The 68,451-nt window shown below is 56.5% G+C and overlaps 2 protein-coding genes and 1 long non-coding RNA gene across 3 annotated transcripts; 2 read left to right on the top strand and 1 right to left on the bottom strand.

The window, feature by feature from the left end:
• The first annotated feature begins 22,992 nt into the window (after positions 1-22,992).
• On the top strand, positions 22,993-31,393 carry LOC128826521 (snake venom vascular endothelial growth factor toxin ICPP-like). The gene is made up of 7 exons (XM_054009838.1): positions 22,993-23,197; positions 26,630-26,660; positions 28,172-28,368; positions 28,937-29,016; positions 29,577-29,606; positions 30,224-30,289; positions 30,732-31,393. The coding sequence occupies exons 1-7, from the start codon at positions 23,135-23,137 to the stop codon at positions 30,910-30,912; spliced, it is 648 nt and encodes a 215-aa protein (XP_053865813.1). The 5' UTR covers positions 22,993-23,134; the 3' UTR covers positions 30,913-31,393.
• Positions 31,394-36,917: 5,524 nt separating this feature from the next.
• On the bottom strand, positions 36,918-64,040 carry LOC128826679 (zinc finger protein 696-like). Its single transcript, XM_054010108.1, has 5 exons — positions 63,966-64,040; positions 45,334-46,310; positions 42,477-42,603; positions 39,403-39,516; positions 36,918-38,657 (listed from the first exon to the last, which is right to left on the bottom strand). Exons 1-5 carry the CDS (start codon positions 63,997-63,999, stop codon positions 38,311-38,313), a joined length of 1,599 nt encoding a protein of 532 aa, XP_053866083.1. The 5' UTR covers positions 64,000-64,040; the 3' UTR covers positions 36,918-38,310.
• On the top strand, positions 39,423-45,008 carry LOC128826704 (uncharacterized). The gene is made up of 2 exons (XR_008442873.1): positions 39,423-39,539; positions 43,667-45,008. It is a non-coding gene; the product is annotated as an uncharacterized LOC128826704 (long non-coding RNA).
• Positions 64,041-68,451: the final 4,411 nt, after the last annotated feature.

The following is a 68,451-nucleotide window of genomic DNA, read 5'->3' as shown; positions in this document are numbered from 1 at the left end:
TTAAGTTTAGCGCCTCTCCACATTCTGGATGGGCACGAGGCGCTGCTGGGTGACCTGACCACTGCACGAACCAAGCTCTGGGCCCCCCCCTCCCTGGGTTCTATCCCCAGCTGCGCCTGGAGTGATTTTGTGTAACCTCATTGTTCTGTCCGTGGCTTGTTCTTGCCTGGGGTCCTGGCCGTGGCTGGTAAGAACAAGGCGTGAAGTCTGCGGAGGTCTCACTTACAGGCCTTGGGGTGAGGTTTGAACTCACAGTCCCCCCAGTTAGGAAACTCCCCCTCCTCAGCACAGAGCCTGGATGTCTAAGGGCAGAAGGGACTGGGAGCGAACACAGGTGCTCTCGCTCTCCTGGTCCCGTTGGCTGCAGACAACAACCCATTGTTCTCTGCAGACACCAGCCCCTTGCATCACCCACAGTGTCGACAGCTGCAAATTCCTCGCCTTCCTGTTGATGTGTTTAAACTCAGATGCTCTTTCCCCACAGCTGATTGTTGTCTGGGTTAGCAGCTGTCCAGCCATGGGCCCAGCTCGGCTCCCAGGCTCCTTTGGGTGGGACTGGCCAGGAGGACTTGGGTGCCCTGCTGCCGGGTGCAATCCATGGGGAGAGAGATGCCAGCCAATGGGCTCTGCCTGTGCCAACCAATGGGAGAGGCCCAGGAGAGGGGGTGTGGCCTAAGCCGTGCTCCCCCCATTAGGGCTTTTAGCCAGTGGTCGGGCACTCGCCTGCTCCTGGCCCGGCTGGCACGGGAGAGACTAAAGGCGGGCTGCACCTTGCACCCAGCACTCTCCTGGGTAACAGGGCACCCAGGCAAGCCCTGCTTCCCACCAGGCCAGGCAAGGAATTGACCCTGGACCTCCCACCCGCTGGGTGAATGCCCCAACCTCTGGGTCACATGGCACCATCCCCTTTTCCTCCTCCTCCGGCTGTGTGGGGCGGGTTCAGAAGTGCCCCGAGCCCACCTAGGACTCAGGCCCCCGGGTGAGGCTGGCAGGGCAACATCTAGGGGGGTGAAACCCACATGGGTGCGTCAGGCACCGAGCTGCTAGGACTTACCCAGCTGAGCCCCTGTTCAGGACTGCAGGGACGTTAATGGGGGAAACTTCGGGGCCAGGGGGAGCTTACGCGCCTCCAGGGCTCAGCGGCACCCGAGGAGGGGTTTTGTGGGTCCCCAGCGGCGCTTCGGGGTTGGACGTAGGCTCCTAAAGGGTGAGCTGTGGCCACAAGGGAGCCCAGGGGAGGTAGGAGCCCTGCACGGAGGCACTGTGTGTCCATCCCGGCTGCACCGAACCGGCACTGCCAATTCAGCCGCCAGGCTGGTGTCCCTCTGCCTCACCCTTCACCCTGGGCGTGATCTCACTGCCCCAGAACACATGAGCCGACCAGCCTGCCTGAAAGGGGCTTCTGGCCCCTGCCGGCTCAGCCACCTCCCACCCCGTGTGTGCCAGCAGCTACGGGGTGCCCGGCTGCCCTTTGGGTTTGCCCCAGCCCCTGCTGGCTTGGGGAGAAGAGGAACCGCACACTCCGGGAGATGCAGGTGTCTGTGCCGGGAGCAGCGCGGGTGGGTTTAGAGCAGGGAACTGTTGGGAAAACAGCCGGTGGCGCGGTGGATTCTCCGTCACTGGCCATTTTTAAATGAAGATGGGATGTTTTTCTAACAGCTCGGCCCGAGGAGTCATTGCGGGGCAGGGCTCGAGCCTGGGTGATACAGGGGGCCAGATGAGCAGAGCCCAACGGGCCCGTCCGGCCTGGGAATCTAGGAAACGGGACACAGAGGGACTCAGGGACGGCCCATCCCAGGGCGGCGCGGCTCCAGATCTGGAGTCCAAGTGGCCGAGAAGGGATCCGGGGGCAGGGGGTGGAGCGCAGCGGGGCACCCACCAGGGCAGGGGTCCTCAACCTTTTTCTTTCTGCAGCTCCCCAGCATGCTATAAAAACTCCACGGCCCACCCAGAGAGAGAACTAGGGGACCCAGCAGAGGACTCATAAGCAGAGCTAATTCCAAAGGGCTGGGGCCTGTCCAGCCGCTGTATGGCAGGTGCCAAATCCCACTGGTCAATTACAGCTGTCCAGCTGGCCCCACGCTGGTGACACGTGGGGGCCAGGAGCAGGAGTGCTGGCACGGGGCCAGGGTGTGTGTGTTTCCACCCAGGCAGTGTGTCCTAGTGGATAGAGACCTGACCTGGGATGCAGGAGAGCTGGGTGCTGTGTGCCTGGCTCTGCCGCTGGCCTGTGGGGTGACCTTCGATAAGTCACGGCCCCGCTCTCTGCCTCGGTTTCCCCACTATACAATGGAGAGCATCATACTGACCTACTTTGTAAAGTGCTTGGAGATGAACGGCTGGACGTGCTACCGCAGAGCGGTTATTGCTATTACTAGTCACTGCGGAGAAAGGGAGCCGTGGTTAATAAAGGTACAATGCCCTCTGCCCCCAGCGCTGTCAGTGAGAGCACCCTGGGGTCCCCAGCAGGGGGGGGGGGCTCGTGCCTAAAGGAAAAACACACAGAAATCCACCCGCAGGCCATGGTTCTCAGCCATACAGGTGCAAAAATAGCCCTGACCCCCGTTTTGAACCCTCCTTTGCAGGAGCGGCCCTGGGTGAAGGGAGAAGACAGGCCGGCTCCGACCAGGTGATCCCCGGGGTGCTGGGGCACCTGCAGCACCCGCTGCATCCCATGTCCCAGGAGAGGAGGCTGGCGCGACTTGCCTGGTGCCTGCCGTGCCACTCTGAGAGCCGGGGCAGCCTGGCTGAGTTTCCTCACCCATGCAAAATACAGTGGGGGGCTGAGGAGGGGGGGTGTGGGCTGGGCTGGAGGCAGGGCGATGGGCTGACGTCCCGGGCACCTGGGTTCTATTCCCGGCTTACCCCTGCCCTGCCCGTGGGCCCTGGCCAAGTCTCCAGACCTCAACTCCTGGCTGTTCCAGAGGGAAGATCATAGAAACATCCATCTGGAAGCGTCCACTAGAGGCCACTTTGTCCCTCTTCCCGCTGAGCCGCCCAGACCTGGCTGGTGCCCGGCGCTGGGCGGGTCCCAGGCCTGACCCTCCTGGCAGCAGGGGCTGGGCTGGGAGCTGCACTCGGGACTGTGGCCACTAGAGGGCGCTGCTGTCTCCTGCATGGCTTCGGGGGGGACTCTTCGAAGGGGACAGAGAGAGGGGGTGGGAGGACGGTGCCAGGACTGGAAAGGGCCTCTGGGGCGGGGGGGGGGGTCGCTCCATTTCTGAGAGCAGAGGGCTGGACAGACCCCGACTGAAGAGAAGGCGAGGGGCCCTGCTGGGCCTGCCGAGATGCCAACTTGGGGGCACTAGAGGGGGGCTCTAGGGATCCCAGCTTGGGGGGAGGAGGGGGCACCGGAGGGGGCCTCTGGGGATTCCAGCCTGCAGCGGCTCCAGGCAGTCTGGACAGACCCGTCTGGAGAAGTGCCCGACTGGCTGGGCGCTGGGCAGAAGCCAGAGCTGATCCCACCCCCTGTGCCACCCTCCCCGTGCCGCCCCAGGGCTCTGCTCTGCCAGTCAGGAGCACGGCGCCCAAACTCGTCCCCCCGCCCAGGGACCCGAATGAACCCTGGTGCGGGGTCCTGCCAGGATCCAGGCCGTTCTAGGCCAGGGGGCCTGGCTGAGGGCGGTGCCAGGCTGGGAGCCTGGTTATGGGAGAGGCGGGGAGCAGAGCCTGAGACCGGAGCAAAACAACAGCCTCCAGCCTCCACCCTGGCTCTGCCGGTGCCCCTTACTCCCTCCCGACCCGCAGCCCCCTTCTCTCTGAGGCTTGGACTCCCTCATGCCCCAGCTCTGCCAGGGGCCCTCAGTCCTGACCTGCTGCCCCCTGCTAGCCCAGCCCTGGTGTCTCTCCTGAGAGGAGACGGACACAAATGCCAGTTTGTTCTGTGGTTTTGTGGTCTTTGCAAACAACCATCCGTGACTTGCGTCTCACCCAGCTCTCCGGGGCAAGATGCTGCAGTAACCACCCGGCCCCTCACTGCCCCCATCTCCCTTCGGTCTGTGCCAGGTGCTGCAGGGGAGCAGCCCAGGCTGGGAGTCCCTGGGGGGTTGCTAATGAAGGTCCCCCATCCCCCCCCACATGCTGTTCTGAGAGCAGATGGGCTCCCCCCATCTCTGAGCACCCTCCGGATCAGCAAGTGGGGGTCAGACAGGGACAGAAAACACCCCCCACCCCCACCCCGCGGCAGGAGCTGGCCTGCTGCTCCAGCCCGCGCTGGGCTGGGCCGATGCCAGGGCCCCACCGCTGCGGCTCGTGCCCAGTGAAGCCGACAGGAGGCTGTGGACAGGAGCCCTTGACGTGTTCCTGTTTGCTGGCTCGGGGTGAAGAGCCCTTGGCTCCATGCAAGTGCCCTTGCCGGGGCCTGGCCCTGGACCCATCCTGCTGCCTTTGGTGGTGTCAGGCCCCAGCATGTCCCCTGGCCCCGGCAGGGGGCAGGGCTAGACCCAATGTGGGGCCCCTTCACACAGTCACTGGCTCGCGTTGACACAGGGTCTGGGTGAGAGGGTGGGACTTTACTCTAGCCGCGGCCACAGCTACAAGCCCCGTCCCCAACACCTGGCCCTGGATGAACACTGAGGATGTTCTGCCATCATTAGGGTTCAGAGTGAACAGCCCATCAGCACCCTCTGCTGCTGTGTCAGGTGGTCTCTGCAGGCCCAGGCAGGTGGCCTGGCCTTGGGCCAGGAACTTGCAGCCCTGAGAAGCCGAATGCTGCTGCCTCCTGCTTCTCTGCCTTCCCCACTCCTGCCCTGCCCCCACTGCCTTTGCTCCCGTCATGCACCCAGCTCATGCTAGCCAGGCCTGACACTAATGCCTGGTGCACTGGGAGGATAAGAGCCTACTACTGCTCCTGCCGAGTGGAGACCCTCCTTCAGCTCCAGTGGCAGAGGCCTGTGCAGTGGGGCTGACTTGGCTGAGCGCAAGGGGGCCACACCCAGATCCTTGTGAGTGGCGTGGGGGTGTGCATGTGAAATGAATGGGCTGGGTCCAGGAGCCTGCCAAGGTCCAGGGGCTATTTCACCCCACCCACCCCTGTGCCAGGCCCGCACCCAGCGCCCTGAGGGGCACAGAGCCTGGCCTTCGGAAGCCTGTGGGAGAGGGGCTGCAGGCTCGGATGGAACCCGGCAAGCGAAGGGTTAACATCCTTAGAGCTTAACTGGGTGAAAAGCACCTCAAACAGCCTTGGGTGAGCAGGGGGTCAGCTGGGTGGTGGGTCTGTTTCCCCATCGTCCAGTCGTAGGGCTTCTGTCCTGTCCCGGGGGACCCAGGTGTCTGGGGTGTCATTCCCCCCAGTCCCAGTGTGGGAGGCCTGCCCCATGTGAACCCAGGTGTCCGGGGTGCCCCCTCCCCACAGTCCCAGGCCTGCCCCAGGGGGCCTTGCAGGCTCCGGGCTGCCCTGGCTCCCAGAGGTTTGTTTACCCAGAAGGAAGCCAGGCTGGAGCCTGTGGTGTCGGCGTTTTCCTGTGTCCCAGGCAGCGGCCACCGTGCCCACAGCGGGCAGGGAGACACAGACACAGCAGGGCTGTGGGAGCGGCTCGGGGCTCGGCTCCCCGGGAAGCAGGGGGTGCTGCCACCCCCCAGCTCAGGAACCCATCTGGGGCTGCCAAAGCCGGCTGTCACAGGGGAAACTAGCTAAGCTGCCCACACCCAGCCATTGGCACAGAGCCAGGGGCACAGAGCTCCCAGTGCCGCCCCTCTCTCCCAAGGTGCCTGGGTATCACTACCAGGGGGTTTGGGCTGTGCCAGGGGCCCCCTGCCCTGCCCCAGATCAACACTAGCTCAGCAATCCCTAGGGCCCCACCCCATCCACAACCCTCCCTCTGCCCCACCCCATACACACTCCTCCATCCACCCATCCAACCCCTCTACCCATCCATCCATCCATCCCCATTCATAACCCTCGCTCCATCCCCATACACATCCATCCCTGTACACACCCCTCTATCGAATCCCTCCATCTCATACACCCCTCCATCCATCCCTCCATCCCTGTACACACCCCTCCTTCCTTCCATCCTAGTAACACTCCTCTGTCCATTCATCCTTCTCCATGCACACCCTTCCATCCATCCATCCCAACACACACCCCTCCATCCATCCATCCCTCCATCCATCCCTATACATATCTATCTATCTATCTATCCCCATACACCCCTATCTATCTATCTATCTATCTATCTATCTATCTATCCCCATACACCCCCTCTATCTATCTATTCCCATACACCCCTTCTTTCTATCTATCTATCTATCTATCTATCTATCTATTCCCATACACCTCCTCTCTCTCTCTCTCTCTCTCTCTCTCCTCTCCCCCCACCCCCACCCCGCTACCCTCTCCGTAGCCCCGGAGCAAACCGCAGCCTCCCCGGAGGGAGCCGCTTCCCCTGTAAACAGCCGGGCTGAGGCTAGAGAGGAAGCGGGGGGGGGGGGAGGGACACAGGTCTCTGTCTGCCCTTCCGCTCCCCGGGCAGGGGTGAGCCTGGTGTGGGGTCAGGCCTGGGGAAATGCCACCCCGCATGAAGCGGCCACGTCGAGGAGAGAAGCTGCTTCACATCTGGGCAAAGCAGCCAGTTGCCAAGGCGAGGGGCTGGGGGGCAGGAGGGGGGCAAAGGGCCAATCCCAGCCCACCCCATCCACTCCCCAGCCTGCCTTTCGGCTGCAGGGGACACAATGCTGAGGCCAGCCTGGCCACGGGCGGGGTGTGGCACTGCGGAGCCCGGCTCTGCCAGCCCCACCCAGCCCAGGGGGGGGGCCGTTGCTGAGGTTTGTGACGTTGCACTCCATATGAGTCTATGACAATATGCTAATGAGTGTGAATATGATGTAACTGGAATATACTTCATGCAAAAGGTCTCTTGTAAGGGATCATTACAAAGCTTATAATCTACTGAGTGTGGTCATCCTATTTGTATGTATCATTCTTGCATCTGAAACTAGAAATATGAAATCTAGCTCTGAGGGCCTATTGTAATTACGCAAAGTGTGGGCCATTAATGGTGGTTTGGAATCTTGATGGCTCCCGTCAACCAGGACAATTGGTCTGTTTTACTTGCAAGCCTTCCCGTGAGTCAGGCATTGAAGAATGGAGGCTTGGGGTCTCACAGGACATGTGACCAAGTCACCTAGTACTGGACTCCATCTTAAACCTGGGGCTTTTCCATTTAGAAGGAGGGGTGGGGACCCAGAGAGACAAAAGATTCCCGCCTTGTGCCAAAGCTATATAAGGGGGATGAACCAGAACAAAGGGGGCTGCAGTCATGAGAAATCCCCTAGCTACCACCTGAGCTGGAACAAGGATTGTACAAGGAGAAAGGATTGGGCCCAGATTAGGAAGGAGTCTAGTCTGTGAAAGAAGCTTATTGGAACATCTCTGAGGGTATGTCTACACTACGGGATTAATCCGAATTTAGATAATTCGGATTTGAGAAACAGGTTGTATAAAGCCGAAATGAGTGCGGCCACACTAGCACAGTAATTCGGTGGTGTGCGTCCAAGTACCGGGGCTAGCGTCGATTTCTGCACCGTTGCACTGTGGGTAGCAATTCCATAGCTATCCCATAGTTCCCGCAGTCTCCCGCGCCCATTGGGATTGTGGGTTAAGATCCCAGTGCCTGATGGGACAAAAAACATCGTCGCAGGTGGTTCTGGGTACAGCCTCACTTCCTCCCTCCCTCCCTCCCTGCATGAAAGCAACGGACGGCAGACAACCATTTTCGCGCCTTTTTTCCTGGGTGGGTGAACACTGCAGACTCCATACCACGGCAAGCATGGAGCCCGCTGAGGTCAAGACAGCACTCATGAATATTGCAAACACCTCGCGCGTTCTCGTGGAGTTTATGCTCAGCCAGGACCAGAAAAACGAGGCGAGGAGGCAGCGGCGGCGGCAGCGCAGCGACAAGCATGATGAGGACATGGACACGGACACGGACACAGAATTCAGTGAAACCACAGGCCCCGGTGCTTTGGAGATCATGTTGTTAATGGGGCAGATTCTATCCATGGAACGCCGATTCTGGGCAAGGGAAACAAGCACAGACTGGTGGGACCGCATAGTGTTGCAGGTCTGGGACGATTCCCAGTGGCTGCGGAACTTTCGCATGCGTAAGGGCACTTTCATGGAACTTTGTGACTTGCTGTCTCCTGCCCTGAAACGCCAGAATACCAAGATGAGAGCAGCCCTCACAGTTGAGAAGCGCGTGGCGATAGCCCTGTGGAAGCTTGCAACGCCAGACAGCTACCGGTCAGTCGGGAATCAATTTGGAGTGGGCAAATCTACTGTGGGGGCTGCTGTGATGCAAGTAGCCAAAGCAATCACTCAGGTGCTGCTACGAAAGTTAGTGACTCTGGGAAATGTGCAGGCTATAGTGGATGGTTTTGCTGCAATGGGATTCCCTAACTGTGGTGGGGCAATAGACGGAACCCATATCCCTATCTTGGCACCGGAGCACCAAGCCACCGAGTACATAAACCGCAAGGGGTACTTTTCAATGGTGCTGCAAGCACTTGTGGATCACAAGGGACGTTTCACCAACATCAACGCGGGCTGGGCGGGAAGGGTTCATGACGCTCGCGTCTTCAGGAACACTACTCTGTTTAAAGGGCTGCAGCAAGGGACTTACTTTCCGGACCAGAAAATAACCGTTGGGGATGTTGAAATGCCCATAGTTATTCTTGGGGACCCAGCCTACCCCTTAATGCCATGGCTTATGAAGCCATACACAGGCAGCCTGGACAGGAGTCAGGAGCTGTTTAACTACAGGCTAAGCAAGTGCAGAATGGTGGTAGAATGTGCATTTGGCCGTTTAAAAGGTCGCTGGCGTTCATTATTGACTCGCTCTGACCTCAGCCAAAGAAATCTCCCCATTGTTATTTCTGCTTGCTGTGTGCTCCACAATCTCTGTGAAAGTAAGGGGGAGACCTTTATGGCGGGGTGGGAGGCTGAGGCAAATCGCCTGGCTGCTGATTACGCGCAGCCAGACACCAGGGCGATTAGAAGATCACACCATGAAGCGCTGTGCATCAGAGAAGCTTTGAAAACCAGTTTCATGGCTGGCCAGGCTACCGTGTGAAATATCTGTTTGTTTCTCCTTCATGAAAACCCTCCCCCTTTACTGACTGATTTTCTGTAAGGAACCCACCCTGCCCCTTCCCCCAGCTTTCTTTCAAACCAAATAAAGTCACTATCATTTAAAAATCATTTATTCTTTATTAATAGATTAGAAAAAGAGGGAGGGAACCCGGGTGGTATTTGGGAGGAGGATTGCTGGGAAGGAAAAAGCCACAAAGAAAAGGTTAAAAAAATGACAGCCTTTTGCTTGGGCTGTCTACTGGGGTGGAATGGGAAGGTGTACGGAGCCTCCCCCCCCGCGTTCTTACACGTCTGGGTGGAGGAGGATACGGAACATGGGGAGGGGGGAGGGTGGAACAGGGGCTGAAGCGGCAGTCTGTTTTCCAGCAGTCGTTCCTGAACCTCCACCAGACGCCGGAGCAGCCCCAGCGTTGCATCCTTCATCCTCTGGTCTTCCTGCCGCCATCTCTCATCTCGATCGTCTCTCCTCTCCTCACGTTGGTCCCTCCTCTCCTCACGTTGGTCCCTCCTCTCCTCACGTTCACTGACTTCTTTCCTATACTTTGAAACTGTTTCCTTCCACTCATTCAGATGAGCTCTGTCACTCCTGCTGGATTGCATAATTTCAGAAAACATGTCCTCCCGCGTCTTCTTCTTACGACGCCTTATCTGTGATAACCTTCGGGATGGAGGAGGGAGGCTTGAGGAATTTGCAGCTGCTGTAGGGAGGGGAAAAAAGAGAGAATTGTTTTAAAAGCTACATTTTGCAGAACAATGCTTATACTCTTTCACGGTGACCAACACTGTTCACATTACATAGCACATGTGATTTCTGTGCAAGGTCGCATTTTGCCTCTTAATGCTGAGTGCTTGTGGCTTTGCTGCTAGAGATCACAGGTCTGGGCAACAGAATTCGGCTTGCATGCGGCCATGGTAAGCCATTGTTTTACAGCTTCTGCACCCTCCTTTCCCACATACCAAGCATAGCCTGTAGAGTGCTGCAGAAGCCTGGCCAATCTCAGCCAGTTGGGGGGGGGCAGTGTGGGGGGGCTTGTCTGGGCCCCTTCAGGCAAGTAGAGTGCTGCGGTTTTTCTGTTAACATTCAGCAGCACCAGAAAACAAACTAACCCCCCCCCCGCCATGAATTCTCTGGGATGATCACGGTACCCCTCCCCCCACCGCGTGGCTGGTATCAGGGAAGATCCCTGCAGGCACCAAACTACCCCCCCCCGCCGCCGACCCCCCCCCCTCGCCATGAATTCTCTGGGATGATCACGGTACCCTCCCCCCACCGCGTGGCTGGTAACAGGGAAGATCCCTGCTAGCCAAACGCGGAAAACTTCAGGGCCAATTTCCCATCTGCGCTTGGCTAACTGCAGGGAAGGATTTATTTTCCGCCACAGGCAAACAGCCCAGTAGGAACGGCCACCTCTGTCCCCTTAATTAAGTTCCCGTATTTCAACCAGGTTACCAGGAGTGATATCACTCTCCTGAGGATTACACAACAAGATAAAGAACGGATGTTGCTTGAATGCCAGCAAACACCGGGACCATACGCTGCCAGGCTTTGTCAGGCAATGATACCAGATTACTTGCTGCAAGCATGGCGTGGTCAAGTGTCCTACCATGGAGGAGGGAATAAGGATGCACTGCCCAGAAACCTTCTGGCAAGGCTTTCGGAGTACCTCCAGGAGAGCTTCATGGAGATGTCCCTGGAGGATTTCCGCTCCATCCCCATACACGTTAACAGACTTTTCCAGTAGCTACAGACTTTTCCAGTAGCTGAACTGACCGCGAATGCAAAGTCAGGCAAAGTAATCATTAAAAACCGTTTGCTTTTAAAACAAGTTTTATATTTTAAAAGGTAAACTCACCTGAGGTCCCTTCCATGGGGTCAGAGTCTTGGGTACTGGCTTGGGAGGCTTGGGAGGGTACTTCAGTCAGGGTGATAAAAAGATCCTGGCTGTTGGGGAGAATGGAGTGCTGTGTGCTCTCTGCAAGCTCATCCTCCTCCTCCTCCTCCTCCTCTACCCCATCGGCAGAATCCTCAGGCGTCGAGACTATCCCCGACCCAGAATCCACGAACAAAGGTGGGGTAGTGGTGGCAGCCCCCCCTAGAATTGCATGCAGCTCGGCGTAGTAGCGGCATGTCCGCGGCTCTGACCCGGAGCGACCGTTTGCCTCCTTTGTTTTTTGATAGGCTTGTCTGAGCTCCTTGACCTTCACGCGGCACTGCTCAGAGTCCCTATTGTGGCCTCTCTCCATCATGCCCTTGGAAATTTTTTCAAAAGTTTTTGCATTTCGTCTTTTAGAACGAAGTTCTGCAAGCACTGAATCCTCTCCCCATACAGCGATCAGATCCAGTACCTCCCTCACGGTCCATGCTGGTGCTCTTTTTCGATTATCAGCCTGCATGGTTACCTGTGCTGATGAGGTATCTGTGGTCACCTGTGCTCTCCACGCTGGGCAAACAGGAAATGAAGTTCAAATGTTCGCGGGGCTTTTCCTGTCTACCTGGCCAGTGCATCCGAGTTCGGATTGCTGTCCAGAGCGGTCACAATGATGCACTGTGGGATAGCTCCTGGAGGCCAATACCATCGAATTGCGGCCACACTAACCCTAATTCGAATTGCTAAAATCGATTTTGGCGCTACTCCGCTCGTTGGGGTGGAGTACAGAAATCGATTTAAAGGGCCCTTTACATCGAATTAAATGGCGTCGTTGTGTGGACGGTTACAGGGTTAATTCGAATTAAAGCTGATAAATCCGAATTAAAGTCGTAGTGTAGACCAGGCCTGAGGGTGAGATTTCATCTGTAATCAGTTTCTTAATGTATTAGGCTTAGACTTGCGTGTTTTGGTTTTATTTTGCTTGGCAACTTACTTTGTTCTGTCTGTTATTACTTGGAACCACTTAAATCCTTAATAAATCCTATACTTAATTAAATCACTTTTGCTTATTAATTGACCCAGAGTAAGTAATTAACACCTGGGGGAGCAAACAGCTGTGCATCTCTCTCTATCAGTGTTATAGAGGGCGGACAATTTATGAGTTTACCCTGTATAAGCTTTATACAGAGTAAAAGGGATTTATTTGGGGTTTGGACCCCACTGGGAACTGAGTATCTGGGAGCTGGAGACAGGAGTACCTGCTAAGTGGTTTTCAGTTAAAGTCTGCAGCTTTGGGGGACGTGGTTCAGACCTGGCTCTGTGTTTGCAGCAGGCTGGCGCGTCTGGCTCAACAAGGCAGGGTTCTGAAGTCCCAAGCTGGCAGGGAAAACGGGCTCTGAGGTAGACTCAGCACATCAGGTGGCAGCTCCCAAGGGGGTTTCTGTGACCCAATCCGTCACAAGGCCGACACTGGGTGACCCTGACCGAGGCTGGGCGACCCCCTGGCTCTGCACTTGCTGCGTGGCCCTGCTGCTGGCCCCATACTGAGGGCTCCTTGCCATCGTTGGCTTCTCGGTCCCAGCATGGCATCCTGGGGCCTGGACTGGGGGCGCCCATTCCGCGGGGGCTGGAGCGGGCAGTGAGTGGGGTGAGGGGACTGGCCTGGGTCCAGGGCTGCGCTGGGCTCCCAGGCACAGGGACGGATCAGGACGTCCAAGAATAACCCTGCGCCGTGTTTACACTGTACGTGACCCCGACCCTTCGCATTAACGTCACATCAGCCTTTGCCGCCGGCATTTCTCAGAGCCGCGCGGCCTCCCAGGGGAACAGCCCTGCTCTCCCCAGCCATTCCCACGCCAGCCCCGCTCCCCGGGGGCCAGCCTGCGGGACCGGAAGGGGGCAGCCCTCTGGAAACATGCCACGGCACCATCGCCTGCAAGGGGCGCCCCCCAGAGGCCAAGCTTGTGGGGCGGATTCACTCTGGGGAGGGTGTCCCCAAAGGAGTCCAGGGGTCTCAGCCCATCCCTCCTTTCCCAGCAGCCGAGCCTTTGACCCTCCCCCCCCATCAGCCTCCCCCAGTGCCTGGGTGATTCTCCCCCCAGCCCAGGTGGGGGTATGACAGACACTCCCCCCACCCCTCACCGTTGGGCTGGGCCATGGGGCAGATGCAGCCAGAGGGTGTCAGGCCTGGACTGGACCCAGCTGGGCTGGATGAGTGGCCAGTGGCAGAGCAGAGGTTGCAGAAGCTCCGGGCTGCCCATCATCGCCTGGTGCCTCGGTTTCCCCATCTTGGCAATGACACCGACCCACCTCCATTAAACACCTGCGCTCCCGGGGGGAAAAGACCCGGGGTGGAGGGTTGTTATGGGATGTACAATATTTACCCCACCCTGCGTCCGAGCCCCCCCGAGCTGCGGGGTTGTGACAAGGGAGGCGGGGCCCAGCCACGCAGGGCTGTGTCCAGAGATTTCAAAGCTGGCCTCTCCCTCCTGGCCCGAGTGACCGGTGCAGGGCTAGGAGGACAGCCTGGGTTAAACGTGTCACAAGCCCCGCAGCACAGCTCACTGGGACGGGCCCAGGCAGGTTGGACACGTTTCATTGGCGCTACTCATTTGGGGTGCCCGGCTTCCCTGCCTGTGGGCAATGGAGCCAGCTGACGCTCATCCAGAAACAGGGAGATTCCATCCCACCAGTGTCTGTGGCTGGGGGGCCTTTCATGTGTGTCCCCAAGCCCTTCCGAGAGGTGAGTAGGTATCATATCCCCGTTACACAGGTGGTGGCGAGGTGCAGAGGGGGCAAATGATGAGATCAAAGTCCACCGAAGAGCAAGGAATAGAACCCAGTAGTCCTGATTCCCCGGTTTCATCCCTGGACCCCACTCCCCTCCCAGAGCTCGGGACAGAACCCAGGAGTCCTGGCTCCACCCCCCCCTCCCCCAACCACTAGACCTCACTCCTCTCCCAGAGCTTCGGACAGAACCCAGGAGTCCTGGTTCCAGCTCCCCCCCGCAACCACTAGACCCCACTCCCCTCCCAGAGCCAGAACCCAGGTGTCCTGGCTCCCGCCTCCCCTCCTCTAACCACTAGACCCCACTCCCCTCCCAGAGCCAGGGACAGAACCCAGGAGTCCTGGCGCCCAGCCCCTCCCCCATGCTATGCACTCGGTTACACTGACGTAGCTCTGGTAAGCGATTGGCTGCCCACTTCTTCCTTGACTCCCTGGGCTGTGGCGCTAGGGGCAGCGAACTGCCCCAGCCAGCCCTGGGCAACGTGGGGCTTAGACCCCAGCAAGAGCTACAGGTGTGACAAGGGAGGAGGGGGGCAGAACTCAGCAGGCCTTGCCTGACTCCTGGCTAGTGCGGGTCCCCCTGGCCTGGACCCTGCCCTGGTGAAGGGGCCACGGCTCCATCCAGGTGCGGGTTCTGCTGCCAGCCCGCTCTGCGCTCACCCCGTCCTGCTGGGCCCGCCTGGGTGCTGGGCAGGAGATGCCCCGTCCCTCTCCCCCACTTGCGCCCTCCCAGCGGGTACCAAAAGCTGCCCTGGCACAAGTGGGAGCCACGCCTGTGCCACCTGGGCCCTGCCCGCCCTTAGAGCCGCTCGCCCTGCAGCATCCATCAGCCCGAGCCTCTCCCCAGCGCTGCCCCCTCCTCACCCGGCTCCCTGTCTGGGGGGCTCGGGCCTGTCCCTGCCCCCTCCTCTCTTTCCGCGGCTGTGGGGGCACCAGGGTACCCAGCCAGCTCCTCCCTGCCCTCACGCATGAGGCCACGGCATCTCACAAAGCTGGCATTGCCTAGTGACTGGGGCACTCCACCGCCCCATCCCGTCTGAAACCGTCACCTGTGCCCTCTGCCCAGCCCGTGTGCACGGCCCCAGGCCATCCCCAAGCTGGCCAAGGCCGGGCACAGCCCTCCCCTCCCTGTCTTCCCCCCAGCAGGGGCCCAGACGCCTTCCCGGCTCCACACGGGCAACGAGGGCCGTTGCTTCGGTGTTTGGTGGCACGGCAGAGACGCGGTCACTGAGCCTGAGGGGCTGGGAAAACAGCCCAGAACTGACCTAATTACACGTGTTAATTGTGTGTGTTACGAGCCAGCCAGTGGCTCCACCCGGGATCAGGGCCCCATCGCTGCACAGACCTGGAGCCAGAGCCAGCGCCGAGCGGCCGAGCCCGAGAGGAAGTGACTTACTCCCCCGTCACGGAGCCCTCTGCTAGACCACCACGCTTCTTTCAAACACAGCCCACCCAGCCCGCGAGGCGCAGCAAAGACAACTCGTCTTCATGGGGCCTGCACCGTGGCAGCTCCAGTAGCCTCCTGCCCGCAGCTGCACTGGCAGTGGGGAGGTAGGGCTGGGGTAATGTCACCCCAGGATACAGTCACAGATGTGCGCACAGTCACGCATGCACCCAGTCACTCGCACACTCACACGTACGCACTCGACTCTCTCGCTCCTACAGAGACTTTACTTTTGTTCTTTCTTGTCCAGTTGCTAAAATAAAAGTTGTTCGGGCTGAATGTTGAAGGTTGCTCTTTGTGTGTGGGGGGAAAACCTAGCAAACCCTGCTCTGCCCAAGCATTCATGTACACACACACACACACACACACACACGTACATGTGCGCGCAGACCCCTGACACAGCTGCTTTCCTGGCCGGTAGCAGCTCTGGGGGCCCAGCAAGGCCCTGATGGTGTGTCAGATTCATACAGCTCAGTCCGGGCTCCGGGTGGACGTTCCCTACCCAGGCACCCGGGCTCTGTGCTCAGAGCAGAGAACGCCACTTTCCCCAAGGCCCAGGGCCTGCAGGCTGGATCCCATGGCCGTGGCATTTGTAGCCAAGCGGGCAGGGGAGCCAGTGCCCCTGTGTGAGGTTATTGATATAATCTGGAACCATATAGAACATGGTTGCAACCAAAGTCCTGTAGTGGCACCAAATCTTGTATAAAGGGGGTCAAATGGGGTGTCTAAGACAAGGTTATGGTTTACTGGTTATGATTATGCTGTCTACATGTGTGTATCAATTTTGTAGTTGAAGTTAGGAATATTGGCTCTATACTGTCTGTATTTCAAACTTATGCTATGCTGCTGGGAAACATCCCAGACAAGTTGGTGTTAGCTCTGCCTAGCCTGCTTGATGGCCCATTAAGGACCATCAGCTATACAATGGACCCATTGAGAGAAGGCAGATACGCCTTGTAACTCAGCAAAGTACGCAGGAACTGGCCCATGTGACTCCAGACTCCATTTTGCTGTAATTTTCCACAGTAAGAACAAAGAGGTGTTCTTACACCTGGAAAAGACTATATAAGGCTGATGCCTCATCTCCATCTTGTCTTCAGTCCTGCTTCTTACCTCTGGAGGGACTTTGCTACAAATGGAAGCTCTACACGAAGGACTGAATGACCCATCCCAGCTGGGGATGTTCCAGAGACTTGATTTGAACCTGCAGTTTATTCGATCGCTGCTGCAAGCCTGAACCAAGAACTTTGCCATTACTGTATGTAATTGATTCCATTTAACCGATTCTAACTCTCATCTCTATCTTTTCCCTTTTATAAATAAACCTTTAGATTTTAGATTCTAAAGGATTGGCAACAGCGTGATTTGTGGGTAAGATCTGATTTGTATATTGACCTGGGTCTGGGGCTTGGTCCTTTGGGATCAGGAGAACCTTTTTCTTTTACTGGGGTCTTGGTTTTCATAATCATTTGTCCCCATAACAAGTGGCACTGGTGGTGATACTGGGAAACTGGAGTCTCTCAGGGAATTGCTTGTGTGACTTGTGGTTAGCCAGTGGGGTGAGACCAAAGTCCTCTTAGTCTGGCTGGTTTGGTTTGCCTTAGAGGTGGAAAAACCCCAGCCTAGGGCTGTAACTGCCCTGTTTTAAGCGATTTGTCCTGAATTGGCACTCTCAGTTGGGTCCCGCCAGAACCGCATCATCACACCCTGCCAATGCAGCTCACAACAGGCCGTCCTGGAGCCAGCCGGGAAAGGAGCCGTTCCTGGGGCGCTCTGCCGGCCCTGTGTAGCAGGGACGTTGGGATAGGAGAGGGGTGCAGGGCACATGCCCGGGGCTAGCAGGTCCATGCAGCGAGGACCCAGGACTGATTAACCCTGCCCCAGCACACGTCCCAGCCAGCGAGGACCGAGCCAGGGCCCCTAGCTGGGGCAGCTCACAATGGCAGGGGCAACTCCAGCCATCAGGTGGGGCTGGTCAGACCCCTTAGTCCCTGCACTGGGCACCACCCGCATGGAGGCCAGCCCTGCAGGGTCCCTGGGGTCTGCAGGCTCTGGGCCTGGCACCCACCAGATGATCCCACAGGATGTCAGCATGGCCGGGATCCCTGCAGGGTGTGTGCTCCAAGCAAGGCCGCGCTGAACTCAGCCCCACGGGGTGCTCACTAGCGGCGCACTAGGGAACTACCCCCTGGGGCACCTCAGCCCTGGTGCCCCTCTGCCCTCCCCCCCCCCCCCCCGGCCTGTGTGCCAGGGGGATTGCACGCTGGCCTCATGGCAGAGCTCAGTCCCATAGTCTGGGGGCTTTCGAGGGCCCCTCTGTGCTGCCCTGCTGCCCCCCCCCCCATGCTGGGCTGCTACTGCTACCAGCCCCAGCCTCCCTGTCCTGGCTGCACCCAACCCCCCCTTCCCTGGTCTCTCAGCCTCACAGAGCATGGCCTGGCCTGGGGCTCAGCTGGGACCATGCCCCTCACCCAGAACAGCCTGCAGTCCCCTCCAGCTCATTTGGAGGGACAGGGGGTACCTCGCCGCACCCCTACAGCTCTGCCCGCACCCTGCCATGTCTGCCCACCACAGAGCACACTGAGCGCTGTTATCTGCGTACCAACAGCACCCCCCTCGTGGGGAAACTGAGGCGCCAAGACAGGAGGCCCCATCCCTAGTCACATCCCAGGCCAACGGCTGTTGAGTTCAGGTGCCTGTTTCTGGGGCCCTGGGGGCTGAGTTTCAGAAGGGCCGATCGCTCCCAACTGCAGCAAACCACGTGGGAGCTGCAGACGCTCGTGGCTCTGGCAGGCAGATCCTGGGGGGGGGGTCAATGGGGCTCCCCAAACCAGTGGCCATTTTGGTAAATCTTGGCCCATGGCAGTGCCAAATCCTGGAGAACCCAGGTGTCCTGCGTGGCCCAGGGCTGCCTTGCCTAGTCCACAGGCCCTGCAGATCCCATCAAATGGGGCTGGGCCCTGAGGCCCTGGGAGCTCTGGCCGCAGCGCCTGGTAACTAGCATCACCCGTGGCCTAGGCAGTGACTGGCACATGCGCCTGGTGCCCAAGAGTTTGGACTGGGCAGGGGGGCTCTATCCCCTCGGTAACTGTCTCGCCTACTTGCTCTGGCGATGCCAGTAGGCAGAGCAGGGGTAGTTCTGAGAGGCCAGGGCAGGGAGTGGTGATGGACACAGGGGACTTGTGCCCCTCATGCCAGCTGTGATGGGCATCCTGGGACGTGAGCCACGTGGCTGGGCCATGCTACCCTCGCTGCAAGAGCTATGGGCCTCTCACTGCAAAGGGTCCATCTCCGAGCCCACGGGGCACCTTGGCAGGAGAGTGGGATGGTCCAGGGATGTGCCAATAGAACAAGGGCCTAGAACTTCTAGGTTCTATTCCTGGCCATGGAAGGGGAGTGGGACCTAATGGTTAAGGGAGGCAGGACTCCTGGGTTCCCTTTCCTGCTCTGTGAGTTTGGGAAAAATCATTTTCCTGCTCTGTAACAGGGGAAGAATGATCTTCACCCCATTTTGCTTTGAGACCTTTGGCTCCCGGATCTGCAGACGCTGGGGCAAAGAGACAAGGCCGGCAGGGCGAGGTCCTATCTGTGATTGGGCCAGCGTCTGCTGGTGACCTAAGCTTTTGAGCCACCAAGAGCTTGGCTCTCTCCCCAGCAGGAGCTGGTCCAAGAAAAGCTATGACCTGCCCCACCTTGTCGCTCTGATGCCCTGGGGACCGACACAGCTGCACCACGGCAGCAGGCGATTCTCGCTGGAGGCAGATACAGCTCCGGGGGCCACGTGTTAAAAGGATGTTGAAAAATGGTTGAGGGGGCAGACAAGAGCCACGTACTGAGGCAAAGGCTGGAGAAGTGGCTGCCGGGCCGGGCCAGGCCGAGCTCAGCCGGACAAGGGATGGTTCAGAGGTGATAATCCCAGGGTCTAAGCACCTTACGGGGGGGGACATATAGGTGACACCGGGCTCTTCAATCTGCCGGGGACAGGCAGGAAGCGAGCCCAGGGCTGGAGCCGGACACGTTCCAGCTGGGAATAAGGCCTAAACCTTCACCAGGGAGGGGGATTATCTGGTGGGACAAACTCCTGGGCAGAGGTGGAGGCGCCATCTCCTGGCTGCCTTTGGGGCAGGATGTCACACTCTGATCTAATGGTCCCTTCTGGCCTGAAACTCTAGGAATCTATGTAGGCGGCTGCATCTCAGCACTGGGTGAGGGGTCCATGTATGAGCAGCCCCTGCGCCCCACCCCAGAAGTGGCTGCATCTCAGCACCAGGCGAGGGGTCCCTGAGTATAACATGGCCTGTCCATTGGTCTTTGGGATCCCAGGAGCTGACATGCAGTTGATCTTCATGCTGGGTCTAACTGCACACGGCAGGCGATGACCCAGCAGCTCGGGCCGTTTCCTTGCCAAGTGTCGGCTCTGTATCCGTACGCTGCACTGCCCGGGGGCTGCCAGAGCCCAGCAAGTGTCACAGCAGCTGCATCCAGGAATTGAACTCGCTGATGCAATCGTGCCCTTAAGGGGGCAACGCTGCGTGCCCGGCCACCTGCAGTCTCCCTGCGGCACGGCTCTTCCTCCTGTTCGCTGGCCTCTGTCCTGGGGAGCAGCGGGGCAGGATCCGGCCCCGAAGCTGCAGACGGGGCTGGGCGCTGAGTGAGCCAGAGACAGCAGGTCCCAGCCCCTCTCCCCCATGATACCCCTCAGCCCCCCACGGGCCACGGGGAACCATCCACTGCCAGCCCCATAGCCCACCGCAGCCCCCACTCCAGCACCCTACTGCCCCACCTCCTCTCCCCATCAGCTCCCCCTCTGACAACCATCCACTGCCAGCCCCATAGCCCGCCGCAGCCCCCATCCCAGTGCCCCACCTCCTCTGGTCCCACCCCATCAGCTCCCCCTCTGACAACCATCCACTCCCAGCCCCATAGCCCGCCGCAGGCCCCACCCCAGCACCCCACTACCCCACCTCCTCTCCCCATCAGCTCCCCCTCCAGCAACCATCCACTGCCAGCCCATAGCCCACCACAGCCCCCACCCCAGCACCCCACTACCCCACCTCCTCTCCCCATCAGCTCCCCCTCCAGCAGCCATCCCCTCCCAGCCCCATAGCCCGCCGCAGCCCCCACCCCAGCACCCCACTACCCCACCTCCTCTCCCCATCAGCTCCCCCTCTGACAACCACCCACTCCCAGCCCCATAGCCCGCCGCAGGCCCCACCCCAGCACCCCACTACCCCACCTCCTCTCCCCATCAGCTCCCCCTCTGACAACCATCCACTCCCAGCCCCATAGCCCGCCGCAGCCCCCATCCCAGTGCCCCACCTCCTCTGGTCCCACCCCATCAGCTCCCCCTCTGACAACCATCCACTGCCAGCCCCATAGCCCGCCACAGCCCCCACCCAGTACCCTACTACCCCACCTCCTCTCCCCATCAGCTCCCCCTCTGACAACCATCCACTCCCAGCCCCATAGCCCGCCGCAGCCCCCACCCCAGCACCCTACTACCCCACCTCCTCTCCCCATCAGCTCCCCCTCTGACAACCATCCACTCCCAGCCCCATAGCCTGCCGCAGCCCCCACCCCAGCACCCTACTACCCCACCTCCTCTCCCCATCAGCTCCCCCTCTGACAACCATCCACTCCCAGCCCCATAGCCTGCCGCAGCCCCCACCCCAGCACCCCACTACCCCACCTCCTCTCCCCATCAGCTCCCCCTCTGACAACCATCCACTGCCAGCCCCATAGCCCACCACAGCCCCCATCCCAGTGCCCCACCTTCTCTGGTCCCACCCCATCAGCTCCCCCTCTGGCAACCTGCCAGTCCCATATCCCACTGCAGCCCCCCTCCCCATCCTACCTCCCCAGCCAGACTCTTCCTCCATCCCAACCGTTCAGTCCCTCTCCACCACCTGCCCCCGGGCAACCATCCACTCTCCAGCCCCGTAGCTCATCCCTACAGGTGCAACCCCTCCCCTCCCCAACACCCCAGCCCCAGGGCCGGGAGTCATCACCCCTGGAACCAGCCGCACCTTCCAAGAGAGGCGAGGCGCGGCGAGACGCGGCGGAAAGCGTCTCACGCCAGTCACGGAGGGAAAGGGTAGTTCGGGGATGGGGCTGGCACGCCGGAGATCTGGGTTCGAGACCTGACTCTGCCTCCCCTGGGAAAGGGGGAGGGCAGCGAACTCCCAGCCGCGATCCTTAAGAGTTTGAGTCCCGAAGGGCTGAGCCGGGCTCTGGTGTGTAGACGGGCCCCGAGTGAGGCTATAAACTAATCACCATAGAGGCGCCCCCCCCCCCCCCCCCGCACGCTTCTGCTGGGGTCCCGACGTGTTTATTTGCTCTTGTGCCCGGCCGAGACAAGCCGTGAGAAGGAGCCCAGCAAGCGCCGTTCGCTGCCAGGGGTTGGGCTAGAGGGAGCCTCCCGCTCTCAGCCTTTGGGGGTGGGGTGGGGGGCTAGACACCCCGACCCGAAGGCCCCCAGGCAGGGCAGAAACGCAGCAGCGGGATCAAATAACCGCGCAGCAAGAAGGAAGGGGCGCCGGGCACTGTCTACACTGGCGCTTAACCAGCGCTGAAACTTGCTGCGTTCCGGGGGTGTTTTTTCACACCCCTGAGGGGGAAAGGTGCAGTGCTGGGAATGGCCAGTGCAGACAAGCCCTGAGTCACCACCGCAGAGCCGGGATACCGCAGCGCTCGGGAGCCAGTCGTTTGCCACGGAAATGCAGCCACCTCTGAGGTGGAACACAATGGCTGGGTGACACCACACAGCCGGGAGGCAGGGTGGGAAAGGGAGCAAAGGGCCGGCCCGGATCCACCTGAAACTGACGGACGTGGCGGCCTGTCATCCCCTTCGGGGTTTGGCTGGAGGTGGGTCACCTCCGCGCTCAGCGCCACTGGATCGCTACTGACCCCCAGGGGTTAGACCACTGCCCCCTGCTGAGCCCCCCTCCCTGCCTGCAGCGCCCCCCGCTGAGCCCCCACCCAACCCCCTGCCTCCACCTTGGGAGCAGATGCCACCTTAAGAGGTCGGGAGCGTCCTTGGCCTGCTGTCCCCAGCAGCGACCCCCTGGCTCAGGGCACGGCGCGGGCAGCCTGTGGGACCCACTTTCCAGCGCTCGCTCGTCACTAACTTTGCTCTTTCTCTCCCCGACTAGCTGCCCCTTTACGAGGTTCTCCGGGAATCAGGAGGTGGCGGGTCCGGGGCTGTGCCGGGGGCCCGGAGGGGCCTGCGGGCGGGAGGAGCACGGGGAGGGAGGGAGAGCGAGCTGGGGATGTAGTCCAGGGGCTCCGGAAGGGGGCTTCGTAGTGAAGGGGGCTCTGAGATGTATGTATGGGGGGCTGGGGTGTTCCAGGGGAGGGGACGCTGGGATTGATTCATGGGGGACTGGGGTGGTGCAGGGGGTGGGGCGCTAGAGGGTACATGGGGGGCTGGGGGGAAGGGGCGCTGGGGGGTATATGGGGGCTGCGGTGGTGCAGGGGGAGGGGGCGCTGGGGAGTATATGGGGGCTGGGTGGTGCAGAGAGAGGGGCGCTGGGGTGATGCATGGGGAGCTGGGGTAGTGCAGGGGGAGGGGACGCTGCGGGGTACATGGGGGGCTAGGTTGGTGCAGGGGGAGGGAGAGCCGGGGTGATGCATGGGGCGCTGGGGGTGAATGAGGGGGGTATATTGAAAATAACCCCTCCCCGGTTCCCCTTGCTGGCGGCTGGGGCGGGAGCGCAGGTCCGGTTCTGGGGCTGGATCCTCCCTCTGGAACGTCCTGTCTCTGCCCCCCGCCCCCCAGCCCGGAGCCCGCGGCTCAGCCCAGCCCCAGCGTCAGACGCTGCCGGGCTCCGGTCCGGGCTGCAGGCAGAGCTCGCCGCGGGCCCGCGCCCCCGGGGGCAGAAACGCCGGGCCGGGCCGCAGCGTCCTGCCCGTGCTCCCCCGCAGCCGCCCCGCTGCGCCCCGGGGATGGGGCCGGGAAGCCGGTGGCTGCTGGGGGCCGCCCTGCTGTGCTGGGGAGCCCGCTGCCAGGTAAGGGCCCGGCCCGGCCCGCCCGCTGCCCTGCGTGGACGGGGCGCCCGCCTGTGCCCAGCGCCCCCGGCCGGGCTGGGGAGCGGAGCGGGGGGCAGCGCCCTGCCCCGGGCCGGTTTGTGGCCGGCTCCCCCCTGCGTCCTGCCAGCTGCTGGGTCGGGGGGAGCGGCCTGCCCCGGCCTTTCCCAGCCTGGCCAACTGCTCGGCTCACCGGGCACCTGCTGCCCCGCGGCCCCCCAGGAACCCCCAGGTCCCGGCTCGCTCTGAGCCCGCGGCAGACCGGGCGGGCCCGCTTTGAAGAGGCCGCGGTTCCCCGGGTACATGGGGCTAAGGCCCCTCCGCCGGGGGGCGCCCCCGATGCTACTGTCCGGCCGCGCCGCTGAGCCAGGCCCTGCTCGGGGGCCGCGCCCAGCCCGGCTCCGAGGGACACGGTCCCGCAAGCGGCAGAGCCCCCCCCCCCCCCGCAGCCTGCTCCAGCCCCCTCGCCACAACCTGCTCCAGCCCCCCGGATCCAGCCCGCTCCCCACAACCTACTCCAGCCCCCCGGATCCAGCCCGCTCCCCGCAACCTGCTCCAGTCCCCCCCCCCCGGGTCCATCCCCCTCCCCGCAGCCTGCTCCAGCCCCCTCCCCTCAGCCTGCTCCAGCCCCCCGGATCCAGCCCCCCCCCTACAACCTGACCAGCCCCCCCGGATCCAGCCCCTCCCCACAACCTGCTTCAGCCCCCCGGATCCAGCCCCCTCCCCACAACCTGCTCCAGCCCCCCGGATCCAGCCCGCTCCCCGCAACCTGCTCCAGTCCCCCCCCCCCGGTCCATCCCCCTCCCCGCAGCCTGCTCCCGCCGCCCAGCATGTGGCGCGTCCCTCCCCCGGGTGCGGGGCCCGTGGGACTCATCCGGGGCTTCCCGCTCCAGCTACACCGGCCCCGCCGGCGCCCCCGTGTCCCCCCTTCTCTGCGCTCCCGGCGCTGGCCCAGAGCCCCCACTCCCGGAGGTGCGGGGCGTGTGTGACCCCCTCCCCCCGAAGCCCGATTTCCCGCGGGTTCAGGTGAGTGGCTCCCCCTTCCCACCCTGAGTCCTGACTCTGGGGCACATACTCAGATGCCCCCCTCCCCCCGACTGCCTTTAAACCCGCGTCCCCGCCCCCTCGGGATGCTTCGGAGACTCAGACCCCCCCCCCCAGTCTGGGTTATAGCGCCGCCAGTCCTCCCCCCCCCCCCCAGCTAGGCGGGACGAGCTTGGTACATTGAGATCATTAAAGCTTCCTTGGCCCGTTAGCGGGGGGGGGGGGGAGAGGGGAATGGTTGGTGGGATGGGGAGAGGTGAGTATGGGGGAGGGGTGGTATTGGGGAGGAGGGGGAGGAGGTCGTATGTGTGGGAGGTGGGTGGGGTGTTCGTGAGGGGAGGGTCAGTGGGTGGTGTGTGTGGGAGGGTGGTGTGGTGTGTGGGGGTGAGGGAGGGAGTGGGGTGTTTGTGAGGGGGAGGGGTGAGTGTGGGGGAGGGGGTGGTATTGGGGGCAGGGGGAGGTTTTATGTGTGGGAGGGTAGGGTGTTTGTGAGGGGAGGGTCAGTGTGTGGTGTGTGTGGGAGGGTGGTGTGGTGTGAGTGGTGTGTGGGGGTGAGGGAGGGAGTGGGGTGTTTGTGAGGGGGAGGGGGTGGTAGTGGGGGCAGGGGGGAGGTTTTATGTGTGGGAGGGTGGGGTGTTTGTGAGGGGAGGGTCAGTGCGTGGTGTGGTGTGAGTGGGGGGTGTTTGTGAGAGGGAGGATGGGGTGAGGGGAGAGGGAGTGGGTGGTGTGTGTGTGGGGGGTGGCGGGTAGCCCCAGTCTTCTGCCCCATTCCCACTCTGCTAACCCCCGCGCCCCGAGTCTTCCTCGCTTCTTGTCCTGATCTGTTGCTGCCACCCCCCACCCCAGAGGTGGCTGCTCTTCGGTGCAGCGGGATAGGCTGGGGAGCCCTGTTTGTAGCAATCGGGCCCTCTGGGAAGAGGCCACTGGGGCCGCCTGGTCTGGGGTTAGAACCCAGGACCCCAAGTCAGGCGCTTCCGCGTCTGCCCGCTGCTCTGAGTGACCCCCAAGGCCCCAGGCTGGGCACCCACCTGCTCTCATGGAGCTGGGGCGCCCTCTGGTGGCTGACTGGGAACAGCAGGCCCCCGAGTTTTCACCATGACCCCTCTGGGTGCTGCCCCTTGGCCTCTCCCTCGCCCAGGGTTTCTCTGCTGGTGGCAGAGCCTGGGGCTGCAGCCGGGAGGGGTAGAAGCCATACACGCCCCGCCCCCCACATCCCATGCCAGGAGCCAGGGCACAGGGAGCTAAGGGACCAGTCCCCTTAACTCTGACCCCTGGGGCACCATCTAGCGATGGAGAGGGGCAGCCCTCTGCTTGCCCCCTCCAGAGCTGGAAAGTGGGATAACTAGGGGGTGAAGGTGAGGGAGGGGCAGGGGCTAGAGCAGTGGTTCCCAAACTGGGGTTTGTGAACCCTTGGGCGTTTGCAAAACGTTACAGGGGGTTCTCGGGGAAAAAAACCCTAATGGCGGACAGAGCTGTCCCTAGGGACCCCAGGCAGCCCGGAGCCCCTGGACTTCCAAGAGCTGAGCAGATCAAAGCAAGCATCTCTATCACACTGAGGAGACTGACACTTCAAGCCTCCTTGTAAGACACGGAAAGGGAGGTGGATATTTTTGTTGCTGTTTTTTAAATGAAATAGGCAGCTAGGATTGTTTTTACAATTATTACCAAGAACAAGTTTTGTGCGTTGTTTGCCTGGACTGCCAAGACCCGAATGCTGGTGTAGGAGGACTTCTGAGTTGGTTTCTTACCTCCCTATCTCCTGTTTCCCATCCGATGCTCCTTGAGGAAACCTAGGAGCCTTGTCTTAGACCAGGTTTATTCCACTGATACAAGCTAGGAAAGTGAGAGCTTGGAAGGGTGTCGCCGTTTTCATCATGTAATAAATACACTGTCATGATACATAATCATTCCTAATAGCGTGTAATAAACATGTCATAAAACCAAATGTTATATTTCCAAGATCACCGCTTTTATCATTTGTCAGGTACAGGAGAAAATCCCTGGAAATATTCATTTTTAGGAGGGGGTTCATGAGACTTGGCTGTGATGAGGGGGGAAGTCGGGGCGGGGGCAGGGACTGGGGGGCCGGAGCTGGGGGTGGCTGCGGTGGTGGTGGGGAGCCAGGGCTGGGGCGATGGGGACAGGAACTAGGGGGGCCGGAGCTGGGGGTGGCTGTGGTGGTGGTGGGGAGCCAGGGCTGGGGCGATGGGGACAGGGACTAGGGGGGCCGGAGCTGGGGGTGGCTGCGGTGGTGGTGAGGAGCCAGGGCTGGGGCGATGGGGGCAGGGAATAGGGGGGCCGGAGCTGGTGGAGGGGCAGGAATAGGGGTGCTGGGGGAGGCTGGTTTCTAACGGGTCTGTTGTGTTTCAGGTGGCGCCCCCGCTGGGCCGGACAGCAGCAGGTGAGTGTCCCGGCCCCTCGGCTGTAGCTGTTGGCTTCCACCTGGTCCCAGCTCTGCTGCCCCCCGCACAAGGGGCAGCAAGGCTGGGGGAGCAGAGGGGATGGCGGAGAAAGACCCGTGAGAGGGTTTGGGGAGGGGCAGGGGACTCGGGGTCCAGGGTGAGGGGGTTGAGAAGGGGCAGGGGGTGGGGGGCTGGGGGAGGAGAGGGCAGCGGTGTGGGGTTTTGAGGACGGTCTGGGAGAGGACAGGGCAGTGGTGGGGGGTTTTGAGGATGGGCTGGGGGTTGTGGAGGACAGGGCAGTGCTGAGGTTTTGAGGAGGGGCAGAGGGAGGGCAAGGCAGTGGGGGGGTTGAGGTAGGGCTGGGGATGAGGGGTGGAGGAGGATGGGGCAGTGGTGATGGGGGTTGAGGACAGGTTGGGGGTGGGGGAGGATAGGGCAGTGCTGGGGTTTTGAGGAGGGGCAGGGGGAGGACAGGGCAGTGGGGGGGGTTGAGGTGGGGCTGGGGGAGGATGGGGCAGTGGTGGTGGGGGTTGAGGAAGGGTTGGGGTGGAGGAGGATAGGGCAGTGCTGGGGTTTTGAGGAGGGGCAGGGGGAGGACAGGGCAGTGGGGGGGGGTTGAGGTGGGGCTGGGGGAGGATGGGGCAGTGGTGGTGGGGGTTGAGGAAGGGTTGGGGTGGAGGAGGATAGGGCAGTGCTGGGGTTTTGAGGACGGTCTGGGAGAGGACAGGACAGTGGTGGGGGGTTTTGAGGATGGGCTGGGGGTTGTGGAGGACAGGGCAGTGCTGAGGTTTTGAAGAGGGGCAGAGGGAGGGCAGGGCAGTGGGGGGGTTGAGGTAGGGCTGGGGATGAGGGGTGGAGGAGGATGGGGCAGTGGTGGTGGGGGTTGAGGAAGGGTTGGGGTGGAGGAGGATAGGGCAGTGCTGGGGTTTTGAGGAGGGGCAGGGGGAGGACAGGGCAGTGGGGGGGGTTGAGGTGGGGCTGGGGGAGGATGGGGCAGTGGTGGTGGGGGTTGAGGAAAGGTTGGGGTGGAGGAGGATAGGGCAGTGCTGGGGTTTTGAGGACGGTCTGGGAGAGGACAGGACAGTGGTGGGGTTTTTTGAGGAGGGGCTGGGGCTGGGGGAGGACAGGGCAATACTGGGGTTTTGAGGAGGGGCAGGGGGAGCACAGGGCAGTGGGGGGGTTGAGGTGGGGCTGCGGGTGAGGGGTGGGGGAGGATGGGTCAGTGGTGGTGGGGGTTGAGGAGGGGCTGGGGATGGGGGAGGATAGGGCAGTGGGGGGGGTTGAGGCGGGGCTGGGGGTGAGGGGTGGGGGTTGAGGATGGGTTGGGGGTGGTGGAGGACAGGGCAGTGCCGGGGTTTTGAGGAGGGGGAGGACAGGGCAGTGTGGGGGGATTGGGGTTGGGGAGGGGCTGAGGGCAAGCGGGAGGTGGGAGAGGGGCCCTGTGGCTCGGCGGGGGAAGGCCGAGTTGCAGCCCAGTGCCGGTAATCCCCCCCCCCCCTGCTCCCCGCAGTGGTCCCCTTCGAGGAGGTGTGGAGCCGCAGTTACTGCCGCGCCCTGGAGACCCTGGTGGACGTGCTGGGCGAGTTCCCCCACGAGGCCGAGCACGTGTTCAAGCCGTCCTGTGTCCCGCTGCGGCGCTGCGCTGGCTGCTGCGGGGACGAGGACCTGGAGTGTGTCCCGGTGGAGACCCGCCCTGTGGCCATGCAGGTGGGCCCGGGGGTGGGGGGCACTCCGACCCCCGCGTGGGGCTGTGGCTGGCAAACCGCCCCCTGTTCCTGCCCGGCCCCAGGGGGGCGCCGGCCCCCAGTGCTGACGGGAGACCTTGGCTCTGCCAGGCCGCCCATCTAGCCCGGCATCCCGCCTCCTGCGCTGGCTGGTCCCAGCTGTCTTAGGGGAGGGTCCCACCCCCCGGTGGTTAACTCTGGCCGGGGCTGGGGGGCGGGGGCGGCTCGTCCTCTGACCCCGGGGAGTGGAAGCGGCTGTTCCCTGGGCCGGAGGCACGGGGAGTCCTACAGGCGGCCGGTGCCCTAGCGGGGTCCGGGATGTACGATCGTGGGGCGGGGCAGCACTTTCCCCACCAGCCCCCCCGGCTCCTGCCCTGGGCACCGGCTTCCCTCCCACTTGGCCAGCTGGTGCCCCCCCCCCCTTCCCCGCCGGGTCAGTGCTTGGCCTTGCTGCTGCCCGGGAGAACCGAGCTTGGCCAGTGGCGCGGCGGCCCGGGGGGGTGGCATGCGGGGGCGTGGGTGGGTACCAATGAGCTGCATCCTCCCGCCAGGTCGTTCGCCTCAGCCCGATCCAGGGGAAGAGTCAGCAGGAGGAGATGCGGTTCACTGAGCACAGCCGCTGCGCGTGCAGGTGAGGGGGGGGGCATGGCCGGCGCGTGCAGGTGGGGGGGGGGTTACAGCCGGCGCGTGCAGGTGTGTGGGGGGGTACAGTCGGCGCATGCAGGTGTGGGGGGGGGGGGGAGCCTGCGGCTGGGTACAAGCATAGGTGGAACACAGGTAGATGGCGGGGGTGCAGCTTGTGAGGGGTGGGGCACGTGGCTGGTGCATGCTTGGAGCAGGGGGTTGGACTAGGTGACGCCCTGAGGTCTCTTCCAACCCTGATCTTCTATGATTCTATGTCTGGGGGAGGGGATAGTGTAGCCATTGGGGGGGGGGGGCGGTACATGTGCTGGGGGCGGGTTGTGGCCAGTGAGGGGGACGCTGGCTTGTGGGTGTAGAGGGAAGCCGCGCTGTTCATTCAGCCCCGGCCAGGGACTCGCTGTTGGTTCCCAGACTGGCCCTGAGCCCCCCCACAGCTCAGTCGGGGTCCCAGCCCCAGGACCCCGGGGTGGGGGTCCCATACCCTGCGCTCCATCCCCCTGCCTGAGCTCTGCCCCCCCAACCCCCTTACCAGCGTGTCTCTGCTTTCAGGCCTCGGAGGAAACGATTGAAAAGCGAGAGGTAGGTGCTGGCCTGGGGTGGGAGAGCCTGGGGGCCGGGCGGGGGTGTGTGCAGGGGGTTCCTTGTGGGGGCTGAAGAGGGAAATGGGGGGCTCCCTGTGGTGCACGGCGTTCATTGGGGGCTGCATAGGGAAGCGGGGGTGGTTCCCTGGGGTGCAGAGGGTTCCTTGGGGGGCTGGGGAGGGAAGCAGGGGGGACTGGGCTCTCTGGTGATGGGAAGGTTCCCTAGAAAATTTGAAGTATTGGGAAAGACGCCTAGTCACAGTGCGGGGAGCGGAGAGATGGACAGACACGGTGAGCACAAGTCAGAAAGTACCGGGGCGGGGGGGGGGCGGGAAGAGATCCCCCTCCCCCACCCCCCGCTTTAGCATGGCCAGGGGCTCTGGCGCAGGTCTGGGACCTCAGGGCTCTGGCTGGTGCCAAATGGGTGCTGTGATCTGTAGGTGTGGGGTGCAGGGTGCCATCCCCCCTCTGGGCCCTGGAGTTCCCTGGGCTGGTGCCCCAAACCTGGGGGGTGGGGCACGGCAGAGCTGCAGGATGTGGGGTGAGGGAAGGGAGCCCTTGGAGCAGGGCAGGGGGCCTGGCATGCAGAGAGTAACCCCCCCACACCTCTTCCAGAGACAGCAAGAGAGGATCCAGGAGGAGACCTCGGGAGCCGGGTCCTGTGCCCCTCCCCACCCCCCTGTATGTACACACCAGGGCATGGGGGACAGAGGGGCTGGGGTGGGGGGCGATGGTGGGGGCCCCTTGGAATGCAGCGGCTGCTGGGAGTTGTGGGGAGGGGCAGAGACTGCTGTGGTCCCAGGGGGTTTGGGCTCCAGCCCCCATGGCCCTCGCCCACTCTCCCTCCCATGGTGCCTGGCCTGCGCAGGGGGACACCAGCCGAGGCGCCCAGCTGCTCTCCCTGGGCCCTGTGCTCTGGGGCTCTCCAGGCGAGTCCCAGCCGGCTCGGGAATCGGGGTGCACAGATCTGCAGAGAGGGGGGCTGTTTCTCCAATGGAGGTTGGGCACAGCGCAGGGGTGGGCGATGGACCCCAGGGAGGCTCTGTCCTAGTCACTCCGCCCTCCCCTCGCCCCTCCAGTCCGGTTCTCCTGCGTGAGGCCGTTGTGTGTGTTCCCTCCACAGGTGCCAGCCCCCGTCTCAGAGGGAGCCGAGGCCAAGGCCCGGGGTGAAGGAACCGGTCCTGCCCCCAGGTGGGGGTCCAGGGTGCAGCCCCCAAAGCAGACTGAAGCTGGGACCAGCTCCAGCACCCAGTGAACGAACCTATGTGCAGCACCCAGGCTGGGGGGCTGGTGACCCCACATGAAAGGGGCAAGGGGCGATGCCTCTAGGGCAGTGGGGGGAGGGGACTCGCTCTTAAGAGGCTGCTGTTCCAGGGGGGTCTGCCAGGGGCTCCCAGGTTGACGTCAGGGGTAGGCAGGGGCTGAAAGCGGCTGGATGGGGAATTGAGGACCTGAACTTCTGGCAAAGGGAGCTTCAGGCCAGGTGCCCCAGGGCCAGGAGCGGATAGTGGGTAGATGGGGGGCCCCCTTTCCAGCGATGGGAGCCCAGGAGCCAGCCCCCTCCCCCCCGATAGGAGCCAGGTCCCCCTGGATGGGAGCAGGAGCCGCCCGTAGCGAGATGCTCTGGGCAGCGCGTTCCTGGGCCACGTCTGCTCAACTCCTGAGCCGGTGAGTTCCGCAGGGCTGCAACGCCCGGCCTGGCCTCCCCCATTCTGAGGCTGCAGAGAGCTCGTGTATAACCCATGCACAGATACTAAACCCACAATAAACCCCGTCTCCTCCCTGCCCTGTCGTGAGTGTCTCCTCGCCTGGCTGATGCCCCAGCCCTGTCGGTGCACGATGGGGGAGTAGCTGAGACCCCCAAAAGGAGCACACCCGTGACACCGTGCCAGGGGCCCTGCGGGTGGGTGATGTGACGAGGGGAGCTGGGTGACGGGAGGAGGTAGTTGCTCTGTCGTGGGGGGAAAGGTGGAGGTTGTTGGGGACTCCTGTCTGGGTTGCTAGGTTGTGTTGGCACAGGTGTGGGTTCCCTGGTTTCACACCCTAAGAGCATTTTTTAAACACCACCCATGGCACGGGGCCACCCCACCAACCAGCCCCCGGCTCTACAGTCATCCGTGCGGCCCCCTAGCGTGACGAGCTCAGTGCTGGTGGGGGGCCCTGCAGAGGGCACAGCGTGGCCTCAGTTTTGGGGTTCAATCCCTTCCTGGTCTCCCCCAAACCAGCTCCTGCCCCTATGCCCTGAGAACCAGCAGGCCCAGCCCACCAGCCAGGGGCGGCTCCAGGCACCAGCGTAGCAAGCGCGTGCCTGGGGCGGGAAGCCGCGGGGGGCGGCCCGCCGGTCGCTGTGAGGGCGGCAGTCACGCGGATTCAGCGGCACGCCTGCAGGAAGTCCGCCAGTCTCATGGCTTCAGCGGCAATTCGGCAGCGGGCACACCGATGGCGCGGCACCGGCGGACCTCCCACAGGCAAGCTGCTGAATCCGCGTGACAGGCACGCCGCCGAAAGCCTCCTGTCTGCCGTGCTTGGGGCGGCAAAAAACATAGAGCTGCTCGGGCGGGGGGAGGGCGCAGTGGGCCAGGCAGAGCCACCCAGCCCTGGCCTGCCCCACCCCCAGCTCTGCTCCAGCCCTGCCCCCCAGCCATGGCCCCAGCTCCCAGCCCCACACCTGACCCTGTCCCCAGCCTCAGCCCCTGGCTGTAGCTTCGGACCCAGCTGCACCCCCAGCTTCAGGCCCCTACACCTACCTGTCTTTGTCCGTTTCCCCCCCTCCTCCAGGAGCCTTGGCCCTAGCTCTGGGGTGGTGGTGGGGGGCATGAACACTGGGACGGGGGGACGCTGTAGCTCCTCCCCCCTGCCCCCACCCAGTGCGGTTCCTGCCCAGATCCGGGATGCCTCCTCCACCCGCCCAGTGCCACTCCTGCCGGGGTTGGGGCTTTTCGTCTCCTGGCCTCCTGATCTGCCACTTCACGCACCAGCCCTAGCCTAGCTGGGCTCCCTTGGGTCGCCTGCTGTCAGGGCCGGTTCTGGTTTTTTTGCCGCCCCAAGCAAAAAAATATACCTCCTGGAGCAAACTGCCAAAGCAAAAAAACCCCCAAAACCTCCGAGAGCTGCCCCTGGAATGCCGCCTCTGCAGTTGTGCCACCCCAAGCGCGTGCTTGCTTTGCTGGTGCCTAGAGCCAGCCCTGCCTGCTATGGCCACAGCGGAGCCTGGCTGGCAGGGAGAAACCCTACAGGTGGACGCCATGGCCACCAGCCCACAGGTGTGGGGCAGCCCCAGGTGAGCACTGCTGCTGAGAGCCCCGTCCCCTAAGGCGTGTGTGACTCACTCAGCCCCTGCTGGAGCAGAAGGATGGGAAACAGCTGATCTGAGCGTGCCCACCAAGAAGCTGATTCCTGGCTGCCAATAACTGGTCATCCCTTAATTTTTTTCCATGGGTGCTCCAGCCCCAAAGCACCCATGGAACCGGCGCTTATGGGACCACAATTCTAGGGGCTGGGCAGGGGGCTGCATGGTCAGAGCTCTCAGGATGGGGTGCTGAATAGAGGCTATGCGCCCCGAGCGTGTGCCCAGGGACAGCAGTGTCTGAGCTCCGGTCAGACGCTGCAGGCTCAAAAGACCTGGGACAGCATGGAGAGGGGTGCTTGACTGGACCAGCCCCATGGATGGACGCACCGCCAGGGGGTGGAATTGATTGCAGATCAAACTTCTCCTGCCTCAACCTCTGCCAGTGCCCCTCACCAGCCTGCCCTGGGGGGCCCAGCTCCGGGCAGAGAGGCTGCCAAGGACAGGCGGTTAGCACAGGTGGGGTTGGAGCTTTTGAGATGGCAGGGGCGCGGGGCGTCCCCAGCCTCCAGCCCTCCTATTTCTCCTGGACCCCGCTCTCTCCCTACCCACCTCCCCATCCAGGGCTTAATGTGTCCCCGGGCTTGCCGGGGCTAAGTCAGTCTGCTGCTCTGAAAGGTGATACTAGGATGTTAATATCACTTTTCACAACAGACTCACTAGCCAGCAAGTCTAAAAAAAAAAAAAAAAAAGGCAACCAAAAAAGACAAGAACGTTCAAAGCACCTTATTTGTGTTCCTATTTTGTGTAGGTCCAGGAAAGACTAGAGACAGCTGTGCATTCTTTGTATTATTGAATCTGCAAAAGTGAATTAAGTATTTTTAGGAAAAACTGTCGGTGCAGCTACCAGCAAGAGTGGGTGGTTTCACTCTGAGGCCACCAAGAAAGTGAACCCCTGCCCTACTTTATCTCCACCAGGCGCAGAACCCGCCCCACCCCTGCCCCTGGGTAGTGCTGGTGCTTCTGGATCCTGCATCATGCCCCGTGAACTACCAGCAGGGCCGGCTCCAGGCACCAGCCTGGCAAGCAGGTGCTTGGGGCGGCCGCTCCGGAGAGGGGCGGCACGTGCAGCTATTCGGTGGCAATTCGGCGGACGGTCCCTCACTCCCGCTCGGAGCGAAGGACCTCCCGCCGAATTGCCACTGCAGATCGCGCTCGCGGCTTTTTTTTTTGGCTTCTTGGGGCAGCCAAAACCCAGGAGCTGGCCCTGACTACCAGGCCCAGGTGCTCAGCGTTTCATTCCAAAGGTGGCACCCCCAGGAGAACAGCTCCCCCAGCCCCATGCCGGCTCCTGGGTAAGGGCAGCCCCTGCTGAGTCACCCCCCCCAAAGAGAGACTCACGCCCCATCCTTGAGTAGTGCTGAGACCTCCCTGGGCTCAGCCCCTTCAGAGCAATCTGGTAACACCAGCGCCCCCTTCCGTGCAGGGGGCCATTGGCCTCCAGCAGCCCCCACTTCCAGCGTGCATTCGCCAGCCCCTCCGAGGAGTCCCGGGCCGGGGAAGTTCAGCTTCAGGGCATGGCGCCCTCCGAGCTCCGGGCTGTCACGGGCAGCACATGTGCCCAGGAACGTTCAAAGCACTTGATGCAGAATGAGGCCGGGGTGCACCCAGAGAGACCAGAACCAGCCGGGACATCTCCCCCTTCCCTCCCACCAGAGAGACCAGAACCGGCCGGGATGTTCCCTCCTCCCCTCCCACCAGAGAGACCAGAACCAGCCGGGATGTCTCCCTCCTCCCCTCCCACCAGAGAGATCAGGACTGGTCTCCCCCCACCGGAGAGACTGGCCCTGTGAATGTGTACTAGAGTCTTGGGAACAGGAGTGCCAGCAAAGGCTCCTATAACAGGGTTAGTCAACAGGTGGACCGCGGGCCAAATCCAGACCGCCAGACGCTTCTGAATGGACCCTGAAATCTTTCTACTTACTTATTATCATTATTATTGTTGTTATTGTTTGAAATTTTCTCTTGAGTGTGGACCTTGACTATACCTTTACCAAGAAATTTGGACCTTGATAAAAACTAATTGACTACGCTGGCCCTACATGACTCGGGAAGGCCATCGGCTCAAAGCCAGCCACTGTTTCGGGGGCCGTAGTAATTGCCACCACCCGGGGACAAACCACAGGACTAATCACCTCCCAACTTTCCATCCCCACAACACCGACGGTTGGCTTGTCACCACCAAACTGACCAGCCACCGACTTGCAGCACTCTGGGGCAGCCAGCTTCCATAGGGCACTGGCAACCCCTTTCTGGACTGGTCTGGCCTCCCTGCGTCCGGGGGCTCAAGGGTCGGGCAAGCTCCCCACACGGCTCCTGTTTACTGACTTGGTGGGCTAAAAACACTTCCACACACGGGCCGAGGACAGACACGTTCTCCCCCAATACGTTACAAAACAGTTCAGAGAGTGGCTTGGTTTAAAAATTGCCAGTTTTGAGGAATCTGCCACCATCGTTGGCTGTTAAAAATTTGTGCCTTATTTCCAGTCTGAATTTGTCTGGCTCCAAATTCCAAAGACTGGATCTTGATAGACCTTTGCCTGCTAGACTGAAGAACCCATTATTAAATATCTGCTTCCAAGCAGGTACATAGAAACTATGCTCAAGTCACCCCTTCACCTTCTCTTTGCTAAGCTAAATAGACAGAGCTCTTAAGTCTCACGGTAAGGCAGGTTTTCCAATCCTTTCCTCATTCTAGCAGCTCTTCTCTGAATCTCTCCAATGTTTCTACGCCCTCTTGAACTGTGGGCACCAGAACTGGACACGGGATTCCAGCAGCAGCCACACCAGGGCCAAACCCAGTGGTGAAATAACCTCTCTGCTCCTACTCTAGGTTCCCCTGTTTATACATCCAAAGATCACATTAGCCCTTTTGGCACATTGGCAGCTCACGTTCAGCTGATTGTCCAAGATGATCTCCAAGTCTTTTTCCGAGTCGCTGCTTCCCAGGATAGAGTCCCCCATAACATAAGAACATAAGAATGGCCAAACTGGGTCAGATCAAAGGTTCATCTAGCCCAGTATCCTGTCTACTGACAGTGGCCAATGCCAGGTGCCCCAGAGGGAGTGAACCTAACAGGTAATGATCAAGTGATCTCTCTCCTGCCATCCATCTCCACCCTCTGACAAACAGAGGCTAGGGACACCATTCCTTACCCATCTTGGCTAATAGTCATTAATGGACTTAACCCGCATTAATTTATCCAGTTCTCTTTTAAACGCTGTTATAGTCCTAGCCTTCGCAACCTCCTCAGGCAAGGAGTTCCACAAGTTGACTGTGCGCTGTGTGAAGAAGAACTTCCTTTTTGTTTTAAACCTGCTGCCCATTAATTTCATTTGGTGGCCCCTAGTTCTTGTATTATGGGAATAAGTAAATCACTTTTCCTTATCTACTTTCTCCACATCGCTCATGATTTTATAGACCTCTATCGTATCCGCCGTTAGTCTCCCTCTTTTCCAAGCTGAAAAGTCCTAGCCTCTTTAATCTCTCCTCATATGGGACCCGTTCCAAACCCCTAATCATTTTAGTTGCCTTTCTCTGAACTTTTTCTAGTGCCAGTATATCTTTTTTGAGATGAGGAGACCACATCTGTACACAGTATGCAAGATGTGGGCGTACCATGGATTTATATAAGGGCAATAAGTGTGACCTGCATCTAGTAAGTGTGGCCTGCATTCTTTGTTTCTCGATGTACATTTACATTTGGCCCTATTAAAACACACATTGTTTGCTTGCGCCCCCTTTACTAAGTGATCCAGACCGCTCTGTATCAGTGACCTGGCCTCTTCATTATTTACCATTCCTCCAATATTTGTATCATCTGCAAACTTTATCAGTGACGATTTTTTGCCTTCTTCCAAGTTGTCGATAAAAATGTTAAACAGCGCAGGGCCAAGCTCCGATCCCCGTGGGACCCCACTGGAAACATACACATCAATGAGGATTCCCTTTTGAGACCTGTCAGCCAGCCAGTTTTTAATCCATTTAACAGGTGCCACCATGTTAATTTCGTACTGTTCTAGTTTCTTCATCAAAACGTTGTGTTCACAAGTCAAATGCCTCACAAAATTCTAAGCATACTACATCAACGCTATTACCTTTACCAACCAAACTTGTAATCACCTAAAAAAAAGATCTCAAGTTAGTTTGAGTGGATCTATTTTCTATAACCCATGCTATTGGCATTAATTCTATTAGTGATTGAGTTGGATATCTACCATTCTACTATTTTGCCTGGGATCAATGCCAGTCTCACAGGCCTACAATTACCCAGGGTGAACTCTTTACCGTTTTAAAATACTGGCACAACATTAGCTTTCTTCCAGGCCTTTGGAACTTCCCCAGTGTATTAAGCTTTTTCAAAAATCAGCATTAATGGGCTAGCAAGGTCCTCGGCCAGCTCTTTTAAAACTCCTAGATGCAAGTTATCCACATCTGCTGCTTTAAAAGAAGCTGCTGTTAACATTCTCCTTAGTCACTGTTGGAATAGAAAGTATTTCTCACCATCATATAACACGCATACATTATCTGGCATTTTCCCAAATGGAAAACAGAAAAATTTATTGAACACGTTTGCCTTTTCTACATTATTATTGTCAGCTCTACCATTTCCACCTAGTAATGGACAAATACCATTTTTAGGTTTCCTTTTGTTCTGAATATTCTTAAAATGTGTTTTATTGTCCTTAACTCAGCTGGCCGTAGATAATCTCCTTGTGTCCTTTTGCTTCCCTTAGCAATTTTCTACAATTCCTAGCGTCTAATTTATATTTCTTCCCATATGTTACGTACTGTATTTTTTTTATATCTGCTTTCGTTTCTCCTCTAAGCCAGGTTGTTGTTTTTTTCCCCATTGGTATAGCCTTCTTTCTTGCTTGGGAAATTTGGGCTTTTGGGGCATCTAGTACAATGTTCTTATACAACTCCAAAAGAGCATTCACAGTTTTCTGATTAAATGCTTTCTCCCAGCTCATTGACTCGTCACTGTTTTCAGCTTTGTGAAACAGGCCAATTTAAAGTACAAGTGTAGAAATAATTATACTGGTTTGGACATTATTCTGTTTGCACCTGACAAATGTAATCAAGTAATGATCACTGGCACCTAAGCAATGATCAATAAACCCAAGATGCTTCTCCTTAATAATAAAATAAAATAATAATAAAGACCTAGCTCTTGTCTAGTGCTTTTCATCACTAGACCTCAAAGTGTTTGACAAAGGTCAGTAATATTACCCCCATTTTACTGATAGGGAAACTGAGGCAGAGAGCAGGGCAGTGACTTGCCCAAGGTCAGCCAGGAATCTTTCTCCTCTGGTTTCCACCCCAATGCCCCCCCATTATATGATTCCCAAGCAATTAATCACCCCAGGAATGTGCTCCCTTTCCCCGAGCCCACAACTCACGGCTGACCCCACATGCCTCGAATGGCGTGTGATGCAGAACGCGTCTGGTGGGACAGGGTCCCCTGGGCCCAGGGCACGCGTCCCGGCTGGTTTCTATCCGGCGGGGTGTCTCTGATGCAACACCAGCTGTGACGCCCCCCACAGTCAGTGCACGGAGGGTGTTTCTCTCCGTGCAGCTCCAGAGGGGGCCCACTGTTTCGCTCGCTCTCCAGTTGGGATTCCCAGGTGAGGACTCTCGAGTTGGAGACACAATCCCGTCATCATCTGGGATAAAGAGGGCGTCTGGGCACGAGCCGTCCCCTGGGGGTGGGAGACAGGGAACCTCGGGAATAGGAACCGCACACAGGTGTGTCACCGACAACCACTGCTCCCAGGGCACGAACCCCAGAGCCGAACGCACAACATGCATCTGCCGAGGGGAGGAGCTGGGCAAGGACAGCTAGGAAAGGGAACAGTGAAGGGAAGGTGACAGAGGGGGGGGGCTGCAATGGTGTCTCTCTCTCTTTCGATCCCTAAGATCCTCTCTGGCTCAGTCACTAGCCACGGGGCCGGATGCAGGATTCTCCAGGGGAGGTTCTCTGGCCCGGGTGATTGAGGAGACCAGACTGGAAGGGCGTAATGGTCCCTTCTGGCCTCAGGACTCTACATTTATGTTTTGTTTTACGGTTCCAGAACTCTCTGGTACTCAGGTGGTGAATCCCCCGGGGCAGAAAGGGGCTGCTCAGAGCCAAGGCAAACACTGCACGTCTCCAGCCGAGACCTGCCTCCGCAGAGCTCACAAGAGGAGGCAGAGATGGCGGGGCACTCACGCCGCTTTCCCAGGGTCCCAACATTTCATTTCCCTCGGCCAGGGGGGAGGGAAATCACTCAGTGGTTTGAGCATTAGCCTGCTAAACCCAGGGTTGTGAGTTCAATCCTTGAAGGAGCTATTTGGGGCAAAAGTCTGTCTGGGGATTGGTCCTGCTTGGAGCAGGGGGGTGGACTAGGTGACCTCCTGAGGTCTCTTCCAACCCTGATATTCTAAATGCTTTATCTCATCCCTCACCTGTGTAGATGCCTCTCAGGATCTCTGGTTCCTCAAGGCCCCGGGAAGCTGGGACAAAGGGCTCCTCTCCTCGCTCCAGGCAGGAGATGATGTCAGGCTTGTGAACGGGAATCCCTGCTCATGGGGAAAGTCCACAGGTAAGGTCCTAGCCTGCCAAATGGCTCAGCAGTCATCGTTCCATTATTTTAACCCCAGCCACCCTTCCCGTGCCCACAAGGCTGTAGGATCCGCACAGCTGGGGAAATCATAGAATCATAGAATATCAGAGTTGGAAGGGACCTCAAGAGGTCATCTAGTCCAACCCCCTGCTCAAAGCAGGACCAATTCCCAGCTAAATCATCCCAGCCAGGGCTTTGTCAAGCCGGGCCTTAAAAACCTCCAAGGAAGGAGACTCCACCACCTCCCTAGGTAACGCATTCCAGTGTTTCACCACCCTCCTAGTGAAATAGTTTTTCCTGATATCCAACCTGGACCTCCCCCACTGCAACTTGAGACCATTGCTCCTTGTTCTGTCATCTGCCACCACTGAGAACAGCCGAGCTCCATCCTCTTTGGAACCCCCCTTCAGGTAGTTGAAGGCTGCTATCAAATCCCCCCTCATTCTTCTCTTCTGGAGACTAAACAATCCCAGTTCTCTCAGCCTCTCCTCATAAGTCATGTGCTCCAGACCCCTAATCATTTTTGTTGCCCTCCGCTGGACTCTTTCCAATTTTTCCACATCCTTCTTGTAGTGTGGGGACCAAAACTGGACACAGTATTCCAGATGAGGCCTCACCAATGTCGAATAAAGGGGAACGATCACGTTCCTCGATCTGCTGGCAATGCCCCTACTTATACAGCCCAAAATGCCACGGAAGCCTTCTGGGGAGGCAAAGTGTCTGCGAGGGGAGTTGATGTGCCCCTGTTAAGACACCAGTGCCTCTGCTAAATGCCAGTGGACCCCCTATCGCCAACTCAGAGGTAAATCCAAGCCCTGCACTGGCGCTACTGTCCTTCCCCCTCTGGGGGCAAGTTACGATGGGGGGCCCACAAGCTAAAGGGGAGGACATGTGACCGCCCCACGAGTCTCCCCTGCCAAGTGACCCTCCCCCTGCACAGTCTGGGGCCGCCGTGTTCTCCCCGCCCCACGTTACCTGCGGGGAGGGACCCCGGGGGTTCTGTCCTTCTCTTCCTGTGCCTCCCCCCTCCCCCAGGCAAGTCCGACCCACCCTCCCTGGCAGCTGGGCAGGGAGCAGGACAGAGCCACGTCTGCCTGAGGGAGTCTGGCTGGAAGGCAGCCTGGGCTTGGCGGCCGGGGGGAGGGAGCGGGGCTCCGGCTCGCTTGGCCCCTGTCCCTGCAGCAGGGCCCGGAGGGAGGGCGGCCCCCTGTCACCCCAGTTGCCAGGGACAGGGGTGAAGGAACCAGAGTCCCCTCCCCCACCCCCGCAGCCGAGCCCAGGCAGGAAGTGGGCCGCCCTGCCTCCAAGCCAGGCTCCCTCAGGCAGATACGGCTGTCTTGCTCCCTGCCCAGCTGCCAGGGAGCGCAGCCAATTTAGCCAAAGGTGTGTGTGTGTGGGGGGGGGGGGGACGGGACACAGGGAGGGGAAGGTAGAGCCCCTCTCCCTCCTCACCCCTGGCTGGCCAATCTGGGAGGGCACTTGACCTCCCCTTGCCCCCCCATGCATCACCGCTGGGGGGCCCCTGGAATCGAGAGCCAACCTGGCTGCACGACAGGGTTAACCCAGAGCGATCAGCTCTGTTAGCGCCACAGTTTGTACACTGCCTCCCTGTAGCAGGGACCCTCATTCACGCGGTATAAAGAGACACAGGCCAGGAGTGCAGGGACCCCCCAACCCTAGACTGGAGGCTGAGACAGAGGCAAGTCAGACCGGAGAAAAGGGGATCTCAGAGTTAAACAGGCCCCAGGTGCTCAGGGCTGTTCCCTGCAGGAATTAACCAGAATTCCCCCATCCATCCATCCATCCATCCCAGAGTGAGCGCTTTCCCTCCGACTCACAGCTTTACATCGCAACCCTAAACATTCTCCTTGGGTTTCCATGGCAGCCATTGCCCACTGGGATGTTCAGAAACCCTTTCCTTTGTGACTGGCCCCTGTCCGAGGGCCAGGGTATCCCCACCCCACCCTGAGAGGCTTTATGACTCTGGCACAGAGCAAGTGTTTCTCCCCTAGCTCCCCGCCCCGCCCCACCCCAAAACACAGCTAGAGACTTTCTGAATACGGGCAGTAGGCAAGACATCCAGAAGCCTCCTCTTCCGAGCACAACGCTGTGCTCTGGGGACACGTACTGGAGATCCTAATGACTGTAATCCACCCTCAAGCTCCACGGCTTCAGCCAGGCACCTGAAGGGGTCAGGAAGGATTTCCCCCCCCCCACTGATGCTCAATTATAATCTAGAGAATTTTTCCATCTTCTCTGAAGCATCCGAGTTTTGGCCAGAGCAAGAGACAGGATCTTGGTTGGGGTGGGCTGGTGGTTTGAGGTGGTGCAGAGAATCCTTTCTCTACATGCCCGGCTGGTCCCTCACTCAGACACTTGGGGTCATGCTGGATTTGGGGTTGGGAAGGAATCTTCCCCTTGGTCAGATTGGCAGGGACCGTGGGGGGGTTTTCACCTTCCGCTGCAGCATGGGACAAGGGTCGCCTGCTCGGATCCCCCCTAACCAATTCCCTGCCATTGCAGGGGCCTCAGGTGCTGGTGACGCCTGGATCTCTCCTGTTCTCTGCCTTTGATTCACAATAGTGGAGTGGCTCAAGGGCTTTGGTTTAACTGAAGTCACAGGGTTCAAAATCGGGGTATTGGGGTGACATGTCAGGGCCTATGACACACAGGAAGTCAGACTGGACGAGCTAATGAACCCATCTGCCCTTAAACGCTACGAACCCAGGAAAGCTGGCCTGTCCCGTCTCCTGCTGGCGTGGCTCTGGGAGCGGGGGCAACAGCTTCTCACACAGATTCTGGGGACTACAGAAGCTGAGCCCTAGGGAGTCTAAGGGATGACGAGAAACCTTGAGCCACGGCCTAGACTCCCAGTCCCCCCAGCTTCTAATACATGGGGAGAAGCAAATCCCTTACCCAGAGAGGCCACGTTCCCATAGTTCTCCATCATCGTGTCCCGGTAGAGCTCCCGCTGCCTCTCGCCCAGAAGGGCCCACTCTGCCGCTGTGAAGTGCACCGCCACGTCCGCAAACGTCACTGGCACCTGGAACAACAAACGCCCCCTTCTCAGTGCCTGCCTCTCCCGGGCCTGCCCGGTGCTCGTCCACGCACGGAGCAGCAGGGCCTTGCACTGCGTGTTCTGTGCACCTTTGCCTTCTGTTGAGAGGGAAAAGGCAAGAGGCAGTGATGCCTTTGTGGCTCTGGCCTTGGAGTCAAGGCGCCGGGGGCTCCTGCTGGCCTGCTGCCTGGTATCCAATCTCTGACAGCAGCTTGGAAGAAGGTGTCCCAAACCCTACAGGAGGCAGCTATGGGAGCCTTCTCCCCCAGTAGTTAGAGGGCAGTTCATGCCCTGAGCCAGGAGGATTCTGGCCCTGTCCAAACCCTGGTTTGGGTTTAAATATTTATTATTGTAAGTGGACAAGACAGGCAGAGAAACGGTTCTACCGCAACAGAGAAAGTTGCCTTTCAAAGGGCTTAGACTATTCCGGCTCTTATTCCAGAATAAGCATCCCTTATTCCAAATTAGTTTAATTCACTTTTGGATGAAGCTAATTCGGAATAAAGCACATTTATTCCAGAATAAGAGCATCCACATGTCAAGTGAATCTGAGATAGTTAATCCATTTAAATTCACACCCTACTGTATTCTGGATTAACATTTATGTGTAGACAAGCCCTAAGGCCCAGGAACGGATTGTACCACTTGGGGAAGGAGAGTGTGTGACAGTCTGTACCACTACGTTCACCCCTTTTACAGGACTATGACAAATTCTGTACAAAGTATGCCTTGTGAGGTATCATTTGAAAACTCATAATTTGCTGACCATTATTGTCCTGGTAAAATATGTGGGTATATACAGTTATAAGATTCTACTATATGATGTTACTAAGACATGTTCGAAGTCTGGGGAACAGTCACAAACCAGTTCCCCGGAGAGAAAAGGCTAGCCGACAGTTCAGCCAGGCATCAACAAAATCAAATAGAGCATCACCTGGTAAAGTCGCCATTCTTTGGCAGGAAAGAGGGTGTGGGGGAAAAATCTACATCTTGATAAAGAAACAGCTGGGGGTTCCCATCCACACTGACTTTCTGTTCTGAACCTCAGCTGGAGATGATTCTCAAAGAAGAGAATGAACTATAAGGGAGAGCAGATGCCCCAAATTATTCCTCCCTTTCTCTCTACCCATGGCATCCACAACATCTGGAGAACAAAGGAAACAGCTTTGGACTGGAGGAGGGATCCCGACGGGAAGAAATGCAGCGAGTACGACTGCTGTAACCTGCTGAGAGAGACTGCTTTAAATTCACTTGTTTAATTAGGCATTACACCGCTACCCCGATATAACGCGGTCCTCGGGAGACAAAAAAATCTCACTGTGTTATAGGTGAGACCGTGTTATATCAAATTTGCTTTGCCCCCCCACCCCGTTCCTTGTTCCCTGACCACCCCCTCCAGAGACCCCCCCTCCCTATTCACCCCCAGGACCTCACCCCCTACCCAAACCCCCTGTCCCCTGACTGCTCCGCCCCCATCCACCCCCCGCCCCTGCTCCCTGACAGGCACTCACCGGCAGCGGTGGGAAGCAGAGCGGCGGAGCCCCAGTCTGCTCCACCCTGCCAGCTCCCAGCCACGATGCTCCGCTTCCCGCCGTCGGTGAGTGCGGGGAGGTTGGGGAAAGGACGCCCCCTGCACTCACCTGCGGCGGGAAGAGGAGCGAGGTGGCCCTAGCCCGCTCCACTTTGCCAGCTCCCAGCCACGACGCTCCGCTTCCCGCCGTCGGTGAGTGCGGGGAGGTTGGGGAAAGGACGCCCCCCGCACTCACCGGCAGCGGGAAGCAGAGCGCTGCGGCTGGGAGCTGGCAGAGTGGAGCGGGCTGGGGCCGGGCTGCTCCACTTCCACCACTGCTGGCGAGTGCAGGAGGGATCCCTTCCCCCAAGTTCCCTCCCCCGAGCGACATGGCTGGGGTCGGGGACAGGGAAGCAGAGCGGGTTGCTCCCGGCCCCCTGCTAATCCCCCGGGCCACTCTGGGACTGCGGAGTCCCCAAAAGTGCCCTCCCAAAGCTCCTGCTCCCCAGACCCTGGGCGGGGGGGGGGAGGAAAGCCCCTGACTGCCCCCAAGACCCTTTGCCCCTTATGAAACCCCTTGGCCCCGGCCTGGTCCAGCACCCTTAACAGCGTGTCACAGCTTTACCGCGTTATATGCGAACTGGCGTTATATCGGGTCGTGTTATATCGGTGTAGTTGTGCTTTTCTTTTCTTTTCTTGTAACCAATTCTGACTTTTATGCCTCATTACTTATATTCCCTGAAAATCTTTTTGCAGTTAACAAACTTGTTTATTGTTTTATCTAAAACAGTGTGTTCCAACTGAGGTGTTTGGGAAACTCCATGTGGGATAGCAGGATTTGTGCATATCATTTTCTATTAATAAAATGACGGGCTTTGTATGAGCTTGTATTGTCCAGGAGAGGGCTGGGCAGTCCAAGACAGACATTTCTGGGGACAGTCCAGGACTGGGAGTTTGCTGGTGTTGTTCAGCAGTGTAGATCAAAAGCGGCTAGCTGCAGCACTCAGACACTATAACTGGGAGGAACGTACATGCTGCAGGCTGTGGGTGAGCAGACCAGGAGTGCTAGCTCTCAAACAGTGTAAAAGGCACCCCAGGTTGGAGAACTGAAGTAACACAGCTGTTCATCAGTCCAGATTGTACCCTGGGTAATGTCACAGAGTGTCCCTGTATCCCGCCCCTGCCCCGGCAGCCGGGGTACTCACCTTCCTGCAGTGTCGAATGAGGTCTGTGCCGTGGCTGAATCCTTTCCCACACCCCGGGCAACGGAAGGCGCTCTCCCCCATGTGGACCCTCCGGTGCGCGATCAGGTGCGAGTTCTGCCGGAAGCGCCTCCCGCACTCAGCGCATTGATGGGGTTTCTCTCCAGTGTGCACTCTGCGATGGGCATGGAGGGAGGAGCTGTGCCGGAACCGCTTCCCACACTCGGCGCATGCGTGGGACTTCTCTCCAGTGTGGATCCACTGGTGGGTGGCGAAGGCGGAGTGGCCAGCAAAGGTTTTCCCGCATTCAGTGCACTGGTAGGGTCTCTCTCCAGTGTGAACCCGCTGGTGGGTGATCAGGTGCGAGCTCTGCCGGAATCTCCTCCCACACTCAGCGCACTGATGGGGTTTCTCTCCCATGTGCACTCTCCGGTGCGTGTTAAGGGAAGAGCTGTGCCGGAATCTCCTCCCGCACTCAGCGCATTGATGGGGCTTCTCTCCTGTGTGGACTCTCCGGTGCGTGATCAGGTGGGAGCTGTGCCGGAAGCTCTTCCCGCACTCAAGACACTGGTGGGGCCTCTCTCCCGTGTGCACTCTCTGGTGCGTATTGAGGGAGGACCTGTGCTTGAACCTCTTCCCACATTCGGCGCACTGATGGGGCGTCTCTCCTGTATGGACTCTCCAGTGCGTAATAAGGTGTGAGCTGTGCCCAAAACTTTTCCCACATTGAGGACACTGATGGGGCTTCTCTCTGGGTTGGCTCTTTGGCTGGCCCCAGTCAGATTTACTCTGTCTCTTCCCTACAGTGTCTCCCTGCTGCCACTGTGTCCTGCTCGGACTCCCAGAGGAATCCTCTTTGCCAGGACCCTGGGAATCACGCTCTCTGAACGTGTCCGTTAATGCCATGAGAGATTCCACCGTCTTAGGAGCGTTCTGAGCTAGCCCGGCCTCCTCATTGTCAGCTCCCATCCCATTCTCATCTGCAAGAAAAACAGAATCCAGACACAAGTCATTCCCTGGGCTTTGGAGACAGACACATTTGGGAAAGGTTTGCAACCAATAAATCACTAATCATGAGAGTTTAAACCGAAGCGGTGAATCTCTCAATCCTTAATTGGATGGAAGAGCGTACAGGGAGGGGATAGTACAAAGACAGAAAGCAACTTAACACTAGGAAGGGGCCTGGGGAGCAGCTGTCGGGGCTCCTACTCTCTGCCTCTTCATTTGAAGGCTTTTAAAAAAAATAATTCTCAAATCGTGGCACTAATGGCCCCCTCCACGCAAAGGACCATTCCTTACCTTGCCGTAACTACGGCTCTTTGAGATGCTGTTGTCAATGTGGGTTCGAGTGTAGGTGTGCAGGAGATGAGACTTGAGCAGCCGTGTCCGTCAGGGCCATGCACGCACCATGCACTTCCTCGCGCTCCAATCTGAGAGCTCCATAAAGCGTGGCAAGGCGGCAACCGTCCCTTAGTTCCCTAATTCAGAATCCTGTAGGCGGAGGGCTCCAAACAAGCAGGGATGGAGGGTGGGTCATGTGATCCACACTGATAACATCCCAGAGAACCAGTTACCGTAGGGTAAGTGACTGTTCTCACTGCTTCAAATACACATCAGTGTGGATCCCGCTGTAGGTGGCTGGCAAGCAGCGTTCCGTCTGGAAGGCAGCTGATCTAGCCCAACAGAGATTGTAGCACTGTTCTCCAGTCCTTGGCATCTGACCCACAGCTAGGTCAAGAGCACAGTGCTTAACGAAGCTCAGGTAGTTACCCCGTGTCACTGCTTTGCAGATTTCAGATACAAGCAGGTGATGTGGCTTGTGCTGCGGTGGAGTAAGCCTCAGAGAGGCCCATCAGCCATCCGGCAATACATCGAGATGCACTGCATGATCCATGGGGATATCCTCTGGAGCCTGCCCTCTCCAAGCACCAGAGATGGCTATGAAGAGACAAGGAGATGGATGGTTTTGTTCTGTCAGTGTAGTGCCCCTGAAGTGTCTAGAGAGTGGGTTTGGGAAAGGACACACAGGAGCCGCCAGACTCGTTCAGATGAAATGTTAAGACTACATTGGGGATAAACTTCAGATGAGGTCTCGGCTTCACCTGATCCTTGTGACAGGCTGTGTGAGGAGGGTAAGCCATGAGAGCGTGAAGTTCACCGATGCTTCTAGCCAATGTAAAGGTGTGACAGAACGTACCCCTGTATTCATACCCTACATACTATTGTAATAAACTTTGCACAAAGTATGCCTTGTAAGGTATCATTTGAAAACTTGTAATTTTCTGGTCAGTATCATCTTGATAAAAAGTGTGTGGGAACATTGTAGGTGACGTTATAAGATTCCACTGTGTGGTGTTAACAACACATGTTCCAAACCCACATCCCTGCCCAAAATGAGATTGGCAAACTGGTCTGTCTCAAACAAAGGAACAGGTGCTCTGCTTAATTTGCATTTAAGCAGGAAGGGAAACAAAGAAAGCTCAAATAGGAGAAAAAATGCAGCAGGGAACATCCTTCCACATAGATTCTTTCACTCCTGGTCTATGTGCGGATGTGTGCCACCAGTAGAAACAGAAAACCTTGATATATATTTTTGAAAAAATTACCAATAGGGATAATTATTCCAGCCAGGACAGGTTAGGCATTTTAGAACTCACTACTCAAAGAATTAGATTTAAGCATTAGAGAGAAATAAAATTATGAAATGCACAGACCAATCAAAAAACTAAAAAACAGCACCTTGAAAGAATCAAATTACACAGAATATATGTGCATTGAAGGAAGTACCAAGAAGTAACAACAACACAAGTATGTGTTGGGAGGTGAGTGTGAAAGAGAGAGCATGTGTGTGTGTGTGTGTGTGTGTGTGTGTGAGAGAGAGAGAGAGTGGGGCACCTGGCATTGGCCACTGTCGGTAGACAGGATACTGGGCTCGATGGACTTTTGGTCTGACCCAGTACGGCCATCCTTATGTTCTTGTTCTTATGTCAGAGACAGAGAATGTGTGTGTGAGAGAGACAGAGTTTGTGTGTGAGTGAGACAGACAGAGATTGTGTGAGTGAGAGACAGTGTGTGGGTCAGACTGTATGTGAGAGAGTGTGTGTGTGACACAGACTCAGTGTGTGTGTGTGTGACAGAAAGTGTGTGTGTGTGACACAGACTCAGTGTGTGTGTGTGAGTGTGTGTGAGAGAGAGAGAGAGAGTGTGTGTGTGACAGAGACAGTGTGTGTGAGTGTGTGTGTGTGTGAGAGAGAGAGAGACAGTGCGTGTGTGTGTGACAGAGACAGTGTGTGTGAGTGTGTGTGTGTGTGTGTGAGAGAGACAGTGTGTGTGTGTGTGACAGAGACAGTGTGTGTGAGTGTGTGTGTGTGTGTGAGAGAGACAGTGTGTGTGTGTGAGAGAGACAGTGTGTGTGAGTGTGTGTGTGTGTGTGTGTGTGTGTGTGTGTGTGTGTGTGTGAGAGAGAGAGACAGTGTGTGTGAGTGTGTGTGTGTGTGAGAGAGAGAGAGACAGTGTGTGTGAGTGTGTGTGTGTGAGAGAGAGAGAGACAGTGTGTGTGTGTGACAGAGACAGTGTGTCTGTGTGTGCTGGCTGCTGGGAAGTCTATGAGAGACTGTGCACTGTGTCTATAAGCACAGAGACACTCACCAGAAGGCTAGTTCAGACCACAGCAGCTCCGTCCTGCTCCTGAGTCCTGTCCCTCCTCCCCCGCTCTGCGGAGATGGGGTACATAGGCAGAGGAAGGGGAACACCCTGACATCAGCGCCTCCCTCCCTCCCCCCGCTCTGCACAGCCAGCAAGAGGGTCCTTGGGATCAGCTGGCCAGGGCTCCAAGGCAGAGGGCAGGAGCAGCGCAGATGCAGAGCAGCGGGGGGAAGGGCACCTGACCACACATGCCAGATGTGCGCGGCTCTGCTAATCAGTGTGAGGCACTTGATTGATTCTTGGGCAGCTGCGCAGCTTACAGGGAACACTGCTCCTGGTGCCCAGCTGGAAATGACTCTCAAGAGAGGGGCTGAAACTATAAAAAAGGAGGGGCAAATACCCCAAGCCCCCCCCCCTTCTCTCTCCCTTCCCATCATACTCAATGCACCTGGAACAACAAAGGAAGCCTTGGTTGGAGTCTGGGGGAGGGGTTCTAACCTGCAGAATTTGGTCGGTAAGATTGCTGACAGCGTATGGTGAGAAACGGCTTGAATCTGATCGTTGGTTAAATTAGATATTAGTAAACATTTTCTCTTTGTTTTTCTTATAACCATTTCTGACTTTTATGCCTCATTACTTATATTCTTTGTAGTTAATAAACTTGTTTTGTCATTTTATCTATTCCAGAGTGTTTAAATTGAAGTGTCTGGGAATCTGCATTTGGGGTGGCAAGTTATGCGCATATTATTTCTATTAAAGAAATGGCAGACTTAATATAATTTGTATTGTCCAGGAGAAGGCAGGGCGCTACATGACATACATTTCTGGGGGAAAATTTACAACTGGGTGTGTGTTGGGGGGTCACCTTACAGTATAACCAAGGCTGGCGAGAACCAGGGTGTGGCTTGCATGCTGGAAGGCTGTTTGGGGGCAGCCCAGGTGGGGGCTACTTCAGCAAAGCACTGTGAGACACACAACATTACTGGGCCGGAGTGACACAGCTGTTTATTAGTCTGGACTGTTTGCAGGTATGGCACAGAAGACAAGATCTGGCTAGACATTTGTCAGTTTTTTTGCCAGAAAAAGTGACTTCAACAATTTTATTTATGCTAAAACATGTCAATTTCAATTCAGTGTCCCATGGGAAAGAATTTCAATTTTTTTTTTTCCATTTCTGAACATTTGTTTTGGGATTTTTTTTTTTTTTTTTCACTTTTACATTATTTCACATCCACATACAGAAGTAGTGCATAATCAAAATGTCTCCTCTTTGTGTTGGAATTCAATAGTTTTACTCTTTGACACAAATCCAATGTGGCATGGGACACAGCTAAGAGCGCCTATCTCAGGTCAGACTACTGGAATACGGGGCATAGACCCCACACTGGTGAATACTCTATCATAAGATTTCACCAAGCCAGTAACAAATGTCTGCTTCCAAATACTCTACTAGTTATTATGGAGCCACAGACAGTCCCCTCTAGTCCTCATGCACTACCGAGACAAACCAGACTTCTGTGATAAATTATGATTAAAACCAGAAATCACAGGTATTAGATTCTTCCAGTTCCAAAAAGCCAGACACTCACCCCCGGTCAAAATATATTTCAGATCTTACCCAAAAACCATGCTAATAGCCAATCCTTTAGTAAATTAAAAACTAAATGTTTATTAATATAATAAAAGAAGAGAGTTATTAAAAGGTTCGAATGAATCATATACATTACAGTTGATTTCAGAGTTGGTAGATCAGGATCATAGCAGTGATGTTAAATCTGCTAGCTTGCAGTAAGTCTCTCCTGATCACCCAAAAGATTGGGGATTCTCAGTCCATTGTTCAAAGCTTCCCTTTGTTAGAAAGCATAGTCCAGAGATATGGAGCAGAAAAAAGTTTTCATTTATACCTTCAGCGCATGCGCATGGAAAGTTACTGTCTCCAACAGGGAGTCATGGATCCCATGTCCTATGTGCCCTGCTGAGACACTGGCCTTCATCATCCATGTGCTCTCTGAGACCTCCTCAGGAGGGGCCCATTGGAAGAGTGGATTCTCCTTGATGGCTCGCCAACCAGGACTGGCTGGTCTTGAAGTAAATCTGTCTTGTGGGTGTTACCCCGGAACACAACATGTTTGAGATACAAACACATAGCAAAGATTCATAATATCACATACAATGATAATACACTCATATAAACAGGGTAATAATACTTAGCAGACTATAACATTCCCATTGATACCTTACAAGGCATACTTTGTACAAGATCTATTGCAGTTGTGTTGGGTTTGTGTCTAAGCGTAAAACTATTTCGTTACAACACAACCAGGAGGCCTTTTGATTTTAAAAAGATACAACATTTCAAGCAGTAATAAGGAGGAGTTGCCCGTAACCATTTAAAAAATAAAATTAAAATAAGAAGAATATTTCAATTATATGATGTCATAATATGACAGCAACATAACTAATCTATGTTGACATCATACTGAGCAATAAAAACCACTGCGTCCCTGGAACAAAAGTATGAGAGAACTAATAGGGAACAAGTATTTGATAATGGGCTCTTACAATCTGGCAGAGAAAGATAGGGGACAACTTTCTGATTCAGGAAACAACTAGGGAGTCATCCATTTTGGATCTGGTTTTGACCAACAGGGATGAATTAGTTGTGAACGCGAAGGTGGTCGGGAACTTGGGAGGAAGTGATCATGATCTGATAGAATTCACGATCCTAAGGAAAGGAAGCCATGGAAACAGGGATACTGGACTTCAGAAAGGCAGATTTCAACCAACTCAAGAGAAATAGGAAAGATCAATTAGGAAAAAAGGAGTCAAAGGGGGGGCTGGCAGTTCCTAAAAGATGTAATACTGAAGGCTCAACAGCAAGCTATTCCAATGCAAAGGAAAGATAAGAAGAGCCACAGGAAACCAATGTGGCTGCACAAGGAGCTTTTTAGCTATCTAAAATCCCAAAGGGATGCTTACAGGAAATGGAGGGGCATGTCACCAAGGAAGTATATATGGGAACTCATGGATGACAGGCGAGGTCCTGAAAACAGGAGAAGGACTAAGGTGGTTCCTATCTTTAAAAAGGGGGGAAAGGAGAGGCCGGGGAACTACAGACCAGCCAGCCTGACCGCAATACCTGGGAAACTACTAGAGCAATGGATAAAATATTCCATTTGCAAATACCTGGAGGCTGGAGGGGTGATGACTAGCAGCCAGCATGGATTTACTAAGAACAAATCATGTCAAACCAGCTTAATTTCCTTCTTTGACAGGGTAACTGGTTTGGTGGACATGGGGAATGCAGTGGATATAATATACCTGGACTTTAGCAAGGCTTTTGATGCAGTCCCACATGACATTCTGATAAGTAAGCTGGAGAAATGCAGGCTCAGTAGAACTATCATTAAGTTAACACATAATTGGTTAAACAATCACAAACAAAGAATAACTATTACTGGAATAATATCAGACTGAAAGGGGGAAGGGATAGCTCAGTGGTTTGAGCATTAGCCTGCTAAACCCAGGGTTGTGAGTTCAATCCTTGAGGGGGCCATTTAGAGATCTGGGGCAAAAATCTGTCTGGGGATTGGTCCTGCTTTGAGCAGGAGGTTAGACTAGATGACCTGCTGAGATCCCTTCCAACCCTGATATTCTATGAGGTCTCAAGCAGGGATCTGTTCTGGGCCTGATGTTGTTTAACATCTTTTTTAATGACCTGGATGTAGGACTAAAAAGCATATTGAAATCTGCAGATGACACAAAGCTAAGGGGAGTTGCAAACACTTTGGAGGATAGAGCTAAAATTCAAAGGGATCTTGATAAATTGGAAAACTGGGGTATAGACAACATAACGAAATTCAACAAAGACAGTTGTAAGGTGCTACGCTTAGGGAAGAAAAACCAAATGCACAAATACAGAATAGGGGATAACTGGTTTGACAGCAGCACAGCTGAGAAGGATCTGGGAGTTGAGATGGATCCCAACCTCAACGTGAGTCAGCAACGCGATGCTGTTGCAAAAAAAGCAAATGCAATTTTGGGTTGCATTAACAGAGGCATAGCCTGCAAGTCACGGGAGGGGATAGTATCTCTCTACTAGACGCTGGTTAGGCCTCAGCTGCAGTACTGTATCCAATTTTGGTCACCAATGTATAGAAAGGATGCAGAGAAACAAAGATGATCAGAGGGATGGAATGCAAGGCATATGAGCAAAGACTGAAGGAACTGGGTGTGTTTAGTCTTGAAAAGAGGAGATTGCGAGGGGACATGAGAGCGGTCTTCAAGTATTTGAAAGGCTGCAATAAAAAAGATGAAGAAAAATTCTTCTCTCTTACTAGAGGGCAGGACGAGGCAATGGGTTCAAACTACAGCCCAGCAGTTTTAGACTTAGGCTAGGTCTACACTACAGTTAGGTTGACGTAAGACAGTTTACATTGACCTAATTATGTCAGTGCCCAGACTACAGCCTTCTGCTGATGTAAGTGCCCTCCTCCACTGACATCATAACTTCACCCCCACGAGAGGCGTAAGGCTTATATCGGTGTAGTTTGGGCGATGCAGTGTCCGTGTAGACACTGCGTTACTTATATGGGCTGTTGGCTGTCATTCTTGTCAATTTCACGGCTCCAGCTGTGAAACTTCCTAACTATAAGAACCACAGGCGCTAACGTCTCCTGGCGCCGGTGGGTGCTCGCGCCCCGCCCCCATTCCAACCCCTTCTCCCAAAGTCCCCGCCCCCTCCTTGCCCCTATTGGACTCCTTCCCCAAATCCCCGCCCCGGCCCCGCCTCTTCCCGAGCGCACCGCATTCCTGCTCTTTCCCCCTCCCTCCCACAGCTTGTTACACCATGAAACAGCTGTTTCGTGGCGGCAAGCACTGGGAGGAGAAGCGTGGACGGCGCACTCAGGGAAGGAGGAGGAGGTGGAGGTGAGCTGGGACGGGGGCGGGGAGTCTAGCTGCCGGTGGGTGTGGAGCACCCACCAATTTTTCCCCAAGTGGGCTCCAGCCCCAGAGCACCCACGGAGTCGGCGCCTATGGTAAGAACAGTAGGACAACAGAACTGACTGCCTCGGAAAGTCGTGGAAGCTCCTTCACTGGAGGTTTTCAAAGAGAGGCTGGATAGCCACCTGTCTTGGATGGTTTAGACGTAAGAAATCCTGCATCTTGGCAGGGGGTTAGACTTGATGCCCCTTGCAGTACCTTCTAATCCTGATTCTATAACTAGGGCCTTTCCAAATTCACATCCATTTTGGTCAATTTCACAGACATAGGATTTAAAAAAAATCACAAATCTCATGATTTCAGATATTTAAATCTGAAATTTCACGGTGGTGTAATTATAGGGGTCCTGACCCAAAAAGGAGCTGCGGGGGCATCACAAGGTTATTAGAGGGGGGTTGCAGTACTGCTACCCTTACTTCTGCGCTGCTGCTGGCGGCGGCGCTGCCTTCAGGGCTGGGCAGCCAGAGAGCGGCGGCTGCTGGCTGGGAGCCCAGCTCTGAAGGCAGAACTCCTGCCAGCAGCAGCGCAGAAGTAAGGATGGCCTGGTATGGTATTGCCACCCTTCTGCGCTGCTGCCTTCAGAGCTGGGCCCTCGATCAGTAGCCACCACTCTCCGGCCACCCAGCTCTGCAGACAGCAGCGCAGAAGTAAGGGTCACCTGGTATGGTATTGCCACCCTTACTTCTGCACTGCTGCTGGCAATATCGTGACACCTCCTAAAACAACCTTGCAACCCCCCCCCCACCCCATTTTGGGTCAGCACCCCCAGTTTGAGAAACTGTCTCCCCTTTGAAAATCTGTGTGCTATAGGGTAAAAGCACACAAAAGACCAGATTTCACAGTCTGTGACGCGTTTTTCATGGCCGTGAATTTGGTAGGGCTCTATCTATAACACAATTCAAGGGGTGGAAGTTGAAGCTCGACAAATTCAGACTGGAAATAAGGTATAATTTTTTATCTTTTTTTTTTTTTTTTTAAACAGTGAGGATAGTTAGCCACGGGAACAATTCACCAAAGATCATGGTGGATTCTTCATCACTGGCAATTTTATAATCAAGATTGGATGTTGTTCTAAAAGAGCTGCTCTAGGAATTATTTGGGGAAGTTCTCTGGGCCATGTTATACAGGAGATCAGGATAAATGACAACAATGGTCCCTTCTGGCCTTCCCATCTATTAATCTAGGTCAGTAGCAATAGCACCACATTACTGTCGATAGGTCATGAAATCACGTCAAAATAATCAAAATATAAAAATGAAAAAACAAAATTAGAAATAAAATTTTAACATTCCAAAATGAAATTCTGAATTTTTCCAAAACACATTTTTTCCCCAAAGAGAATTTTTTTTTTTTAAACTTTTTGAACTGCCATTTTGAGGAATACATTCTCATGGACGTTTTCCTTGCTTTTCACAATTCTTGCACCAGTAGGGAGCAGTCGGTGTCCATGCCACTCAACCAACCAACATCCAGACTGGCAGATGCAATGATTTCAGATCTAGAGGCAATGTCTGACCATGACCCTGCAACAATATGTCCAGACAAACTGGAAGTGGGAAACTAAACACACATCTGGAGCAGGCCCGCTAGCCAGAATAGACTTGTCTGTTAAGGAGACATTAGAATCAGCGTGGCTTTGTCCTCTCTGATCTGCAATATCCCCTGGGGATCAGCAGAATCAGTGGGAAAGCGAGGCCTTGATTCCCTGGGAAGAAGAAGGTATTTTGTAACAAGTCCAAGCTCATGCCCCCACTGTTGCAAAAGGCCAGACATGCCGTGTTATCCTTGATGATGAACAGGTTTATTATGGGAATCCACCAACACTGCAATATCGGCTCTGTGATGGACCTCCATCACTGACCACTCGTGGTTGGGAATGAATCGTCTGCTTGGGAAATCTGCCAGATTGTTGCTGACTGCTGGGAGATAAAGTACATTGTAGATGTGTGGTCTGTTAGTATCAGCACTGTGGTATGGCACAGAACAGGCTGGAATGCCATGCAAGCTAAGAGCCGTGTCCTTTCCGGAGCAGGTCCCTTACATCTACAGGGGATTCAGTCAGGCTCCCCAACCAGTTCCTGAGGCATCCATGACTAGCATTACTGTCAGAGGGTGTATGTGTAGGAGAATGGCCTTCTTCAAACAATTCTGGGGTCTAACCATCAATTCAGGACATGTGGGGGAACAACTTTTGCTCATGCTGTGTTTAGTAGGAGAATAGACAGATCTCAGCCAGGCCTGCAATGGCCTCAAGTGAAGTCTGCCAAGCAGCATCACATCTATGCAGGCTGCCATATGTTCTCTTTCAAGTAAGACCCTAAGGAACCATATGTTGGATTTTAATTAAGTAATGCGATAGTTTTAATTAATTAATTAAGTAATTTCTTCTCTGTAAGACCAAGTACATTGGCCCAAAAGCCACAAACAAGAACTTTAAGTAATTGCTTTTGATGTTTTATACTAGTCCCTTTCAAACCAAACACTCGAAATAGCAAGGGCCTCACTTATAAAAGTGCCCTAAGACAAGTAAATCCTTACTCCTTGGAGAACTACTTAAAGTGCGATAAACATATTAGAGATACTAAAGAACTGATTGCTGATAAATAAATGTAATAGGAAATCTTAGTGATTTGTATTGTTCTCTACTATAACTGCTTGGCTTCAATGCTGTTTATATAAATAATTTGCAGGAGAGTCCGTTTTATTCATTACATGCCTAGAACCTCTGATATCTGAACTTAATCTATAAAACTATTGATTGCATATCTACGTGGTTCTTGGTGAATTAATGAACTTGTTGATTGGTTAAGAACAACTAAGTGTCCTGATTTGAAAAGTATCAGGGGGTAGCCGTGTTAGTCTGTATCTACAAAAACAACAAGGAGTCTGGTGGCACCTTAAAGACTAACAGATTTATTTGGGCATAAGCTTTCGTGAGTAAAAACCTCACTTCTTCGGATGCATAGCTATGCATCCGAAGAAGTGAGGTTTTTACTCACGAAAGCTTATGCCCAAATAAATCTGTTAGTCTTTAAGGTGCCACCAGACTCCTTGTTGTTTCTGATTTGAAAAGTACTGTACAAAGTAACTTTAGACCTGAGAAAAACCTGATGCTAAAAATTAGTAAACCCCAGACTCAATGAAAAGGGGTTATCATTATTAAATTCCATTAAAATATTGGCTATAATATTTATCAAATTGGCAAATCTAATTGGTTAGATTTCTACCTGCCACCTCGGCAAAGCCATAAAATTAGCCCCTTTCACATGTACTAGGTACTTCCTGTGAGCAGGAAGCATGAAGTACGCATCCTGTAAGTATTATTATAATTTGTTTGATGGTAGCACCTAGATACTGTAGTCATGGACCAAGACTACACTGTGATAGAGCCACGAACCAATCTTGAGCCTCAAAGGATGGGCTGATGAAGGCAAGTGTTACACCATCCCGAATCTTCTCTGGTCTAGGATAGGACGAAGACCTCCCCTTTCTTCTTCAGGATAAGAAAATACCAGCTTTTCCCCCTGTACTCCTGAGGTACTTCCTCTATGGCTTCTAGATAAACCAGGAGGCAGCTTGTTTTTTCCCCCCCAGTATTTTTATGGGATGGGTCCTTGAAGGACAGGGAAAGGGGCAGAGGTTGGAATTGGACAGGGTAGCCACAGGCAACTACGTCTGCAATCCGTCTGTTGCTATGACAGCCTAAACTCAATGGAATGGGGAAAAGTGACATCCAAAGGAGGGGTCAACTCTCCACTGGTGTGAATGTGGCACTCAACTCTCATTTCAAACCTGTTACCTGGTACCAAGTGTGGAGTGGCCAATGAGGGTGTCCTCCTGGGGTATCCCGGTCACTTCTGTGGTGGATATTTGGAGGGTCTATTCTCTGAGTAGGATGCCCTCTGCCAAGGCTACCCCAAGTATTTATAAGGTTTAAAGTTTGAGACTGGTGTGTAAATTTGTAGTGAGTGCAATGTGGCCCTCTAGTCCTTGAGGGAGTGAAGAGCATCATCTGCAAGCTCACTCAATAATTCATGGCCTCAAACAGCAGATCTTCAATTGTCTGCAGTACCCCTTTAGGGAGGCCCACAGCTTGCAACCACAAGGCTCTCCTGATGGTCCCAGCAGTGACCGTGGACCTAGCTGCTGTGTCTGATGTGTCTATAGTGACCTGGAGGGACAATCTGGCCTGAGCTGTCCTACCATAATAATATCATCCTTGAACTCCTGAGAAATTCAAGATAAATGGGGTGACCCTTTCCCAGCTTAGGTAGTTGTACTTTGCCAAGAAGGCTTGTGTCATAAATATAGAGGAAAGAGTAGCATAAAATCCCTCCTTGGCAGCTGTACTGAATTGCCTTACCTGTAAGGGATTAAACAGTTCAAATAACCTAGTTAGCACCTGACCAGAAGGACCAATAAGGAAAGAAGATACTTTCAAATCTGGGGGGGGGGGGGGGGGGGAAGAATTTGTTTGTTGTTCTCTTTGTTTTGTTCCGTCTCCGGACAGAGAGAGAAGCCAAACAGGTACAACATCTCCTGAAAATATACGTAGAATAATCCATCTAAAAATCACAGAAATTGTAAGTAGGGCAAGGAAATGCATTAGGTTATCTTTTGTTTTAGCTTCTAAATTTTTCCTATGCTACAGAGGTAGTTTTATTCCTGTTTTTGTAACTGTGAAGCTGAGCTAGAGAGGAATCCTCTGTGTTTTAAATCTTTTTATTACCCTGTAAAGTTACCTTCCATCCTGATTTTGCAGGTATGATTCTTTTACTTTTTTCTTTATAATAAAGTTCTTCTTTTAAGAACCTGATTGGTTTTCAGTGTCCTGAAGATAAAGTATCTGGTCTGTGCTCTCATTATTCTCAAGCCTCCCCAGGAAAGGGGGGTGAAGGGGCTTGCGGGGATATTTTGGGGGGATAGGGATTCCATGTGACCCTTCCCTGAATTTTTGTGCAAATCACTTGGTGGTGGCAGCAATACCATCCAAGGACAAGGAAAAGAATTTGTGCCTTGGGGAAGTTTTAACCTAAACTGGTAGAATATAATCTTAGGGGGTCTTTCATGCAGGTCCCCACATCTGTACCCCAGAGTTCAGAGTGTGGGGGGGAACCCCTGACAGCGTGGCAGTTTGAAATATGAAGATGGAGTGAGGCAGAGCTATGCTCCTTCCTCCCAAAACGGTCTAGCTGTTTTGGATCCTCATCTTGGGGGGTACTTTTTGTTTGTTTTGATTTTTCGCAAATAGCAGATACAACCGGTGAGCCTAGTGTTGGATGTAATAATCCTGATCTGGTACTAGCACCTGCTTCAGTTTTGACCAATGGGGTAATGTTAGGGCCTGCATATGTAACACGGCAGCATAGAGTGCTGTCCTAGGGGGAGAGACAGTCAACGAGAGGGCAGCTCAAGCCGGAGAGGGGGCTCGGAATCTGCCGTAGAATAGGCAGTGGGAAGGCAGTTCAAGAAGGAGGTAAAAAGAGACCGCACTGAGGCAAACAGGAGATTTCCTGAGGAAGCTGGGGAAAGGAAGTTGGACCATGAAAGGCAGTGTACAAGGAGCCTGGCCACGAGGGGCACAGAGCGTATGGCCAGTGAGGTGATCATTGAGACACTGACAGAGGGATACAGTTTGGGTGCCTGGGAAGGCCCTCCAGCTGAGAAGCAGGTGCATCTGTTGGAAAGAGATGCAGTCATCGTAGCATCAAAGTAATGGAGCATCAAAAGCCAGAGAGAGGAAAAGATGGGACAGCTGGGGTGAAGCTGGACTTTGCAGCCAGGAAGAGGAGTCATCAATTCCCTCTTGGGGTGACACAGCGTGTTGTGAAAAAAAACTTCTTTTACTGTGATGGTAATTTAAAGTTTATTATTTTCCTGAGCAAGTATTTGATGTTACTTTACATTATTTATATTATATTCTATTACCGTTCCTGCCAACTTTCTGGGATTTTTCAGTTGGACAGTTTAAAATTTAAGGTAACCTCCAGCATGTTGGTTTGCCTCTGCTCACCTCACAGTAGGCATAGACTAGCTGAGGCCCAGGTCACGGCATTGTGTGCATAAAGTACTATTTTGTGGCACCTCGTGGTGCCTTTCTGCTTGTTTGGCTGTGGGCAGGTGTTTGTCGCAGTGACTTTGTGACTTCTAGGATACTATCGTTAATCGGAAGAGTGACTCTGGCTGGTGTGGCCGAGCACAGGTTGTCAAACAGCATACGTGCCTTTTCCTCTACCACAGAGGTTTCTGTATCCAGGGTCTCTGCAATTCTGGAAAGCAGGCCCTGGAAAGCCCTGAAGTTGTCCAGAGCTGATGTTGGCAGAGATGACAGCTTCATCTGGACATGAAGAGAGGGTGCCCCCATTCAGATGCGCTCACCTCAACTCCCTGCTTCTGTTCTCCCAAGACAGATGATGGCAATCCGACTATCAGTGCACAGGGAAACCTTAATCTCCTCTTTCTAGAACCGCTCCCAGAGGCACGGGATGGGGGTGCCCAGCATGTCCATGGTGGCATGTTATCCAGAAATGGCTGGCTTGCTTGTGGCTGGCCAGTCCAGTGCCACCCATAGAGAGGTTGGAGGGACAAGCTTCTAGACCATTCTATAGTCTTCCCTTGTTTTCAGAGGGAAGGGTTCTCTGCTAGGGATCAGCATGAACGAGTGCCCTGGAGATAGGGATGATGAAGAAATGTCCTCAATGATTGGTGCCAACTTGTACGGCGATTTCGTGCTGTGATGGGAGCATGCATTGGTGCCAATCGAGGCAGTGGTACCTGGGACATCGTCAGTACTGGTTCCTCTAATAAGGAGTCCGCAGGTTCCATTCACAACTGTGTTGCTGACATTAGTACCAGTCCTATGGATGGTGTTAAGATCAGTACTGGGACATGTTTCTCCAGAGCCAAGCTTATGATTGAGAGAGGTTCACCAGCCTTTGCAACTGTAGAGAGCCTAGTAGTCTTCTCCCTGGAGGGCTGATCCTTGTCTCCACCTCTCCTTATGGAAGGACGCTGAGTGGTTCCTGGATCCGGGTCTGCCTCGGTGTTCCGACTTCCCTCATCTCTTGGTGCTGGATTTGAAACCAGGGTCACAAATGCAGAGGTCACTAGTGCTGAGTCTTTCTCTGGTATCAACTTCTTGTCCACACTGGTTTTAGCAGTGGTGTGCCAGATAGTATGAGCACTAGCGGAGGATGACTTCATGGGAGCCTGGTTCTATCTAGAGGAAGATCCTCTCTCTTTTGGAACCGAGGTGATCCACATGGATTTCTCCAGCAAGTAAAACTTGAAGCAGGTGTCATGGGATTTTTGTATTCAGACTGAGCACCGCCCAGGGATATGTATTTCCCTGAGGCAAAAAAGACAGGCTGTGGCTGTCAGCTAACAGGATGAGTCCCTCACAGGATGGACAGGCCTTGTAGCCCAAAGCCTGCAAGTCTGACGTTACATGTGGACAGGACGCAAAACAAAAAGGGATTTTTTCGTTTTGTTTTTAAAATAATCAGAAAGAAAGAGTAAAACAAAATTCAAATCGTTACCATAAGACAAAATACAGGATAGGTCTTGAACCGAAGAGAGCTCAGAGAAAAACTGTTACAGGATAGCAGGCGAACTCAACAGTTCTTTCTCGCTGCCACAGATGGGAAGAGGGAACTGAGGAACAATTGCAGCCCCTTTATCCTTTATGATCTCAGAAGTGCACAGTGCATGTGCAACCCCTACAGATGCTGCTGTCCAAGAGATTCCGAGCTCGCACACAGAGGCCGGTGCTGAGCGGATGTTCCAAGAGGCGCAGACTCAGCCCAGGGACCAGCACCACCCATGGGGTCGCGGGCAGGGAGCCCTGCGCCGCCCCTCGGTCACTGCACAGCCACTGCAGAGACCGCCAGTATCCCCCTGGGCCCTGTCCCGTGCCTGCCTACCTCCCACCCCTACACCTGGGCTGGGCCCCTTCCAGCCCCTATCCCTTCTGCCCCTACCCCATGCCTGGCCCTATCCCCACCTGCTTCTACCCTTGAGTCCCTGTCAACCCCTATCCCCACATGCCACCACCTGCCCCTAACCCCATCTCCTGCCTGCCCCTATCCATACCTGCTCCCACCCGAGCCCCTGCCAACCCCTATCCCCACATGCCACCACCTGCCCCTAACCCCATCTCCTGCCTGCCCCTATTCCCCACCTACTCCTACCCCATAGCCTCTGCCAGCCCCTATACCCTATCCCTATGTGCCCCTAATCCCACCCCTGCCAGCCCCTATCCCCACCTGCCTCTGCCCCTAACCTCATCTCCTGCCTGCCCCTATCCCCACCTACTCCTACCCCATAGCCCCTGCCAGCCCCTGTCCCCACGTGCCCCTAATCCCACCCCCTGCCCCTATCCCCACCTACTCCTACCCCATAGCCCCTGCCAGCCCCTATCCCCACCTGCCTCTGCCCTAATCCCACCCCCTGCCTGCCCCTATCCCCACCTACTCCTACCCCATAGTCCCTGCCAGCCCCTATCCCCACGTGCCCCTAATCCCACCCCCTGCCTGCCCCTATCCCCACCTACTCCTACCCCATAGTCCCTGCCAGCCCCTATCCCCTAGTGCCCCTAATCCCACCCCCTGCCTGCCCCTATCCCCACCTACTCCTACCCCATAGTCCCTGCCAGCCCCTATCCCCTAGTGCCCCTAATCCCACCCCCTGCCTGCCCCTATCCCCACCTACTCCTACCCCATAGTCCCTGCCAGCCCCTATCCCCTAGTGCCCCTAATCCCACCCCCTGCCTGCCCCTATCCCCACCTACTCCTACCCCATAGTCCCTGCCAGCCCCTATCCCCTAGTGCCCCTAATCCCACCCCCTGCCTGCCCCTATCCCCACCTACTCCTACCCCATAGCCCCTGCCAGCCCCTATCCCCACGTGCCCCTAATCCCACCCCTGCCTGCCCGTATCCCCACCTATTCCTACCCCATAGCCCCTGCCAGCCCCTATCCCCACGTGCCCCTAATCCCACCCCCTGCCTGCCCCTATCCCCACCTACTCCTACCCCATAGCCCCTGCCAGCCCCTATCCCCACGTGCCCCTAATCCCACCCCTGCCTGCCCCTATCCCCACCTACTCCTACCCCATAGCCCCTGCCAGCCCCTATCCCCACCTGCCTCTGCCCTAATCCCACCCCCTGCCTGCCCCTATCCCCACCTACTCCTACCCCATAGTCCCTGCCAGCCCCTATCCCCACGTGCCCCTAATCCCACCCCCTGCCTGCCCCTATCCCCACCTACTCCTACCCCATAGTCCCTGCCAGCCCCTATCCCCTAGTGCCCCTAATCCCACCCCCTGCCTGCCCCTATCCCCACCTACTCCTACCCCATAGTCCCTGCCAGCCCCTATCCCCTAGTGCCCCTAATCCCACCCCCTGCCTGCCCCTATCCCCACCTACTCCTACCCCATAGTCCCTGCCAGCCCCTATCCCCTAGTGCCCCTAATCCCACCCCCTGCCTGCCCCTATCCCCACCTACTCCTACCCCATAGCCCCTGCCAGCCCCTATCCCCACGTGCCCCTAATCCCACCCCTGCCTGCCCGTATCCCCACCTATTCCTACCCCATAGCCCCTGCCAGCCCCTATCCCCACGTGCCCCTAATCCCACCCCTGCCTGCCCGTATCCCCACCTATTCCTACCCCATAGCCCCTGCCAGCCCCTATCCCCACGTGCCCCTAATCCCACCCCTGCCTGCCCGTATCCCCACCTACTCCTACCCCATAGCCCCTGCCTGCCCCTATCCCCACGTGCCCCTAATCCCATCCCCTGCCTGCCCCTATCCCCACCTACTCCTACCCCATAGCCCCCGCCCGCCCCATCCACACCTGCTCCTGGGCCGCTACCTTGTCTCTACCCTCCCCCGGCCCCTCTGCCTGCCCCGCCCCTCCCCACCCCACGTCACTCCATCGCTGTGCGTGACGTCACGCTGCCGCGCACCGCAGCCCCCGGCCGCTCTCTCACCTGCGCGAGGGCCCGCGCGGGCGGCCGGCTCCATGCTGGGGGGCAGGGGGGCCTCCCCGCCTCGGCCCCAATTGCCACGCGTTGCTCGGATCCCAGCTCCCGATTGGAGCGACCGGCTGCCAGTCAGGCTCAGCCGGGGCGGGGCTTAGCCCGGCCTCTGCGCCGGCTCTTAAAGGGCCAGACGCACTCTCCGTAGGGGAGTGGGTCCGCCAGGCTCGGGGGGGCTTCGGCGGGACAAGGGGCCCCCTGCCCCTCCCCCTTGCACCTGACAAACCCCTAGTCCCTCCTCCTGCATTGCCCCTCCCCCACAGCACCCCAGAAACGCCCCCACCACATTGCCCCTCCCCCACAGCACCCCAGAAACGCCCCCACCACATTGCCCCTCCCCCACAGCACCCCAGAAACGCCCCCACCACATTGCCCCTCCCCCACAGCACCCCAGAAACGCCCCCACCACATTGCCCCTCCCCCCCAAAAGCATCCCCAAAAGCTCCAGCAGCCCCAAGACCACACACCCCCTCCCCAGCTCTCCCCTCTACACCTTTGCCAGGTCCAGTACCCTGCACCCACCCCCAGCTCTCCTATACACCCCAACTTCCCCCATGCACCCAATTCTCCTACCCCCCCCCCCCCCCCAGACCTTGTGCTCCATGAAGTCGCTGGCCAGCCCTGAGTAGGCAGCACCGGCCATGTCTCTTCCCAGGGCCTCTGTTGGTGTGGCCCACTTCCGAGGCGCTGTGGGGTGTGCTGTTGCTTGGTGGACCCCGTCTTCCCACGGAGCCAGCCCGCAGGGCATGCAGCGGAGGCCAGGAAAGAGATTTTAGCCTCTATGACCAGTTCAGTCCTTTATCAGAGGGGTAGCCGTGTTAGTCTGAATCTGTTAAAAGCAACAGAGGGTCCTGTGGCACCTTTAAGATTAACAGAAGTATTGGGAGCATAAGCTTTTGTGGGTAAGAACCTCACTTCTTCAGATGCAAGTAATGGAAATATCCAGAGGCAGGTATATATCAGTGTGGAGATAACGAGGTTAGTTCAATCAGGGAGGGTGAGGTGCTCTGCTAGCAGTTGAGGTGTGAACACCAAGGGAGGAGAAACTGCTTCTGTAGTTGGCTAGCCATTCACAGTCTTCGTTTAATCCTGATCTGATGGTGTCAAATTTGCAAATGAACTGGAGCTCCGCAGTTTCTCTTTGGAGTCTGGTCCTGAAGTTTTTTTGCTGTAAGATGGCTACCTTTACATCTGCTATTGTGTGGCCAGGGAGGTTGAATTGTTCTTCTACAGGTTTTTGTGTATTGCCATTCCTGATATCTGACTTGTGTCCATTTATCCTCTTGCGTAGTGACTGTCCAGTTTGGCCAATGTACATAGCAGAGGGGCATTGCTGGCATATGATGGCATATATCACATTGGTGGACGTGCTGGTGAATGAGCCGGTGATGTTGTAGCTGATCTGGTTAGGTCCAGTGATGGTGTTGCTGGTGTAGATATGTGGGCAGAGTTGGCATCGAGGTTTGTTGCATGGGTTGGTTCCTGAGTTAGAGTTGTTATGGTGCGGTGTGTGGTTGTTGGTGAGAATATGCTTAAGGTTGGCAGGTTGTCTGTGGGCGAGGACTGGCCTGCCTCCCAAGGTCTGTGAAAGTGAGGGATCATTGTCCAGGAAAGCGGTTTTGGCCTCTATGACCAGTTCAGTCCTTTATCAGAGGGGTAGCCGTGTTAGTCTGAATCTGTGCGTGGTTGCTGGTGAGAATATGCTTAAGGTTGGCGGATTGTCTGTGGGCGAGGACTGGCCTGCCTCCCAAGGTCTGTGAAAGTGAGGGATCATTGTCCAGGATGGGTTGTAGATCACTGATGATGCATTGGAGAGGTTTAAGCTGAGAACTGTAGGTGATGGCCAGTGGAGTTCTGTTGGTTTCTTTTTTGGGCCTGTCTTGTAGCAGGAGGCTTCTGGGTACATGTCTGGCTCTGTTGATTTGTTTCTTTATTTCCTTGTGTGGGTATCGTAGTTTTGAGAATGCTTGGTGAAGATCTTGTAGGTGTTGGTCTCTGTCTGAGGGGTTGGAGCAGATGCGGTTGTACCTCAGCGCTTGTGATTCATGCACACAGAGGAAGCAGGTCCTTCAGGGCTCCAACTCCTGTTACCGAAATGCTGTGATTTAAATAAAGACACCGCCATTAGATTTGTTTGCTAATGTTCTTTATTCAGCTTCATCCTTGCAGCAGCAGCAGGTCCTGCCAGACCCTTATTTCTGACCATTACGAGGAAGGACATTAGTATCTCAGGGCAGCAGAATCCTCACCAGCACTTGGGAGCAGACATTGCCTTGGGCCAATAGCTACAAAGTCCAGCAGGGAGCAGCTGGCAGATTCTATCGGGAATCATTTCAAGAGAGAGAATTACACTGATATGGGGGAGCAAAGCTATCCACCAGGGAATACTGGGCCAAGTTCACCTCTGGGGATTCACAGCAGTTACACCAGAGAGGATTTGATGCAGTAACTCTTGTCCTTTCAAACAGGGGGAGGGAGAATGGAAACAGACAGGGAGGTTGGAAGCGGGAGACCAAACCTGGATCCTTTAATTAAAGGGTCTAGAGGCGATAAAGCCACTATCAAACGGGGATAGGTTTATCTTTGGCGGATGCGATGGGCTGTATCTCCATTTCAAATGCGGCCTCTGGCGCCTAGGGAACAGGCCCATGGTAGGAAGGGCAGATATTCTCTACAGGAAGGGACTGTCTCTAGAACGACGTCTCAGTGCTGGCCGCGAGTGTCGCTGGAGCGCGGCGAGCTCTCTGCCACGTCGGGAGCCGCAATAGCTACAGGTGGCCTTTGGAGAGGGGAGGAGGATGTGCTTTTGGGTTCTGCACGCTGCCACACACCCAAACCTGTCAGTGTCCCCAGCTGTGTAGGAGCCCGCAACTACAACAGGGATGCTGTCATGTGCAAGGCATGCATTGCACGCTCCAGGACTGGTCATGCCCACAGGACAATTCTGTCCGGCCCCTGAATGCACAAACAAAATGGCGTCCTCCTGTGACCCTAGCCGCATCCTATTGCAAGAGGCTCACTGCTATTGGCTAGTGAGTTTCAACTGGCCTGACCCGTTCAGTGTACCCCAACTTAATGTCATAACCTGTATCTAAAAGGTATCATGTAAGAAAATCAATAGAAAGCTTAGAAGGATAAGGCCTTTCCCTGTAGCCATATTGTAAGGCCTTAAGCCTAAGGCCTTTGTCTGCAGCCAGATTTCAAGAGCAGCAGCGATTAGCTACGAAGCAGAAAGTCACAACCTCACATTCCATCTAAATGACATTAAAACAATGTAATATCAGGCTGCAGTTGATGTCTCTATGCAAATACACCCAGCACCCAAAGTCCCTCCCAGAGCCCGCACCTCTCCCTCCCCCAAACTCCCTCCCAGAGCCCGCATCCCTCCCTCCCCCCAAACTCCCTCCCAGAGCCCGCACCCCTCCCTCCCCCCAAACTCCCTCCCAGAGCCCGCATCCCTCCCTCACCCAAACTCCCTCCCAGAGCCCGCACCCCTCCCTCCCCCAAACTCCCTCCCAGAGCCTGCATCCCTCCCTCACCCAAACTCCCTCCCAGAGCCCGCACCCCTCCCTCCCCCAAAGTCCCTCCCAGAGCCCGCATCCCTCCCTCCCCCAAAGTCCCTCCCAGAGCCCGCATCCCTCCCTCCCCCAAAACTCCCTCCCAGAGCCCGCATCCCTCCCTCCCCCCAAACTCCCTCCCAGAGCCCGCACCTCTCCCTCCCCCCAAACTCCCTCCCAGAGCCCGCATCCCTCCCTCACCCAAACTCCCTCCCAGAGCCCGCACCCCTCCCTCCCCCAAACTCCCTCCCAGAGCCTGCATCCCTCCCTCACCCAAACTCCCTCCCAGAGCCCGCACCCCTCCCTCCCCCAAAGTCCCTCCCAGAGCCCGCATCCCTCCCTCCCCCAAACTCCCTCCCAGAGCCCGCATCCCTCCCTCTCCCCAAACTCCCTCCCAGAGCCCGCATCCCTCCCTCCCCCAAAACTCCCTCCCAGAGCCCGCATCCCTCCCTCCCCCAAAGTCCCTCCCAGAGCCCGCACCCCTCCCTCCCCCAAACTCCCTCCCAGAGCCCGCACCCCTCCCTCCCCCAAACTCCCTCCCAGAGCCCGCACCCCTCCCTCTCCCCAAACTCCCTCCCAGAGCCCGCACCCCTCCCTCCCCCAAACTCCCTCCCAGAGCCCGCATCCCTCCCTCCCCCCAAACTCCCTCCCAGAGCCTTAGGCAGGTGTGGGGGAGGCAGGACTTGGACCCATTCTGGGCACCCCCCAAAATTATACAAACCTGCCAGCCCTGGCATTATGATATTTACGGTCTTCTCTATCCCTTTCCTACTGGTTCCTTCCCCTGGTTCTGTTAGCTATGGGGGTAGCTGCTGAGCAGGTCCCCTTCCTGGCTCCCATCTCCCTGGTTCCCTGACCACAAGTCAGAGCAGGCAGCGGCA

This window comes from Malaclemys terrapin, chromosome 20 (genome assembly GCF_027887155.1).
Source record: "Malaclemys terrapin pileata isolate rMalTer1 chromosome 20, rMalTer1.hap1, whole genome shotgun sequence".
NCBI classification, from domain to species: Eukaryota; Metazoa; Chordata; order Testudines; family Emydidae; genus Malaclemys; species Malaclemys terrapin.
This window is presented reverse-complemented; position numbering and strand designations above follow the sequence as displayed.

What these genes read in the sequence shown, in the direction of transcription:
- LOC128826521 (XM_054009838.1), top strand. Translation starts at nt 23,135, where the DNA reads ATGGGGCCGGGAAGCCGGTGGCTGCTGGGGGCCGCCCTGCTGTGCTGG. An exon ending in GCTGGGGAGCCCGCTGCCAG is followed by an intron (nt 23,198 to 26,629) that starts GTAAGGGCCCGG and finishes GTTGTGTTTCAG; the next exon opens with GTGGCGCCCCCGCTGGGCCG. An exon ending in CCCGCCCTGTGGCCATGCAG is followed by an intron (nt 28,369 to 28,936) that starts GTGGGCCCGGGG and finishes TCCTCCCGCCAG; the next exon opens with GTCGTTCGCCTCAGCCCGAT.
- LOC128826679 (XM_054010108.1), bottom strand. Translation starts at nt 63,999, where the DNA reads ATGGAGCCGGCCGCCCGCGCGGGCCCTCGCGCAG. An exon ending in CCGCGCGGGCCCTCGCGCAG is followed by an intron (nt 46,311 to 63,965) that starts GTGAGAGAGCGG and finishes TTTTTCTTGCAG; the next exon opens with ATGAGAATGGGATGGGAGCT. An exon ending in TCATTCGACACTGCAGGAAG is followed by an intron (nt 42,604 to 45,333) that starts GTGAGTACCCCG and finishes TTGTTGTTCCAG; the next exon opens with GTGCCAGTGACGTTTGCGGA.